Source organism: Rhea americana, unplaced genomic scaffold (genome assembly GCF_003343005.1).
Source record: "Rhea americana isolate MKP2758 unplaced genomic scaffold, rheAme1 scaffold_140, whole genome shotgun sequence".
Classification (NCBI taxonomy): Eukaryota; Metazoa; Chordata; class Aves; order Rheiformes; family Rheidae; genus Rhea; species Rhea americana.
The window spans coordinates 207,576-279,664 of NW_028185484.1; positions in this window are offsets into that span (position 1 = coordinate 207,576).

Genomic DNA, 72,089 nt, shown 5'->3' on the forward strand with positions numbered 1-72,089 from the left:
ACATTATCTCACAAACAAGGCGGTCAGTAACTGCTTGGATGGTGACAGATGTCTTGGTTGCAAAGATGTAGCAACCCTTCAGCTGGGTCAAATCAAAACTACCTTTCTGGGTAACTTAAGTGCAATCCAGAGAAGTCCAGGAGGACTACTATTTCTGGTCTCTCAAGGGGCAGAACAGTTATCCCAGGGTGGAGCAGATCTTGAAGGAAGAAACCATTATAAGACATCCTCTTTCTGAAGCACATTTGGAGCTTTGATGGCAAATGTAAGATCTGTTAGGCTGCATTTCAGCTTATAACTGGAGTGGGACAGTGATCAGGACCCAAGTGTGTTTTCTTTGGAGACCACTGTGGATTAATTGCATATGGTTCTTGATTGCAAATGGAATAGTAAGAGAAAAGATAAGAAACAAAGCAAGGCGACAAGAGCCAGCTGTTTTGAGAGTTACCTTGGCAAAAGCTTGAGGGGTGAAAAGCTGCCTCTCTGCCACAGTAGTTGGCAGAACCAAATCTGGTGTGTATTATCTTGGCACCTAGTGGCCTTAGCATGGGTTCCTCTAATTCTGTCTGTCTGGTTATTGAATCCTTATTATGTACACTTCAATAGTTAAAAATATTCCAAAGAGGGTTTCTTGCTTCACTGCCAAAAAAAAAAATCACATTTTCATCAAAACTATCTAGATTTTCTTCCAAATCCCATTCTATTCCCTTAAAAATTTAGTCTTAAATCACTTTTGAAAAGTAAAATTTATCCATCTGAGCCACGTAGACCTTGCACTGCAGAATGAAGCTCTAACTAATGGCTTACATGTTTACAGAGTGGGCACTTCAGACACTTACCCTAAATACAGACCAGAAGTTTATATTTGAGCCTTTCTTCTTGGCTCTTCATTTACACTACTATATCAAATCCACTACTACAATAGAAAATAAAACCTACATTTCTTTTAGAATGTCCTCATTTTGTGATTTAAGACAGGTTTACTTTACCCCAGGAGCAACTATTTAAAACCAGATTGAAATCCATTTATTTTTAAGTGTGCTTGTTGGAATTGCTATTTTTATCATCTAGTTTATTCTACTGCCTTTCTGGGAGCAGAACACAGAATCTCCCTGAAAAAAAAATCTATTGATGCTGGGTCTAGCAATCCTTCTGCAAAAATCTAAATAATTTACAAATCAAGATATGTTCTTCAAGGAAGGGGCAACGGGATACTTTCAAAATTTTACCTGCTTAAATGAAGCAATCATGAATTTTTGTCTCATCTTGTCCTTCGTATTTCCCCTTTCCACAGCTAATCTTTTCCTCCTAAAAATGTTATGATCGAAAGAGCCTTACTAAAACTGCATTCTCTTGTTTACAATAGTGAAGCTATTTCTTAGGAGTGAACGTCCACAGAATGTCTTGCTCAGAATGAAGAAGTTACCATGCTTCCTTCCCTTTTGGCTAGTGATCTTTGAGGAGACAAACCCCCCCCCTCCAAAATAGTATGATATGAAGAAGGAAAAAAAGAAAAAAAAAAAACTCAGAAAGCATGTGACCCTGGCAGTAATCCAGTAAATACAAATTTCAATTTAACAGTTATAGCTACTGCCTGTGGGAAGCTTCAGGCTGGATTTTGGCTGCTAACAGGAGTTAAAACCCAGGTTACCTGCTCTGTCTGGCTCTTTTAACCCAAGTTAAGAATATATATATTTTTTTCCTGATAGCATTCATCACCTATAAAAGTTCATCTCTGACAGGGCAAACAGAAGAGCAGCTAACAGAGACTCGCTAGCTTCTCTCCAAGACCCAATCATCTTTCCTACAACTGTTTTCCACTGCTGGTATATTTATTTCCCAGGATTTTTGCCCCACCTTTCACTGCTGATTTCCCTGAAATGTTGCCAAGCCTGATAGCTTCTTTCTCATCATCGCTCTGTACACCTTGCATCTTCAAGGTCTTCCTACAGCTCGAGATGGCCTGACTTCAGCTCTCAGGGGGCTGACCACAGGCGACATAAATCATTTCGAAGCTGATAGCTCTGATGCAAAATCCGGAGCAGAACAGCAGGAAAACAGAGAATGAGGGCTGCAGCTGAGCTGCAAAACTCCTAAAGGTCACGGGACTAATACCAGTGATGAAACCATACTGGGAAATTTACCTCCCTGCTATCACAAAAAGCAGATCTGGAAAAGAAAAAAGGGGGGAAAAAAGTAGATTGTGCAGTCTACTCACAATAATATATATTTTTTTTCCAGTTGACGCTAAGATGTTTAATCAGACTAAACTGCTGCTTATTACCTTGAATGTTGTAGAGATCATTACTTTATGAAAAGATGCTGTTCCAAGTAGGTAGCATAACGCTGCAGAGGTTTGCTGGAGCCTCCTACCCCATGGAGACTTGAACTTAGAAAAATATTTTGTTTTGTTTTTCAAATTGGCCATTGCCACGCTACATTCTCAGCTTGATGGCTGACTTCTAGAGCAGATCTAGGTGATCTGCTTCATCAGCATGATGATAAAAGAAGAGGCTAGTTGGAGAGGAGCAGACCAAGTGGGCTTCGCTTAGATTATTCTTATATACCATTTATTCAGTGTCATAAGTAAAATGAAGTTTTTAGTGAGCAGGAGAAGAGTAGCCAGGTCTTCACTATTGTGGCTCAAGCTGGTATGATGCAGACTTGCGCTCGCTGATTCTCCTGTTTTAACTGCCACGGGATAGTGTAGCATGTGCCTGAGCATCTTCTGGTGTCTAGCTCGGGAAAGGGTATTAACCTACTAGTGCTGTTGGTCAGTGGAGTTGTCCAGCTCAGAGTCTGAGCCACAAATGTGGGGAAATTCAATAATGTCACATAAACTCTATTTATCCTGGATCTCAGCGATAGTTTCACTGGAGGGACAACTGAATTCATTTGGGAATTGTTAGCCTCACTTTCTAATGTCTTTGCTACTTGTTTGCTTTATTTTTTCTCTCTTCATTGACATATTTGTCATTTCCCATTCAGTCTCAAAAGGTTACTCAGTGCTATGTCGCTTTTTCTCTTAGATTTGGGCTTATCTATGTTTTGGCCCTTGTGTTTGAGATGAATTATTCCTCTGCACTTGCAAAGCTCTTCCATTATCCTTTAAAATTATTTGCTTCTATAACTTCTCATGGTGTCTACCTCTATCTGCTTACCACTTATTAGATATGTAGTCTATTAGATTCCTAGATTTGGAACTTTCTTTTTATTTGATGTTTGTACATCATCTTACAAAAAGACTTCTGTCACAAGGTTGGGGTTCTGACTTACTACAGATAATTTCTTTTCTTTGTTTTACTTGTAGTTCGAAGATAAAAAAAAAAAGGGGGGGATTTGACTCAAGGCATTTACTGATATTGAAGCTGTTCCTCTGATACAGTTTTTCACTGTTTCTCCACAACAGAGAGGAACTGGCAAACTCAATATCTTCCACATAAATTAATTAATATTTTGATGGCATCGCTGCTTCCAGTTCTGGTCTTGCTAGCCAATGGAAGAGTTATGTCCTCTTCCTGATTTACTGTTTTGCTATTAGAGATAACTAGGGACATGTTCCTGCTATAAAAAGTGTCAGTGAACTAATTCTTTAATTTCACCAGTTTTGGTTTATGAAAAAAAAATCTATTCAGTACATAAAATAATAAAATTTGGGATAAAATACTGTTTTCCATGTGTTTCATTTTTTCAGGGACATGAAGGCCCACACTTTCCCTTTTTGTTTACTTGCTTGTCCTATGCATCTCCTTTCATGTACTTCAGATAAGTGCTCTTACCAGCTCTCCATTTTCTTTCAGAAATGAGTCTCTCGAAGCATTATTGCATTTCCAAGATGTCCCTGGTGGAGGGTGCCCCCGTTCAAATGTCCTTCTGCCCTGACATCCTTACTCAGACAGTATCTGCTACAAGGTATCCGCTTGGCTCAGCTTTCTACCAAAAGTCATTTTGGATGAGGATATTTTCAAGCAGACTTATCTAATTTAAAAGCCTTCTGCAGAACTATCTAATGAGGATGTTTTGGGTCTGCCCACAATTCTGTCTCTGGATATCTTTACCTTCAGACTGTAAGTATTGTTAAGAGATAGCAACATGAGAAGGATTTGGTCCCTAAGATTTGCAGAGAACTTCAATCAGTCTTATTTTTGTTTCTTTTTTCCCCCTTTTTTTTGCTTTTGCTACTGCATAAATTGAGATGAAGACTATTAGATCAGAGCCAGATTCAAGAGCACTGAGCCCACTCCGCTCATGACAGCAAGATTCAAAATTCTGCAGTAGACTTTCTAACACAGTGGGGCTGTGCTAGAATTCCTCAGCTTTTTTGAAAGATTTTTTTTTAATAAATAGGGATATTCACTGGTTTCTAATTTTCTCCTGGTTTCTGAGGCTCTTCAACATGTTTATTTTTATACTTTCGTGTTTTATATTGCTGTTTTGTTTTTAAACAGGAAGGGACAGAATCTTAAAGCTGAAATTCTTGTGCAATAGTGAGATTCTAGTCAATCTTGTGAGAATCAAGATAAGATCGCAAGAAAGGGTTACCTAGAGGATTATGCCTCAATTTTGTTTTATTTTTAGGATACAGAGCATCACAGTAGACTGTTTGGCTCCATTTCTTTTCCTTATCATGGGTTTTCTAATAGACGAGTTGACTCCCTAGCTCTTAAATTAGACTTAAGGTATTAGCCTGTTTCCGATTTACATTCAAGAAAAAAAAAAATGTAGCTTTTCAGCCCTTTGCATCAGAATTAAGTTCAGAGTCAGCAGTAAAAGAAAGATGCCAGAAATCTGGGAAAAGATGCTGCACACCTAATTGCAACATTAGCCAGTGAAATATTAGCAAATTTATTGAGCTTTTTCTATTTAAAAAAAATTAAAGGAAGTTCATTATGCTCTGTAATCCTGCTTAAATATTCATCATGTTGTTAATGAACCACATTCATTTTTAAAATGTTCAACCTGAGACGCCATCTAACATGATTTGATAATAATATAATTTCTGTATAACCGTAAAAGGGACAAGAACAGTAAAAATAATTGTATCTCTAAACATCCTACCCTGTTTTCGCCTGACTAATGAGCAGCTGTTTTTCATTAGCAGCATCGTTTTATCTCTAGCCTATCAACCTGCACAGCTGGGCATATTAGAAATAGCTCAGTGCGCTGTGGAACGTATGTTTTCTAAATTGCAGAAACAAATGAGAACGTGGCATTGGAGCTTTTTAAAAAACGGTTCAGGGCTGATTTTCCTCACATTCTCTATTACTCACCTCGGTGTAATACCTGGAGCCCTGATGTGGGAATGGGATATTATTGCTCTATCTGCTGTAAAAATACAGAGAAGACATTTCCCGCCTTGTAGAGCTTGCTCTGCAAAGCGTAGAAACTGAGTCACGAAGAAATGAAACTTTTTGCTCAAGGTTATCCAACAAGCGAGGAGGAAGAGCTAAAGCAGAAATCATTGCATCAGCATCTTGCAGGCCTGTAACCTCGTAGCGCTCTGTGTTACACAGCAATTAAGTTAGAAGAAGACTAATGGGTGAGTTTGGATTTTGAGTAGTATAAAATAAATCAAAGTCTGGTCCTAACTATTTCTTGCTCATCTTTCAACTTTCCAGGGGGTTGCAAGTGAACTCCAATAGAAATCCCCTAAGTAAGATTTTTGATTCTTGTCATAGCCTAATTTAGGTTCTGTCTTACATTAGTTCAAGCTTAGAAGATAAAGGCAATTCTGAATGAAAAAAAATAGTTAGGAAACATTACACCACTCTTTTTTATTGCTCTTCTTTGCGCTATCAGTAACCTCATTTTTAATGCTCTCTTTTGCTTCTCAGTAACCACAATGGTTATATTCCAAAGAAGACCACGAGGGAAACGGCACTGAACAGTGGCCTGATCTGAAGAGTGAGATTTCGTATTCAAAGGTCTCCTTATCTTGCTGGCTCCAAGTCAACTCCATAAAGCACGTTTTCATAATTTTCCACAGAGTGGAAATACAAGGATGAAATGTGCTCTGGCAAACAGAAAAGAATAATTATAACCTCCCCCCAAAAAAGGCTGTCTGGTGTTTCTGCAGTGGACATTACAATGGCAGCAGGGGAACTGGAAAGGACACGGATTACGCGGAGCAGCTGTCTGTGATCCTGGGATCTTCTGCTCCAAGGCATGGAGTTTCTAGGACAACCCTAGAAAAGGCTTTCCCTCTTCCAAGATCCTGCTTGGATATCAGAAGAGGACTCTGAGAATTCAGCCTGATTTCTGTAAAAGTTATTTCAACTCTCTTGGTGGTTTCTTATTTTGCCCTTCAATTCTGCAGAAGCGACTGGGCCTTCAGATTTCGCAGCAACGCAAGCAGCAGCAGTTTAGGCCTGAGAAGGAAGTCATGAAATCCTGTCATTTAGTTTGTCTGAATAGTTTGCCGTAATTGATATAGGGTAGTAGCAAAGGGCAAGGTTAAGTTGTAAAAGCACTAAAATCATGGTAATATGACGCTAAGTGCTGATGTAGGTTTGATTTCTGTAACCAGCTTGGATTACATTTTGGTCTATTAGCCAGGGGCTGAGTGATGCTCAGAAAATAAGTATGCTAAGTAGATCAAATAAGGTAGAAAAGGAATAGTCCTTGAAACTTTCCCCAGACACTGTGTTTGCATATCATGTTATCCCACTTTTACCAAGCTATTAGGAGAAACGAAACGTGCAACTGTTTTAATTTTTAGCTATGGGATATGCCGATTCTTTTTTGAAATATAAACTGATGTTTTATTCTATAATGAGTGCAGTGTGGCTGGGGGCAGTATATGGTGCAGTGGTAACCTGGTTTTCACTCAGGTCTGTTTCATGTCAGCTGAATTGGACACGAACTTCTCAGATTGTCCCATACGATAAGGGAAAAAGGGTTCATTTTCTTAAAACGTAATAATTCCCTCTCAGCCCTTGTATATGACAGTGCCCATGAGGAACACTTCCAACTACCGTCCCCTCACCTGTGCATGCCTCAGTTTCCCTGCCTGTAAAACAGGAAACGTGTCTTCATCTGCCACCTAGAACTACTGTGAGCCGTTAATACTCGGAAGCATCTGGAGCTTCCACCGCTCTAGAAGGGAAAAGTGCTGCCACCATAGGGAAAGGTGCGTTAAAAACATCAAGCTGTTTGTCATGGTGTATTACATCCATATCTGCTCTCAGATCTGTCTTCTTGTTTCAAAATTCATAAAATACTGGTTGGACAAAGCCTGCTGAGTGGAAAGACCTCATCTTTGTTAAATTGTATGACCTCTTGAAAATACTGGTTTGGGCAGGCTCCTACCACTCAGCCCTGAGGAATTCCTAATATCATACAGTATTTCCACAGAGACAGTACTCATTCTCTTGGAAACAGGTGGGTAACAGTAAATATCCCTCTACTCCTGGGACTTCCAGGTTGCACACGTGGGAGCAGCAAAATCTTCTGTCAGTAATGATGAGGCACATATGAACAGCAAGCCTTGGCACATATGAACAGCAAGCCTTAAAGGACTTCTGTGAGATTCTCCTTCAACATTTAGATAATCTACATTAACTGCCTTCAAATGGTCTCCTTGTGTACTCTCCTCCAAATGAAGATTCCACTCTGTCCTAGGAAATAAACTAGGATCTTGGAATTCCAAATAAAAACTCCATTATCTAGACCAAAATAAGATTTTTCAAAGGTGGACACTTGGTATAGAGAGCAGTAAGGTTCTTGTCTATTTTTTTTTTTAAATCATAAGCTGTTTTGATACATTGTATCAAAATGTAATTGCATTATCTGCAATTAGTGTAACTACGTTAAGGAGGCACAGGTCTCCTTAAGTCTTCAACAGGAACAAGTGAAGCTGATTCAAAGTCAAAACTTCAGTCAACAGTCCAGTATTTGCTTTTTCATTTTGCATAAGGATGAAGAGTTGAAATATTGAGACTGAAGACCTCATTTACACAGTTTATTTTGAAAGCAAGCTTGACCTTTCTAGAGGAGATTGTTAAGTTCCTTTGTTGGAGTATTCAAAAACATTTAATTATGAACAATTTCAGCATTACGTTGAGATTCCCAACTATATGGCTCATTGAAGAAGTAATTCAAGCCCCTGCTGTGTCATGTTGGCTGCATACATGTCCCCAATTTTTTTTCAGTAGTATGAGTCCTGCAGGCCTCAGAATGGAAATTGTAGTCTAATGGTACAATATAGACTATCCCGCTGGAACTTTTCCTATAGGAGAAAACTTTGTACTGACAACTGTCTCTAAAAGTGACCTCCTTAGGAAATTCCCAACTTGTCAGTGAAATACAGTGGTTTTGTAGCAGACAGTTAGCAGCACCAAATGAAATGAAATGAGAGGAACATTCAAACCGATCTAAAGCTGTGTCTTACCACAATGATGAAATACTGTGTTTGTTACAAGACCTAGACCTTGCACAGAATAACTATAGAGTCAAATGTTAGTAGGGACAATATCTCCTTTGTCCGTCTTCCAGAATAAGGTGCCTTTACTTTCAATCACAGCGAGAAAGCAAAGCATTATTCTGCAATTTTTTGTTCCAGAATAGATACACCAGTCAACCTCCCCATTAAGAGAAAAGGTCTGTGCTTCTCAGCAACCCCTCTTGTTGGAGGCTTGTTTTTTTTTTTTTTTTTTTTTTTTTAAGCTTGCCATGTGAAGTTAAGGTCTCATTATTTACTTTATCTTTGAAGACAGAAATACTGAGTAATGATTAATACATTTAAAGAAGACCTTGAAATAGGTCTTTTACTTTCACTCAGAAGTGTAATGTACTTGTCTCCTAGCATCCTCCCTGCTCCAGGAAAGCAATCAAAATCTTATTATAGTGAGTTAACTAGCAGCTGCCAGCTTTGTTGACCTTGTTTGTTTGGAAATTAAAAAGCAGGCCATACCAGAGGTGAACTGAATAACCTGCTAGCACAGAGAGACAGACAGACTAGAGGAGCTGTGCTTATTTATGGAGTGTCAGGCAGATTACATACCCTTTAAGCACTGATTTGAGGGAGGGATACTGTTTGAAATCAGGAAAGAAATGCAGCAGTTTTTGCATATATTTTGAAGGAACAACATTTGTTTTGTTTTGTTTCCTTTTCCAAAGGACTTATGAAACTGGGTTTCTGCTGAGCTTTATTAGCACCTGCTAGCACATTTATAGATCTATATATACATTCTGCTGCTCGATGACAATTGTTCAGTCAAATACCATGTTTACAGTAGCAGGAATACCGCGGAGTATTGCATACAGCTCTTCTAACCAGTGGCACCCAGAAAGACAGAATACTGTATTTTGAGAATGGGCAACTGATGATGTGAAAAGAAGAAAAGATTTGAGGAGGTAATCTATCACAGGAAAACAGAACAGTAAAGAGCTCCAATAAATTAACCATGAAGGAAGAAATTACCTTTTCTACTGTGCGGCAAAGAAAGGGGAGGAAGTTACATTGATTTACATCACAGAGCCCACAGCCTCTCCAAAATGAAAATCCAAATGGTTGCGCTGGGCTTGGCACTAATTCCAGGTAGGAGAGTCTCTCTTCTGCTCAGCAACCAGACAGGACACACAGATGCGTATGAAAGACAAACCTCATCCTTCCTCTGGGCTTGCGTCGAGCCAGGTTACTGATTCAGGCTTAGTTCTGGCGCTTGCTCCCCTTGAAAAATCCTGATTTTTCTTTTTTGTTCAGGTAAATCAGGATTAACTTTCATAGAACTGGCGTGAGGAAAAGACTCTGATTCCTTTTTTGGTTGGAGGGGTCTAGCTGTCACAGTTAAGGTGCAATACAACCTGCTCTAAAACTGACATGTCAAATACCTCAGCTGATTTGCAAGGTCTATAAACAAGGTCTGTTCCTCTCCACTGACTAATAAAGTGAACATGGGACAACTAGGCCAAGTGTAAACATCTGCATTTTATTTGTGTGAAGGTAGATGAGATCAATTCCACCTGTAACGTCTGCTTTTACTACCTAAGTCTCCCCTTAGCTGTGCTTGGCTTTGGATTGCTCAGGTCAGTGGCAGCTGGGAAATTTGCTCTCTCAGAAGAGTAATCAGTTGGTAAGAGGTTGGTGACCACCTTCCAAGATGACAGGCGCTGTTCACAGAAAACAAAACTGCTTGTTTTGCTCAAATGAACTGGAAGAGAGGAAGATGACTCATACCGGGAGATATACGGTTAGAAATGGAGCATCACAACATAGAATAAAATGGTTTTGGAATAATAGTTTCTCTTAAAAATCTCTGAATGATATTTTCCAATTGAGAGTCAGAATATGGGCTAAATCCTCTTTATAACTCCCACGATCGTTTTTTCTTTTAGATGAGTAAAAACTTTGATATAGGAAAAGCTCAATGATTAAAAATTACAAATGCACTGAATATGCAATACTTAGATGCAGATATTTTTGTTGTAAAAGGGTAGATGTTAAATTAAGCAATGTTTAAATTTGATCCCAGCGGAAATATTCCCTCTAGAAATCTGACAAATCTTTCATTTTGCGGAAGTTTGGGAATTCTGAGGAATTACACGTTTGCAACAATTGCATTCAAATGCTAATACATCTTGAGTTAAAGCCATGGAATTGCCTACTACTTGACAGGTATATATGGAGACCAGTGCTCTGATCTTTCAGAGCTCTTTAGAATAGCTGAGTGCAAAACTTTCAACTTCAGGTAGGACATGACCAATGATATTTAATTGAAGGTGGTATCTGCACGATCTTGGGTGGAAGAAGTGATCATATACATACATGAGGGCTGAAATTGCCAATTAATTCATTCATTATTAGAGATAATTCTGTCCTTTTGCTTTCACGATGTATATATTTTACTGCTATACCTACCAGAAGAAAGATTGCCTTGAGCTGAGATACGAGTACTCCATAAAAGATGTTTCTAAATGGATTATATTAAAAAGCAGACTTATTTATGATCACTTTTTATGCCATGTTGCCTGCATGGCTTACTTAGCTTCAAAGAAATCCAATTTCCTTGAAGGAAGGATTATATTTTAAAAATATATATTTAAAAGATGTTCAGAATTGGAGCAGATACAGCCTTAAATAGTATTAGGGAAAGTTCTTGCAGAGGGAGTGTAACATACCCCATTCATTAATAGACTGTTCACTGTTGCAGAACTGCATGGATGGGGCAATGCACGCTTGCTTACCAAGGGTCAGAGGACTATGTCCACTTTAAAAGTCAGTCTTTGATGTTAGAAGAAAATTGTCAAAAAATGAGAGTAATTGTGGAGAGAGCCTGCCACGTGAAGTCCAAGGTGCAGCTACTTGCAGGAACACAAGTGCTAGCATTTTACATCAGTGTTTGCTAACGCCTCAGATGTTCTGCTCTAAGGAAGCATGCACGATTACCTGGGTAATGACAGAAGGGCGTAGAAAGAGAATGAGGACTCAACATCACTATCAAAGTATTACAGTATTATGAGTTCCCACACATGTGCTAAGCCTCAGTAATTGTGCATGCAGTCGTTGTGCCAGGTGAGGCCAGAAAGATGCAACTGAGCTTAAACCTCTTCCACTGTGGGCTTAACAAGTTCACATTAGTTCACATTTACCTTTGGACAGTATCTGTTAAAAAGCAGTGGTTTGGTGGTGAGTTTAATTACCCTATTTTCCCATTTCTGCTTTCCCTTGATACCAGCAGAGGAGGGGAAGGGAGAAAAAATCAAAAGTAATTACCATGCCAACAGCTCTTGCAAGGCTTGGAAGTGGTGCCCTGATGGTGCCCCCTCCTGTTTTTTTTAAGTGACTGCAAATTTGCCCTCAATGATTTCTGATACCTAATGACTTATCAGTAAAAATGATTAAAATTCAGTAGGCAGTATGGATATGGTTGTGGCATCATTTGTGAAGCTTGAACTGATTGCAAGATCATCCTGAAAGTCTGCATGGAGTCTTTGATGTGATGACGGAGGATGCAGGATGTGGATATCATTTGGAAGGAGAGCACGTTTTGAAGAGTTACTCAGAGAGGTCACCCATTAAGCCTTTCTTCACCAGTCCTGCTTTGGTGTAGTCTGCATGATTCTTCATCACAGCTGACCAGAATATAAATGGGTGATACTCAATCAGGGGTCCACCAATGCTGGCCCATAAGGTATTCAAAGGGAATTCACCACAGCCGATATCAGCCAATCAGTAGATAAAGAAGTGTGAATATCTCCCCATGCATGCAAACAGGGGGAGAAAGAGGAGAAATATGTGTTAAATAAGAAAAAAAAAAAAAAAAAAAACTTTTTTTGTCTGTATATGAAAATCATTTGCATCAAAATGACTATTAACTGATGATTTTCAGACTTTTTGTCTCTGTTTTTTCAAAAGAAAAAAAAAGACCAGCTGTTTTTGGATTGGGAATGACTGAAAAACATTTACTCTTGCTGCTTTCTGAAATCCGTCATTTGGACGTCTGGGGTTTTGAAAGAACTGTTTTTCTAGGCAGCTCTTATATCCATTTCACAAATGGATGCGCAGTCTCTGCAGTCATTCGGATTGCGTGGGAAGGTGAAGCACTTACCGAACCAGTGGAGGGGCTGCTCTTCTCAGTGCAGATGTGCACACGTACTGTGCGCCTGATTCTTAGGTATGTTCATGAAGGTTTGTACATGCTTTTTAACTAAGAGCTCAAATGGATGAAACTTGCCTGTTTTTAGCAACACTTTAGTAGGCTGTTAAAAAAAAAAAGTTCAGTTTTATTGTTGCCACTGAAGTGACAGATGGTAAAAGAGCGGGAAGATTAGCAGGAAGAATATTGTAGGAGTCTGTGCAGATATACATACTTAGCTAATAAATAAGGTGGTAGTAATAATGCCTGTGAATATATATAAAAAAAAAAAAAATAGAAGCAAGCCTGTTAAAATCTCTCTTCTCTTTAATAATGATGCCTAAATCTAGCAGAGCACTTTGGTAAGTGTATTTGATGGAGGAATCACTATGTGTTGCCATGGTGTTAGGTTTTCTTTTTCGGGGAAAAACCATGCATTTATAAGAGAAACCTTTACCTTGTTGCTATGCAAACACTGCATTGTATCATTACATCCCCAGAAAGTAGCACAACAATATTGCAAGTCAACATCCTGATAAGATAAATGCTCCCTTTCTTTGGCCTTTCACTCAAATGCAATGCTGCAGCAATATTTAAATCTGATAAATCCTCTGGAGGCCTGGCTGCAAAATTTCAACGAACATGCTATCTATGCAAAGCATTACTCGCTAATTTTACACTCACTGCTTCATCCACGCCCAAACTCTGACCTTATGACAGAGAGAAACACTCTCAAACAGCAAACACGAATTCATCTTTGATGGGATTTTGCCCCAAGTGTTTGGGAAGCATCTTGTGCTAAAAAAAATGGTTAAAGTTCCTTCCTAAGCTTAGCCTTTGCATGCTGATTTTCATTCTCAGTAGCCCACGAGGCAGTGATGTAGCTTCTACCATGTCCATCTACCTTGGACTTCCCCAACCATCCACTGGAGAGGTGAAGCATTTGAGCTCACACCTCCAAGTCAGTGCCAGAGCAGCCCAGCCACCCCGCTGCAGTTCTCTGAAGTGTGTGCAGCGGTCCAGCAGGAAGACAAAATTAGTAATATCAGCTCATGTAGCTTTTTCACAAGCTTATATGTGAAAGATGTATGGTACTGATTGTACAACTTGTGCTTGGAAGGTGGGTGGCTTGTTAACGTTCCTGGGATGGCAGATCACTGATTTAATATGGACTGTTTAAGCAGACGAAACTGAATCCTGTCCTTATTTGGACAGAGCTGAATTATTGTATCTTTAAGCCTGCTCGGTTGAGAACAGCATTTAGCCTGCAGATTGTTTCAGATTCTTAATTATTAGAAATGTAGACCAGCAGTCAATGTAAGGCACCGGTAAGGAGAAATCGATTTAGCACAGATATGGAAAAACACTTTCAGAAGGTAATTACAGGATAGTGCTTCCAGCAACCTTTTATAGTTGGAGCTCACTGGAAATTTGGGCCCTTCCTCTTTTCCCCCGTTATACCATAACGAGGGCTATGACATACCACGTTTGCAACACCGCGTCGTTACGCTGCATCATACTGTGTCTGCCAGGGCGCTTTCGGAATGACACAAAATGTGCCACCAATTAGCCCAGACACTAATTACATTTTCCTCTTGCTATATGCAGGAACAACAACCAGGCCATGAAGAGAAACATCCCACCTCATATTAGGAGTTAGTGAATGCAATGGATGAGATTGGTTCCACAGCCAATCTCCTTCGATTTACTTCATTAACCAATGAGCTAATTAGATCCCTTCCTACCAAAAACACTTTCTGAGAGTCTTATTTTAGTCATTATAGAGTCTGTCAAGAATTTTTCAGAGTCTCTTTAACCCATTTAATAATGGAGTAACACTGGTTACAGCACTGGTTGAAAAGGAAGACCAGTGCTTAAATAGTAAATATTGAGAAAAACCTCAGCAACCCTGAAACTTTACCTCTTTCATCCAACTTCTGTCTCTATTTCTTTTCTCCTGCAGGGCAACTGTTTTCACTGTGAGGTGGTTATTTCTTTTTCACATTCCTCTGAAGTGTCTGTTCAGACACAATCTCCAGAGCAGTTAGGCTGCTTAGCTGATGTAAAGTGGCAGATGTTTTCCTGGAGAGGAGAAAAAAATATAAAGACAGCAAAAAAACAGAAGATGAACTCAAGCTTCTTTACCTTAGTGTTTTTAGATCAATTCTCTCTTTAAACAGGCTATGTCTTGCCTGAAATGACCTACTCATGAACGCAAGTACTTTCAGGAACGGCCTCGTGGGAGACATCTTTGCGGGTAAGTTAATATTAGGAAATTGTTCTTGGATATCATTGCTTTCAATATCGCAGCAGTTCTGAAGGTAGGACAAGAGCATCACATTTCCTCAGCTGAAGCTCAGGCAAGACACAGCTCTGGTATGGCCAGAGAGGCTTCTCCAGCCCCAAAGGCCAAACACACAATCTAGGAGCTTTGTGCTCAGAGGAAGGAGCAAGAGATGCCTCCAAGTGCCTATAGACCCTCATATGCCAGTCCCATAAATGAATACTGGTGGATGGAGAATTCGCTGTACAATGTACGGTAGCGTTTAACCCAAGAAGATGACTTTCTTTGCTAGCTTTTGCTTTTCTCTTTTTCTCTTTTCTCTTAAAGCTTATTTACAGCTTTATCATGAATATGTCGTTAGGGGTGTCCCAACCAAATGCCAAACACTTTTCCACAGACACCTCCTTTTCATCAAACTCTAATATGGTCTTTAAACAAAGAGGCCTTTAAGCGTGTTGCTCTCTGTTCAGAGTAATAGAGAAGGAGGGTGACAGACTACGTTATAATCTAAATAAAGACATAAGGCATGTCTCTTACTAGAGGTGGTCAGCACATAAGAAGGTCTAACATCACTCAGACACTTATATCTCAACTTTATTGATTAAGCTAATATCTAGTTCATCGTTTCATACATATTTCATTGGTGAACACATATCCAACAACATTATTTTTTGGAGAAAAGTTTTTTTTTTTCAGTTACTTGTTTACATTTGAACTAAAATAGCTGCCTGCCAATAATGAACACCAAAATATCCCTGGCTTAACGTGCACTATGCATTGCAGTCCAAGGAAGAAAAATAGCTTTTGTATGCATTTTTACAGCCATCCACATATTTATTTCTGCAATGAGTTCTGTACACCATTCCTATAATTTACTACAACAACCTTTCCATGTCTTTGCTCCTCATCCTACAAAAAACCTCTCTTGAGCAAATTTCTTCTCACAAAGACTGCAAGATTCATAAAGTCTTGGATCCCTTCCCAAACATAAATCATCTATTCAGAGTGACTGTGAAATAAAATTTCAGTTTCTTTCTTTATTTTTAATAAACACTTTAGATCTTTCATCTGAGCTGCCTATAAATTCGAGAGGGAAATGTCATGGTCTTGATTCCTGAAACTTACTGGAAGATAAACAATTATCACTGCTTTCTAAGTTCATTTCTTTCTTCAGGGCAAGCTCTTTTGGCTGCAGTTTCTTTTGCGACATTCTCTTCCATTTCTCCTATGGCATTGGTGTGATAATTGTGTTCATTAAACAGTAGGATAGGTTGATGCTAATACCCATAAGAGAACAAAAATAAATGTTCCGAGCCCCAGTGCTACATGTAATTTAATGCTGTCCCATTGAAAACAAACCTCTCTGAACAGAGAACAGAAGCACTTCTATGTAGAGAAGAAATACCCCAACACCTTGGAAATTTGTAAGCACAGTGAAAATGCAGAGTACAGTGTCAGCAGTTTCCTTCTCTTAAGTGCTCATGTGCTTGGGTCACTGTACTGGCAGCTTTTACCGTTGAATTCAAAGCACTGAAAGCAACTTCTAGCAGGTGCCTGGCCTCTCTCTGCCTCGGTTCTGCTTCTGCTCGAGAGAATCAGTTGCATTTCTGTTCCGCATAAGAATATTATCTGAAATTTTTGCTGCAATGCTAGTTTTATTTGTATCTAAATCAAATAGATCAACTTTGGACCTATGCTAAACCATTAAGGAATCAGTTATGAACTTGGCTGTATGACATAAAATGCACCACAGACGATCAGATTGCAATGGAGAGCATGGAATAAGCTGTTGATTTCTAGGTGCAAATTGCCATACTCTTCCTATAGTTAAATCAGCTGTAACTGTCAAGCATCCAGGGGAATGTTTCGGTTGCCTTAGCCTAAAGGTTTGATATAATGCCAAGTTCTTTTTTAAAACAATAGATAAATAAATATAATTATTTGAATTGAATAAGCCACAGTAAGAAAATTACCTTTCAATTGCTCTTAGGGATTTCCTGAAGGCCAGCCTGGTGATATTTTTACTGTGTGGATTTTTTTTTTGTTTGATAACATTAGCACTTTTACTGACTGTAGCTCCTCAGAAGCCAAGGGGAGGTTTTATGGCATTTTCTCCAAGGTTGTTAGAGGCATCATCCAAAAGCTACAGCCTGCAAACTGCTCTCAGTTACACCGGGCCCAAGAGGAAAAGCCTGCATTTTCCTGAAGAGAGAAACACTCCTGTTGCCACGTACAATGTGTCATAAATGATGCAAAGTCTATGCGAATTTAGCAGTGCTCTAAGTCTGCTAATGAATGCTACGACAGTAAAACAATCTGGCTGTGCCGCGGCGTGCGCATACCGATGTCGATGGATTCCCCACTGTTCAAACCACTTCCACGAGGTGTTTTTTTTTTTTTTTTAATCACACTGCTCATAAAATTGAAGCTTGTTTAGAAGAGGAAAACAAGAACGCTCCACAGCAATTAGCAGGCTTACCTTTGCTGCTGGAAGACTGGGGCAAGAAGCTTCTGTTCCTCTTGCGTTGCGTGTCTTCACACTACCAGCTACCCATCTGCCTATGTCAAACGACAGTAATCAGCCTACTGTAAGGGTTTCCTCACCCATACGGAGGGCATGATTTTTCACACTACTTAAATCTCATAGCTTAAAGCTAAGGTCTTATTACTGCAGTTGTATTTTTAACAGTCCTCAAAACCAGAGGAATGAAATTCGCTCTCTGCCCCCAAACAAGAAGACCCCAGGCTCCCTTGCATACTCTTTCCCTCTTTATTGCTCCTAGGGGAATTTTTATCCCCTAGAATTTGGAAAGATGTTGATGGATAAAAACAGAGTTACGCTTTGGGGAACAGATTATGGTACCGTGGCTATATTACATGTCCACCCAAGTTACATGATCATCCAAGTAATAGGAGAGCCACAACGATCAACTGGGCTGCGTGAGAGCTGTAATATCAGAATATCAGTATCAGAGTTAAAGAGATCCTCTTTGATCAGTCTACCATTATCAGTTATAGTGATTTTTAATGCCCCACCACTTAGCTGTGTAAAACCTTCCTTATGCTAACAATTAAGAGATCACATCGATCCTGCTTTTACTGTTGTCACGTACGCAGCCATCTGGCATGGGGAAAAATGCCAAAGCATGACTTGCATATTCGCTAAAATTGGTGGACTGATATCTTTGACTGTGAGTTGAGGCAAATTTCTGTCATATGAATGAATATTGCTTCTCCTTACAGCTCAGAGATCTCAAATTTTCAGCAGGCTTGTTGGCTCAGCACTCTTCCCCCTGTTTTCTACCCCAGCTCTCTGAGTAGTAAAAAGTCTTTATGTTTGGCAGGTCAGTAAAAAACAGAGCATCATCCTGTTTATTTTATAGTCAACTTCATTAGCAAGAAACAGTGAGGACTGAAATACAGGGCTGTAAAACCCAACTTAGGTTTGTAATGTAATGTAATTCAAGTAATTAGTCCACTTAAACTTTTTAATGTGGTCTCTTGGTTTCCAAAGTGATAAAGCGCTTTTAAACGACAGTTCTACAGATTTTCACTTGCTTGGCATCCTAGGTTTTAACATCAAAGAACAGGGCATACCTTAATATCTCTGTTTGTTATGCCAGAATTTCAGCTGGTACATGTTGACATGACACCCACGGAGCCAGTAGAAATGTGTCACTTTATACCAGGTGAACTTTGAGTCATATTTCACTAACAAGTCTGAGAGAACTTAGCCATCCTACTTCTTCAGACTTGTTGTCTTCTTTTTTCTCTAATGCTAGAAAACTGGGCAAAGACACAGGCTCATAACTTTATAATGAATTCTTTTGTACTTGTGTTGTGCAGTTCCTGTGGACATGCTTAACAAATCTGAAACCTTTATTACTAGATATAGTCTTCTCATGGGGAGAAGATTTTGAGATTTCTGGCTTCATTGCAATAGGCATTTGTGACCATTTGCAGTAGCAGCTGACCTAAGATTTCTAGTCAATGGTAGCCACAGGCAAATGGATAAGAACTTCAATCCATGTGAATAGGACTCTGCACAGAAAATGTGGCCATAGTCAAGAAAAAGAAGACATATGCAAGCCAGGAAGCATGGGTTAGATGAGTGGACAGTGAGGCAGATCGAGAACTGGCTGAGAGGCAGAGCTCAGAGGATCATCATCAGTGGCGTGGAGTCCAGTTGGAGGCCTGTGGCTAGTGATGTCCCTTGGGGGTCAATAGTGGGTCCAGTCTTGTTCGTTTTCATCAGTGACCTGGATGAGGGGACAGAGCTCCTCCTCAGCAAGTTTGCTGATGATACCAAGCTGGGAGAAGTGGCTGACACACCTGAGGGCTGTGCTGCCATTCAGAGAGACCTGGCCAGGCTGGAGAGTTGGGTGGAGAGGAACCTCCTGAGGTTCAACAAGGGCAAGTGTGGAGTCCTGCACCTAGGGAGAAATAACCCTAGGCACCAGTACAAGGTGGGGGCTGACCTGTTGGAGAGCAACTCTGCAGAGAAGGATCTGGGAGTGCTGGTGGAGGACAAGCTGACCATGAGCCAGCAACGTGCCCTTGTGGCCAAGAAGACCAATGGTCTCCTGGGGTGCACTGGGAAGAGTGTTGCCAGCAAGTCGAGGGAGGTGATCCTGCCTCTCTGTCTAGTCTGGAGAAAAGAAGACTGAGAGGGGATCTTATCAGTGTCTACAAATACTTTATGGGAGGGTGTCGAGAGGCTGGTGTTGGACTCTTTTCAGCGGTGCCAAGTAACAGTACAAGAGGCAACGGGCACAAACTGAAACACAAGAACTTCTACCTGAATATAAGAAGGAATTTCATTCTCGTGAGAGTGACAGAGCACTGGACCAGGTTGCCCAGAGAGGCTGTGGAGTCTCCTTCTCTGGAGATATTCAAGGCCCGCCTAGACTCGATCCTGTCTAATGTGCTTTAGGTGCTTGAGTAGAGGGGGTTGGACTAGATGATCTCCAGATGTCCCTTCCAAACGGAACCATTCTGTGTGATCTTTGTTATAGTGAGCAGTCAGGATTTTATTAAATGTCATGTGTACAAAGCTTATATAGGGCCATCTTACATAATTACAAAAACAGCCAAAAAAATAATCTGCAATCTGATAAGATTCTGAATTTCAATTAATTTCAGTCTGACTGAAGTTTCTCTCAAACACCTTGAATATTCCTAACATTTCTAGGTATGCAAATTAAAGGACTTGAGGCCTTATTCTTTTGTAATGAAGCCTTTTAGGTATTGAGGCCTGTTTGTACTAGAAATAATCTAATGTCTTTTAGGGTATAAATTCTTGGGATAGAAATCTCATTAGATCATTTTCACAGTTCCTACATTTTATGACCGGGAGAGACAACAACAATCATCTGATTTGAGCTCCATTGTAAAAACAGACTTCTAGGATAGAATTATTCTATTTCCAGAATAGAAAGCATTTTTTTTCTTTATAATATTTTCCTTTTTTCCCTTGTCTTAATAGACTGATTATACCAGACACACTAAGGATAACTTTCATATTTTTTTCAATTTGAAACATATCAGTTCAATTTCCTCCTAAGTTCATTTGAGAGATTTGCTAAAGAATTAAAGGATGTGTTTGGACATAACATTGTTTTTTTTTTGACAATTTCTTTCCCTACAGAATCATAGAATATTGCAATAAAGCTGAATTTCTTTATTCTGGTCAGGCAAGAAAACAATTTCCATTTTATGGGGGAAGAAAAAGCCCCCAAAATAAAGCAAAAGCATTTCAAAACATTTTATTTTTAATCAGAGTGGATCTCAAGGCAATTGTATGCAAAGCTCGATAAGGAAATGTTAATGTTCTCTAAACAACTTTCAAAGAGAGAGGGCCACAGTTTCCTAATCAGATAAACATTTGTGTCTGAAAAATGCTTATAAGAGTTCAAAGCATCCTTCATAGCCTTTGGAAAAGAATGTGTAACTTGTAAGCAAAAGTTTGTAAACTGTTTGGATGGGATTCTTACCACCTAACTTTACTTAGCAGGAACAAAAATCTCTAGTCTAAACTGAGGTCTCTCTACAACCGGCAGGGAGAGGAAATTATTGTTGCTCTCATGATGGTTGGAAGATATAAGCAAGACAGAATTTGTAAAGATTTTTTTATTATAACTTATGCAGTTAGAAAAACCTGGGTGCATCTTTCAGTTACTCACACTTCTTTTCGGATCTGAAACCAAAGACGGAGAAAGAGATATGCTTCTGGCGGATGATTCAGCCCCTTCCTGATATAGATAGGATGATTCACTCTCTGTGGCTGCCTGTTCATTTCCGTTGACCATAGAAGGATTCTGGATGACTATCTAACACAAAACACCTAACTTTTTACAGTCTTCAGTTAGAAAGGATTTCTCGCTGTGAGTGACCTACAGACTTATCTAGTGTGTATCCCCAGAACCTTTTTGTTCTCCAATATTTTCACTGTTCTCTCAAGAAGCAGGGATCTAGGGAGCTACAGAGACTGTAGCATCCCATGTTAATACCTGGTTGATTTTCAGCTGATGGAAAAATGACAAAGTATAGCTGTTGATACAGAATGATACAGTTAAACATTCAGCATATACTTGATTTCTCTGTGGTGGTCAGCATTTTATTACAACTTTTCCAGATGACACAGGGATGAAGATATAGGTTCTCTTTTATCCTCACCTCTACCAGTTGCAGAAGCCAGTCCTTACTGGACACTCATCCGATATCATTACGAACGATATGGATTAGGTAGTGTTCACACAAACACCTTGACTAGTAGATCTGAAGAAACAATAACCTTCCTGAGAAAGACAGATGTCTTGCTAATAGCGGGCTGGGGATATTCCAGTTTTTAACTGGTGTACTTGGGGACATAAAAAAGGGGAGTCAGACAACATCAGACATTTTCAACTCACTCAGCTCTTGTCTTTCTCTTTGGCAAGGACAAACTCCGGATAGCTAAAAGGTAAATCTGAGTCTTAGACTTACTTGAAAGGTGAGAAAGGTGAGAAAGGTGAGAAGAATTTCTTGTCATCCTCTCCCTCTACATTCCCAAGTATGTCATTGTGGACAACTGTGAAGCTTGTTTGTGGAGCTGAAATAATGGTTACACAAGGCCAAGTGATATGGGCAGAGATACATCATGTTAGAAATGGCATCAACTGTGCGCAGGGCCAGAGACTGATCCATTTCCACCCCCCACCCCCATGGAGGGACGGGAGCTTCTGAGAAGAAGGAATACAAGAAGAGAAGGATGCGTATTCACCAGCAACGCCAGGTAAGGACAGTACAACTCCCAGAAAAGACCAGAAGCACTGGACAGTCAGGTTTCCTGAAGGCATCCTTAATAGCTGGCTCAGGAACGAGACAGCAGTGGTTTTTAGGGACAAACCAAGCTGAACGGACTCAGTGGAGCCACGATATTGGAATACAACCCTTGAAATGCAGACTTCTCAATCTTGCCTCAGTCAGGGTGTTTTTTATTCCAATTCTTGTCACCATTTCTCCCTCACACTTCTTGTGGTAGATTTGAACACCAGGAGCTGATGGGGAGGTGACAACAAGGAAAATATTTTCTAAAGCTTCAGTAGTTCTTTCAGAGAGTGCTTGGTAATTGCTTTACTCTATTTCAAGTCTCTTCTAGGGATCTTTCCCCACTCTGGACATGCACAGTAGAGGCAAAGATAGAAGGCGAGGGAGGCTATATTACTGCATAGGAGTAAATCCCAGATTAACGTTTTGCATTGATGCTGACAGAGCGGAGAGAAGCCAAGGCAGAGCAGTCAGGATCTCTGTTTCTCCTCATCTCTCATGAAAGTCAAATGTCTCCACTCTTCCAAGCATGCTTACTGGTGTGCATTCACTCCAACTGATTAGGTTCATGCACCCTAACTAATGTACCTGCTGAGAGAAGCCAAATGCTGCAGAGCATTGCATGGTTCGCTGGAGAGCCAAGCTTGGCATGCCCTGCCAATAGTGGGACTGTTTGTAATTTGCTTAATTTTGAGAATGTTGTGGATAACTGAGCGGTAATTACTAGGGGTGCACATGAATTGGAAGTTGGGGGAGAAATGAGAAATCTGTAAACAGTTAGTTAACTTTAGTCTTAACTCCTCTATAATTAGACAATTTGCTATTAATGATGAGGTGCCATGACTGTTAATTTTCATTTCTCTCTCTCTCTCTCTCTCTTTTTTTTCTCCCTATGCTTTCCAGCTATCTATTAAGATCTGAAATGTCTGGACTTTGCTTCTGCTGTAAATATCCCTGAAATTCAGAACATGTGCTTTGCCAAGTGTTGCAGGGGCAAGGAAATCTTGCAAACGGTGAGAAGCAGAGATGCAGCTGTGAGCAGAATGGCTTTGTGGTTAAGATTCTGGCTGTAATCTCAGCAGGATGTAATTCCTGACCATGCTTCCTATCTGCTTTGTGATTATTGACACGTGAGTTAATCACTTCAGACTTTCTTCTGTACCCAAAGCAGTGGATCTCAAAGTATATATTTTTCTAAGCTGTCTTCACTGTTTTCATCTTATTGCCATTCCCTACTTCTGTTCAGTGGGTGCTTGTCTTTTCCTCCTTCTAGCCCCGGAATATAAGCTCTCCTACTACGTCTTTCTTTTCTCTACTCACTATGGGCACACAGTACCTTTTCTTTCTCCCAGACACATCAGCTTTTTCATGAGGAGCTGCCATGGTCTGCCCTCTTGAACCTCATTCTTTGAAACAGGAACAGGACTAATTGTCTTGTCCTATTCAGTCTTCTGTTTTATAGTTTGTAACCATCTCGAGTGGGAAGTTCTCTTTGCTATGTACATCAAAAAGCCCTTGCATACATGAAATTAGCCAATATTATTTTACTTTAATTTAAAATATCTCTTCTCCTTTCCCTCAAGCTTCCTTAAGATAAGATCAGAGATTTTTAGAGGTTGATCCTGCCTTCTCCTAGTGCACTTATTGAAGACTGTGCAAAACCGACCTACTGCCTCTGTGAAGGCTATGAGAAAATATAGTTATGGGTTCCAAAAAAAAAAAAAAAAAAAAAGAGGAGTGGAGGAGTGCTACCAGAAAAAGAGGGAAGAGGGAAGGAGAAGGTATTAGAAGTAATGGCCATGGGCTTCTTACCCTCCAGACTGATTTTCAGATTTGAGCAAATGTACCTACAATTGAGTTACCAATGAAGACTATGAGTAGTTTTGGATTCCCTTTACCTGTTCCCTTTAGCACCTGTTAGGTGCTAAAATTTTCGTTTTTAATTCTTATCTGGACTGAAAGTTAAGCCCATTCCTTCTGAACTTTAATGCAGTCATTGGCAGCTACACAGTCATGATTTGTATATGTGACTATGATAGTTTGTTAGAGCTGAGAGTGAAGCCTCACCCATGGAGAAGGTCCACTTTCCAAAATTCATTGACCTGTCCTTCATCCCAGCCAACAAGCTGAAGCCACACCTCAAACACCTTGTGTTTTGATCCCCAGAAGATTACCAATCCCATCCATGTCTTCAGCCCTGACCATCAAAACCCTCCACAGAATTCACCATTGCTAGCCGGGGACTTGTTTGTCTGCTGTCCATCGCTTGTATTCTCCAATTGGGTATGTGGTGGGGAGAGGACTGGGACCATGAGTCCCAGGGATGATTCAGCTTGGTGAAATTTAGTTCTAAAAACTCAGAGATTATATGTGCTTAATTACGTTTAATGCATGTGCTGCAGTGGGTTAATAAAGAGCTGTGCCTGTTCGGATGGACACTTGCTTCCTGCTAGGGAATATTTTTTTCTAACACAGACAGACTGCCCGTTAAGACTAGCTGATATACGGTCTTTCTATCTCACAAGCTCTTCAGCTAATAATCCTTGAAATCAGTAGGAGTGTAGGGCTAAAATGACAGTTTAAAAGCTAGAAGTGTTAGAGAGTCAAAAATTGGGAAATACCGACAGTAGTCTGGAGACACATGTTAGTACCAAGTTCCCAATCTCTCAGGGTCCAACTCTGACAGGAGCTGAGTGTTTCCAATGTCAAGATTTTAGTCTACTGCATATTATCAAGGAGGTATTCTGTGCCTCAGATTTGTCCCTCAGGCAGACAAGCAAGGGAAAAGATATAATTTTATTTAGGGACATCTGTTTTGAGATATTAACTAGTAAATAATGCATAAGTTGGGACGATGTTTTGGCACTACAGCATTGCATAGCTGAATTAAACAAATAAGAAAGAGAACTGTGCGGTGAAAGTGAATTTTCATCCCCACTAGCTCTTGCCAGCTAAAATTGAATAAGGTTGGGAGACTATAAGCAAAGGGGATTTTTTTTTTCCTTTTCTTGTTTTTTTTTTCTTTTTTTTTCTCCCCACTCCACCAAAGCTAGCATTGCCCTGAAGCCCTGCAACGTCTTTTCACAGGGGACTCCTACAACTCTATCTGACAAGTAAGGAGGCATACAATAGGATGGCTAATAAGAAATAACCCTCCAGTTATCTACCCTCTTCTCCCTCTGCACAGTGCATCTCAGTTGCTCACAAATGGCTTCACATTACAGCAGGAATTTCAGGTAAAATCTGCTGATTTTAGATTATGTTGAAATACTGTGCTGTGACCTATGGGAGTTCATGCTCACCAGTAGTTCGACTGTCCGTGCATCAGGATGCAAGAAAAGGTAAGGAGAAATCTGGAAGCAGTAACCTTTTTTTCTTCCTCTAGTACAGATGTAAACAAAAGTTACTTTTATTACATTTGCTTGGTGCTGGAACAAATTCTCACTATTTTAGAAATAAATTGAGTTTGCATCTGCATCTGTGTTGAAGTCACCGACTGGCCCAAATGAACACAGAGCTAAATGGTGAGACAATTTTTGTCTGGTCAGGAGGGCTGAAAACTCTGTCTTGTTTTCTAATGAATCCGGAACTAGATCAAAGTTTGGAGGAATTGTGTTACAGGCGTGGACAGAACCTAGATTTGGTCAGTGTTGTACATTGAAAGGCTGCTTTGCAAAGTTGCTCAGAACGCAAGTGAGCACAAGCTTTGGGTTTCATCAGAAAGGTTTCACTTGTCTCTGGCTGCTCTTTTGAATACCACAAAAATACAAGAGGCAAAATAAGACGAGCAGATGAGCTTTTGCTCTTGGGAGCAAAGGGAAGTCAGCAAAGTAGGACCAGCCACTGAATGTGTTCTTCTAAAAACAAATGAAAAGTTCCCACTTCAAAAGTACAGACAGGGCAGAGCATGATCCGAGCACTGTGATTCACAGACCACTCTTGGGAGATGAGGCCATGATATGTGACCTACAGATGCTTCACTGGATGTGACAAGGTAGAAACATTAGCAAGATCAACTTAACCTTTTGTGATAAAGATTCGTATTGATCCACCAGGAATTTTGAGCATTGAGGGTGCTGGTCCAAAAAGCTAGAGAACTGTTTCTTAAATCATTTATGAAGCGCTGCTTGCCATCTGAGTAATGATTTTCTAATCTGAGTGGATTTCATTTGGATTTCCATAAATTAATAGAGCTTGTAAAGAGAGAAAAAAACTATCCAAATCCAGGGTTGTCAGAAGTCATTCTAGCACAGGCGCTCTCCCTCACTCCCACTCCGTGAATAGAGTATTTGGGGAAAATGGCCATTTCAGCTAGATTTAGAGTCACAGTAAAAATGAAGAAGGTCCCAAAATCTGACTCTGGAGCAGACAGTCTGCCACGCTGAATAATATTTCTCTATGATGCTTTTTTTTTTAACACACAAAGACTTTAACATTTATTTCCACACAGTCACCTTTTACTACATTGTATCAATATTTATAAAATCTGATGGACCTTAAAATATGCAAAAAGGGATTAAATGAGTTTAGTAGAGATCTGAGGAGTATTTTGCATTTTGTATAGATTTAATATGTCCCTCTATGTTTAGTATCTCTCACCCATTACCAATTCATGAAGTGTCTACCAGAATTAGTAAATCTCTTTCATTTACTTACTTAGAAGAAAATGTTTAATAGATGCCACATGAATTTTGCAAATTGCTCTCGTTCTGATGCTGATTAATAGGAAATCATGTAAAATGCATCAATAATTTCTAGGCTTAAATTAGTGTTCTCTCCTACTTAAATCTGGAAGAGATGGAGGCTTGGGGTATTTTTCTTATACCTGTTTTAGCTACACTTATTTCTCAACTGAGCTTCATATTAAAAATGAAATAGAAGCATATTACAGGATGGGAATGACAGTGTCATTGCCATTATCTCTAAAGGACAAAATGATGCACGTCTGTAAAAGCATATGGCCAATCTCAAGTTGCTCTGATTAAACTAAAGCCTGAGAAATGCTTTCCCTTAAGCAGCTTTAGGTTAAACACCTAAAATCAGAGGAGATGGAGAACAATATAATACACTTATGCTAAGTGTAATACTGCAGGAAGTATCTACCCTGAGTGAAGGCTGACCAGCTAGTAATCTGTTATTTTGAGTTAGGATTTAAATAAGCTTTTTAAGAATTGTTTGTTTTAATGTTATGTGTGTTTAAAATTAACCAAAGTCTTTTCAGCAGCTTTTCATAATCAGTTGCTTTTTGTGTTCCTGATGCTTGAAGGCACCCGTTTGAGTCATTTATTGCAATCATATGGATGCTGGGGCAACATTTATTGAAGCTTAGTTGAGAAGAACTTAGTAATTAGACATCTCACTTGGAAGTCTGATTCAAACCTACCCTGGACCTGTACAGACCCAGAGACATTATCACCCACCAACTCTTTAACTGAAATAAAGTTGGAGATTCCTGGGGATAAATGTTCTTGACATGAAAGCTGAGGCTGCAATCAGCACCAGATAGTCCTTCTGTTGGCTGCCTCAGCAAAGAGGTGAAACCCTAATCCTAGTTGTGGTAATTTTACTTCAATTTTTACTTCATCTTCCTCCAGAGCAGGATCAAGCACTTCGGGTGTACCTGGAGGACTTAATTCCTGCTTCACAACAAGGGGAATTAAGGCCAGACATTTTTCTCCAGGATTTCAAACCACAACTTTCTTCCAAGAAGACCGAAAGGGAAAATTATTAGGGATTTTCTGTGAAGCTTATCTAGCCCTTCCTTCACTTAAGGCGTCTGATGATCTTTACCTTTTGCAGTAGACATGTACACAAGGTCTGATTCCTTTCTGCTGAATTGTCAGATGCTATCACCACAAGGTCAGTCAGTTTATTTCTAAGGACTGTGGTTACTGGGTGGCTATTGCCACCCTGGGATAGTTTTTGTGGATAACAAGATAACATATTGCTGCAGTCCATGAATGTCCCACTAAAAGAAATATCAAATACAAACTTATTATTTAACCTTCTTCAATGATCACACATGAGATCACGCTCCCAGCCTAAGCCACATGTCTAACGTGAGTGGGATGAATCATCCAGCAGATACGTTATGTCTCTCCACTGACTACAAGAGACTCAAATAAGTAGATAGGTTAGACACCTAACTCAGACTGAAGTTGTAACGTAGTTGGATCCTAACATGTATTTAGGAGCTGAGGACTAACAATTTATTGAATGGACTGCGTAAGAAGGTTTGATGGAAGAGCAGCAGATGTGCAAGGAGGCACCTTGCTACATTCGGCCTCACTCTTTATCAATCAAAAGCCAGTGCCTAGTCACCCACAAAAATACGGTGTAAAGCTTGCATAAACATGAAATTTCAGAAATTGGATTTCTCCTGTTGAAGAGCTGAGCCACAAACTTGCAGTGAACAATAACGCCACTGAGATGCTCGATATCCTTTCACCTGGCTCTGGCAACAGCATCGACAAATGCACAATCCTGACTGCAGCCAAGATGCACTGCCCAAGTTTTAGAGCTAATCCTGACTTCAGCCAAACTCTTCAAGTATTCTATCTGAGTATGAAAATGATAAGTGCAAATAAATTTATATGAGGTGAATTTCACCCTCAGGCTTTATCTTTCTTTCTTTCAAAGTTGGTACCAATATATTTTGAAATTTAAATATGTAAAATACATTTTAATGGGCACTTTCCATTAATACCAATATATATTTTTTTACTACTTTAATTCTTGGTATTTTTGAGACTATTTTAGGCACGCTGTTCCAGTAGCTGGGAAAACTTTTCTCAATTACAAGATTTCAATATTTATCTCTAAATCTCTCCACTTTTAGCAGGTAGAACCAAATTTATACATGCATAAATAGGCTTTTTCATCCTGCTGTGACTTTAATTTCATTCATCACTGTTTTTCTACTGAATAGTTTCATTTTATAAGCATGTATCACTTTACAGTCCAAGAGTTTGCTGGCTGTAAGGTGCTAACCTGACCATAGTCTTCTTGCATACCACAAGTTCCTGGTTTATGCTCAGCGCATTGTTTATACCTGATCTCACACGGTCCAAAATTTGGAATTTGAAGAGAGATAGTAAGCAGAAATTGAACACCAATTTTATACATAAACTACTGAAGGAAAGGTTGAAACCTTCATTTCTGGTAACTATGGTTTAGGTCACCCAGGCTTTGGATTCCTTCCCTTTTGTTTCTTTTACAGTCAGAGGCAATAGATTTGGGGAAATTCCCATGGATAAATCAAAATATATAAGATATGTATCATTCCAAAGTGCAGATCTTCCTCCTTTGAGTTCAGCTGGAGCATACATCACTACCCTCCACACACTCACCAATTTAATTAAAAGATTAGCATTAAATGGAATTAATCCATGCTTGAACAGTGTTCTGTGTGCCAATAAGTTTATCCAAGCACAGGTTGTTGGACAGAGTTTGTGACCTCTGACTGTTAAGCCAATTTTGACTTTAAAAACATATGATACATTTTGGCACCAGAAGAACCATTGTCTGAATTGCTGTACAACTTGTTCGTACAACTTTCCTACATCATCTCTGATTTGTGCTTAGACTAAAGCTCCGTGGATTGCGGCACAAGTTGCACTGATTTGGACAAGTTCTATTTGTCCAAAATTCTCCTATGTTTACTATCTATCAATAACCTGCATTTCTAGGTTATGTTTTTGGCTTCATGTCAGATGGTTACCTGATATAATCTGATGGAGAGCTACTAGTTTACCCTGCCTGTGAACTGAGCCCTTTAAGTGCTTCCTTATCAAACTTTTTTTTTTTTTTTAAAAAAAAGAAAAGAAATAAGAAAGAAATATCTCACTTGTCACTGAGATGATAACATGACAATGATTTCAGATGCATTTGAAATCCCACCTTGAGCTGCAGACCTTAGAAATGTTGGCATAGATATAATGCAGTTCCTTCTTCTCTAAGCTCTTCACAGAATGAGAGAAGCTCAATGTCATTTTTCTTTTATGTTCCTACTTCCAAGCTGGTTTTCTCAACAGTCTTCATTCTGAAGATGTAATTTGGTGACATTTTAAATACTCCTGTCATATCCTGTGATCCTTCTCTCTCTCCTTTCAGTCCTCTCCCTCACAGAAAGATTGAACTTATCTGTAGCCTGACATTCTATTTATATATAAAAAAATCATCCTAGTAGATTAAATCAATGCCCTTTAGATCAAAATCTCCACTATTTAATAATACTTCCCTTTCCTCTCTCTCTCTCTCTCTTTTTTTTTTTTTTTTTTTTTTTTGGTCCTCATCCTATTAACATATAAATGCTAATACTTAGTACCTACATTGTTCTGAAAGCAAAGGAAAAAAGTTAAATGTATTTTGTTCATGAATGTCTGAAATACAAGTCATTTTATCCGAGCTGAGAAAACACTTCCTTTCTTCCTTTTTCCCTCTTTAGTTTAAAGCCTGTTGAATCTATTAGCCTTTACAATTTTGCATAAAAGTCTGGTATTGCTGCTACTTAAATAGAGACCGTGTAATCACAGACTCTATTTGGAGACTAACTGGAACTTATTATTCTTTAATATATTTGCAGACTTTTTGCTCTTGCTAAGTGTTTTTGGTTGAGTGCTCAGGCCGTTAACAAAGGTAGGACGTCCTAAGTAGGACGTTGAGGAACAAAAGACCTGCTGAGGTCATTTGAATGCTATTTTTTAATATTCTGTAGTCACGTAGATGAGGGTGGAATAAGTTGGAGGAGTTAGGACTTCTACCCTCTCCTGGCAATGTCACTGCTCAGCTGTATGGCCTTGGTTAAATTATTTGAGCCAGTATTTTCTAACTGGCGTGCCTAAATCAAGACATCTATAAAGTATTTTTTGTTTCAGTGGAAGAAACCAATGATGTCGTGTGTGTACATGTGTTTGTGTAGGTGTAGCCTACAAAGGCTGTACACCATCAACAGCAATCCTTCCATAAAAACCTCAAACTTTTTAGGAGATAGGCTACATTTTGCTTATAAATATGTCCAGTGTTGAAAGGTTGAAAGTATTTCTAGTATTTTTCTCTTTCTTTCTTTCCTTCCTTCCTTCTTTCCTTCTTATCAATCTATCAATATTATAAAAATCAGTCTGGAATTCATTCAATTTTTTTCAGCTTTGAAAGCTGATGGTAATCTGTTATCTCCTATGATTTTTCCTTTGCACTTGTAATTGAGTTGAGTTTTGAAGATATTCCTGTACACCATACAGAAGGGTGGTTTCCCCTGAATTTCTGGCCCAGTAGTAGCAGAAAGATCACTCTGTTGTGATTTCCATGTCCGAGAGATTTGGACTAGGATAAACACATATCTGACCATCAGAAGGTATCCACGCTAAACTTAAAAAGTGGTTGCAGATTCAACTGGTAAATTTAGAAGTAACTCAATTTGTTTTCCTCCTTGTCTTCCTGATGTGCGCAGACTTCTCTGTTTTCCCAGGCAATAGTGTTCCTTTATGTTATGCTTTTTACTGAACCAAGCCCCTCTGAAGACATCTATTAAAAAACTCTGTAGCAACAAAAATAGGCTGCAAAAAGAGGCAAGTGCGAAATACATGTTATGTAAAGAAACTTATTAGACAGACATAAGATGGAGATTGAGATTTAGATAGGAAAACTCTATCTAGTATGTAAATAAATGGGGCACTGAGGTCCTTAGACTGATAACAAGAATATCTTAGTACTTTTATTTGTATTCCAGTCCCTAGAAAAGTTTAAGGGTTGTTTGGATGTATTGTTAAGCCCATCTAAATGAAAAGCAGAGGAACAGAAATAATAGGAAATTTTCTCAAAGTTTCGGGAAATAGCATGAATACGGACCTCTAGGGTACTAGACCTGTGTGTTAACTATATGGCCATAAGCCCACTCATTAAAAGGCCATTAAGCAAATTAGGAAGTGGGTAACCACTCCTCACAGTCTGTTGTTTATTTGCAGGTCATTGTAGGCTAATAGAGCTTTTTGTTCTTCACAAACACTTTTCGTGACATTAACAGATTCCAGTAAAAATATAGTTCATTTATTACCATTTCAGGCTCGCTGGAAGAGATAAATAGGACATTAAACATGTACAGAAGTTTAAATTGGCAAAATCCCATCTGTTCTCATCCTTCTTCTAGAAATGCAGGAGCATGCAATCCATCAGTCTACAATCCATCCATCCTGGCAGCAGCCCAGCAATTAAGGCTGCTGATACAGTCTTTTCAGAGTGGAAATTTTTGTGCTGTGAATTTCTGTATTCAATGCATGCTTTTTGGAAAGGGGGCAAAATAATAAAGGCTTGCTCAGCCCTTTTCCATGTCATCAGGACATTAAAATGGCAGCTGAGAAGATAGGATGATATTTGAGCTTGCCCCCAAATTCCAAATTACCATTTTTCTAGCTGAATCAAACTCTGCTGCAATAATAATTATTCTTCTATGGAGATATCATTCTGGAGCAAAGTAGTTATCACTCCTGACCTTGCAAACTACATGCCAAAATTGTCAAATGGCTGAAAACCACAAGAAAGGTATCACATATGAAGGAGGATTCAGTTAGAAGAATTGCTTTTACAGGTGATATGACAGTGAATTACTGTGAATCCAGCAGTTCACTGTGGGATTATGCAGAGTTTGAGTATAAAGTTAAATCTTGAGAAAATCAGAAATGTCCATAGCAGAGGATCCTTCTTGGCTTAGTTTTACCAGTAGCTGAGAACTGAGATTACTAATCAGTACCTTGCTAGCACAGGAGATAGCCAAAGGAGCTGAACTTGAAAAGAGCAAGTACTAACATAGTTAATTTTGCTCAGGGCACAAGTAGCATCACCTATAATTCTGATTACCAAGATTAGGAACCTCTTTTCAGCTTTTGGTAACAATTTTGTCATTCTGAATTAAATCGTCTTTTCCTAAGAGGAGGATTATGGAATGCTACTCCTAAAACAACTCTGTTAAGAAATGAAGGATATCAGGATGGTCTGATTTGCATAGTTCTGATTTGATTTAGGTGTTTTAACTCCTCCACACTTTTGAAGGAAGACTTGAAATCTAGTGGGTCACCTCTGTCAGAACTGTGCCTGTAGTTGTCCTCAGAAGAAAAATTATCAAATATAGCTAATTGTAAAATCTCCAGATAAAAATTTACAAAGTTGGAAGTTAGACTCATCTAGACATAGACGGAAGAATGGGAAATAGGAACTAGATATTAAGACAAAAGGAGATGAGATGGCCTGGAGGCCTGCTCCTCTCTGGATTCTGGGTTTGAACCTATTGAACCTATCTGTATCTCAATATTTCTGTGTATTCTTTTTTTTTTTTTTTTTTTTTTTATTCCAGATGACTTCTTGCTATATGAGTGTCTCATACTCCTCAAATGGCATGTCAATAGAAAAGATAGCAAGCAAATTACCCACTGACTCTAGTGAGAGACGATTTTGCAGTGGATTTAAATATCTCAAGCTTGCTGATGATTTCTGCAGTGTTTGAAATCTTGTCATATTCGCTTATGTTGTTCATAGGCTGTTTTTCACTTATGAAAATAAATTTTATAGTAGTCCTACTGTAAAAGAATGTCAAGGCTACATAGTGGAGCACTCAGAAATTATGAAGTACCTGAAATAATGTAACTTCTATAGTGAGAATTTGCTTCTGTTATGAATTTTTTATTATGATTTCTTCAATGCCACAGTTATGGCGGTGGTTCAGTCTCTCCATGTCAATTCAGTTTTGTTTTCTAGTACAAAATAAACGTAGGCAGAGATGGAGAACTTTTTATATGCTCCTTACCTACAGTCAGGTGTAGTAGTTCTGCTTCTAGGATAATTTGTCCATTAGATGACCCAGCTCATTAAGAGTCCAGTAAAGTGGGGAGCAATTCCTGTTTCTAACTGACACAAGGAAAAGTCAAAATCTTGTTCATAGCTAACAACTCCAGCTTCTTGATTAGAACAGCTTTGAGCCAAATTCAAATTGGCATCTAACTTAATGATGGTGACTGCAACAACATACATAAGAAAGTGATGAGTAACTCGGTCTGTCTGCTATCGAGGGTAGATGAACTTTGACTCTCTGTAGAGGGGAAGGAATGCCAGGCGCTATATTAAAACCATCTAGGAAGAATCTTAATTCCCTAATCCTGGTGCTGTGGCAGCTACAGTCAAAACAACCATAACCTTAATTAGGTGGCCCATTTATCTTATGTTTCAAATGTTTTCATTTCTTCGATAGGATGGAGTGAAAGTATTGTCAAGTGTGGGAACGCACAAAATGTGAATATTTCAGTCATACCTTGAAATTGGGTGAGGTAATAATTCTGGTAAGCAAGAGGGTGGAAACCACCTGAAAAGTTACTGATGTCTGTCCAAATTTGAGCAAATCACAGAATCACAGAATGGTTGAGGTTGGAAGGGACCTCTGGAGACCACCTCGTCTAATCCCCTCTGCTCAAGAAGAGTCACTAGAGCATTTTTTCAAAGACTATGTTGAGATGGCTGTTGAATATCTCCAAGGATGGAGACTCCACCACCTCTCTGGGTAACCTGTTCCAGTGCTCAGACACCCTCCCAGTACATAAGCTTTCTCCTCATGTTCAGAAGGAATTTCCTCTGTTTCAGTTTGTGCCTGTTCCCTCTCATCCTATCACTGGGCATCACTGAGAAGAGCCTGACCCCACCTTCTTTACACCCTCCCTGAAGATATTTGTAGACACTGATAAGATCCCCCTTCTCTTCTCCAGGCTGAACAATCCCAACTCCTGCAGCCTTTCGTCATAGTACAGATGTTCCAGTCCCTTAAATATTTTCGTAGCCCTATGCTGGACTCTCTGGTAACTCCATGTTACCTCTTCTACTGGGCAGCCCATAACTGGGCACAGTACTCCAAATGTGGCCTCACCAGAGCTGAGAAGAGTGGCAGAATCACCTCCCTCGGCCTGTTGGCTTCCTAATGCATCCCAGGAGACCACTGGCCTTCTTGGCAACAAGGGCACATTGCTGGCTCATGATTAACTTGTTGTCTACTGGGACTCCCAGGTCCTTCTCTGCAGAGCTGCTCTCCACAAGGTCAACTCACCGCGCTGTCCTGATACATGGGGTTATTCCTCCCTAGGTGCAGGACTCTGCACCTTTGTTGAACTTCATGAAGTTCCTCTCTGCCCAGCTCTCCAGCCTGTCCAGGTCTCACTGAATGGCAGCACAGTCTTCTGGTGGATCAGCCACTCCTCTCAGTTTGATATCATCAGCAAACTTGCTGCAGAGGTGCTCTGTCCCTTCATCCAGGTCATTGATGAAGAAGTTGAACAAGACAGGATCCATTACTGACCCCCTGGGGGACATCGCTAGCTACAGGCCTACAACTACACCGTGCTGCTGATCCCAGCCCTCTGAGCTTTGCCTTTCAGCCAGTTCTCAATCCACCTCACTGTCTACCTGCACTTCCTGAGCCTGCCTAGGAGCATGTTGTGGGAGACAGTGTCAAAAGCCTCGCTGAAGTCAAGGTACACAATACCCACTGCTCTCCCCTCATCTACCCAGTCAGTCATTCCATCACTGAATATTGGCTAAGTATGATTACTTCTTGGTGAATCCATGTATCTGCTTCTGATCACCTTATCCTTCACATGCATAGAGATGGCATTGAGGATGAGCTGCACCATCACGTTTCCAGAAGTGGTAAAGCTATCCTTATAGGTAAAGCTACCTTTATAGTCAGTGAAGACCTTGGGTCAGTTCAGCAACTGTAAAAGCTTCTATTGTGTAAGCAATAGCATCTAGCAATATCTGAAATGTTTCAGGCTATCCGAGTCACCTGACAGCTAGGGCACCAGGCTTCTGTGAGACTCGAGCTCTTCTGGGCTAGCAGATGGAATCCAGGAGAGATACACCTAACATAACTCCAGTAGCACTCCAATAGCGTAACTGTATTTAGCTACCTTAACAGAGTCCATAACCAATAAACCTAATAGATTTTCATGTGTAATTCAAGTTTTTCTAGTGTGCATATTTACATTAAATCAGAATTGAACCTAAAGTTTAGTGTTCCTGTTCGCTCCACGTTCCCAGGCTACTGCAGAATCTCAGATAAGTGTCCTTATTGCAGATGCCTACGCTGTAGACATCTAATTTTTTTGCAGATGCATCCTACTTTGACGGAATTCAGGCAATCCGAATGTGTCCTTCTGAACAACGATGAAATAGAAAGCTCAGTTATTGTGCCATTGTTCTGGCCCTGACTTCTTTATATTGGACTTCTTTGTTATTGCCTTTGCCTGTATCCTTGGTGGATAACCTGTAACTGATATGGAAAAGTGTAATAGTTGCTGTGATTAACTTGTCTACTTCCAGGGGCTCGACTGTATTGTTTTTTTCTGCCAGCCCCAAGTAAACGTTATAAAAAGTGGACTGGAAATGATGTTCTATCCCATAAAATACTGAGTTGGTGTTTCATACAAAGCACATCTGAAGTGAAAATATTGGTCTTAGATAGACACCATATTTCTTTCCTTTACCTTGCCACAAACAGGCCCAGAGAGATAATGACCCGGCCTTATAAGGCCACATTCTTCACCCTGAACTGTAGCCAGTAATGCCATTTCAGTGAGCTATCTATACTGCTTTCGAGACCTAAATTGTTTAGCAAACATTGAGGGATGAGCAACAGGTCTTTGGTGTAAATAGGTTCTTCCTCCTGGAGCTTTGCACGCGTGTCTGTGTGTCTGCATCTTTTGTCTTCTTACTGATCAATGGGAAAAAAAAAAAAAAAAACCTAAAAAATTTTTTACCTCTTCATAATAGCACAATTCACCACTGGCCGGAAAGGTAGATACTTAATATAAGAGGAATGCAATGCTAAAGAAAAGGCCTTCTGATTATTTTGTGAGAGAGAAATCATAGAGAGCATCAGAGTCTGAAACAGAATGCAAACTCAAGCAGCCCCTTAGCTTGTATACACTTTCCATCACCATCAGGCTGTCATTTATGGTCCAGCTACAGACTGTGCTTGGGAAGAGATGAAGTCAGAAGTTCAGCTGGAGGACTGGCAGTCATGCACAGGGCAAACGTGGAAGAACTGACCGTTCAGAGACCGGAGGCACTCGCTTAGCACTGGCTAAAGGATCTAAAATGTGGGCAGCACTGGTGTCAGACATAGGCTTTTCTTCACGTTTAATTCAAAAGTAAGTCATAAACTGGATCCTTCCTTGCTGTGAGGAGGAAAATAATATATGTATATCAATTTGCTGTATCACTGCCTTAGTCAGAGGGGCTTTAGACATATTAGCAGAGGGCTTCATGGTGGTGTCTCTGCCATCCTGAAAGACTTGTCTCCAAAATGGTCATCAATCCTGTGAGCTCTGCCTTGCATCTCTGCTTTCTGTATGCACCTGTGTCCAGCATGCAGTGTTATTTTAAAACAGAGCAGAGTCAGCTGTTCACTTCTTAAGTGAGAATGTGTGACAAAGTATCTTGCATGATAACATTCGCTTTTGGCAGTTGGTCAGGAAACGTTTGGACTGCGAGGCAAGAGCTGCATACTGTGAAAGCAAAACTGTGCATGCCAGCAGTGTCAGTCCTCTTAAAACAGTCACAATTCCCAGCAATTACGCCCAACTTCTCACCCAGTTGACTCTTGGCAATTGTCTCCTGCAGTGGTTGTTAAATACACAGCCTATCAGAGGCTGGGTTCACTCTTACATCTGCATGGACTTTTCACCACATTTATTGCAATTGTCTCCTTCAGATTTTCTCTAAAAATAATGAGAGCAAAAATGGGAGCCTTGGTTATCATGAAGGCTCACAGAGAACAGCCAGAAGTTGACCAGGATGCATTGGACGGCCATTATGTTTAGTCTTGCTTCTTCTGCTAAGCGTTCTCAGAAGGGATCCTAGTTTGTGCCTGTCTAGCAGTAAGATCAGAAAATATGCCTTTTTCTCCAGTATTCCAACATTAAAAAGTTTGTTTTCTTTGAAAATGAAAAGATATTTGTATTCCCTCCATCAGATTAAAAAAAAATGTTGTTTAGAATCATCAACTACGTTTCATTAGTGTCAAAATATTATTGTATGATATATTTTATTCAACATACTCTGTACAATAGAAAGGGCTAAATGCAGTAGCAATGTTAAGATATTAATTTAGAGTAAAATTAAAAGAAGTGAAATGTTTTTGCTGTATTGAAAAGAAAACATTCTGACATTGTCAAAACTAATAGATGATGTGATGATGGTTCATTTTATCATTTTCATATTAAAAAAGTGCCACTGAAATAGGGTACAGTAAAGTGTTTAGATTAAACTGCACTTTCTGATGAAAAATTGTCCTATCTTCTTCTTCTTCTTCCTTTTTTTTTTTTTTTTTTTTTTTTTTTTTTTTTTTTTTTTTTTCTTTTTTTTTTTTTTTTTTTTTTTTGACCTATTTATGGGAGGTTTCCAAGCCATCCTTTCCACAAAACTATCCTGCTCGGGGGGATGGATTTACACAGGGAAAAGTAATAGTTACTAGTGTTGCAGCTCCTGTACTAACATGGCTCAAGCTGTATGGCATGAGGAAATTTGCACGGAGCTCATTCCCATCAGATTTGTACCCTGGTCAGCCATGGCAATCCAGATTCCTAATTTATATTGTCTCGACGTGGACCAGGAGGAGTTCAATTTCAAACTAATCTGGCAATAACATTGTTGTCCATTCCCAGTTCAGCAACATTTGACAATATGAGCCAGTTTCAGTCAAATTCGAGAGAGCCAAGTCAGAGGCATCAAATTCCTAAACACCTTGTGAAAATAGGCAGCCTGGCAGAAGAGAGAGAATTACTAATATCCCTACTCAAGGACATATTGGTCCATAAACTGGACTCTTAGTAGACATCAGAGGATCCCTTTAAGGATAAGACCTCCATAATACCAGAAGAAAAATTTGTTAGTTTACGAAACCCTTACCAAAAACCGTAAGTCAGAATAGTTAGCTATCTGCTCCTATTTATGCAGGAGACAAACTAATGTTGAGAGTTAACATTAGTCACATGTAACAATGTCACATTTGCTCTTCCATAGTTGCATAACGTTGTAATGAAACTTAAACTAAGAAGTTAAAGAATGAGCGAAGGAATACTTAAAACTGCCTGTGAGGTTTTGATATCATGAACACAAGTCCAAAAAGGCACCTAAGCAGGTGTTAGGGGTTTCCGTTCCTCTCTGCATATATCTAGGTCATTTCCTGTGTTTTACAACTTTTCCAGATGCCCCAGAAGTTCCTAGGATGCCTGTTCATCCAATGAGACCTTCGCATTGATCACTGCTGCTCCCTGCGCATAGTTCACTTGAGATATTCAGACCATGATAATTTTAGAAAATCAATGGTATTTCATCTGTGCAGGGAAATGGGTTGAACTATGCTGACTAAAAAAACACCTTGATATAAACTTCAAGAGTAGAGAAGGCTAGTGAATGTTGAGACCAGCTCTACACTAGAATAAAACTATGACTTTGCAAGAAAATGACATTAACCCCAGACAAATGAAGGCTGATGGGCAAAAGTCCTTTGAGGGCGAGAAATGTTTGGCTCTAGGAGCTAAAGTATTTTGTCTCCAAGATGTCGGTTACAGAGCTTAATAGATCTTTTCCTGTTTAGGATGCTCTGAGAACGATGAGGAGTGATACCGAGGTGTAAGAATGTGAGAGAAAACACAACACAAAAGACTTGATTTCGAACACGTCTTGTGCACAATAACTGTTTACGTTATTCACAGGAAGAAACCCCAGTGCAGAACTAGCAACTGCTACAGTCAATATGTTTTTGTGTATTTAATGGCATATATTCCCTTTTCTGTGCAAGCTGGTGCATAACTTCTGCATAAGTTCTTAAGTGATCAGGCAGTGGTCTTGAAATAAAAGAATTTTACACAGTTTTACACAAAATGAATAATTTACATAGTTTTACTCAAAATGCATAATTCATTCATGGAATTCATGAGGCTGCTGTAGAAATCAAATGTGTACACAGTCTGAAAAAGTTAGGATAAATTCACAGAGAATAGGTTTATTGGCAGCTGCTAAGCATGATGGGTCAGATGCAATCACCAGCTCATATAGTTCTAAATACATACATAAACACAGAAATATTAATTTTTACTTGCCTCATTTCTGATACTCTTTCCATCAGCATCTGTTACTTCCTCCTTTCCGAGACTGAATATTGGACTAAAGGGACTGCTGGCTGATGCAGCTGAGCTGTTCTTACACAGATATATTTGCAAATGCAATCCTTAGAATTAGGAAAAAGAAACAATTTTATGAACAGAGACAGTATGACAGCACTACAACTGGTTGTGAAATGTTTCCCACTAAAAAGCTGAAAATTAAATATTGTGTAGTTTGCTTTTTAGCAACTGAATGCTCACGTTTCAGTTGGAAGAAAATTAAAGCCCCCTCCCCCCAAAAAATCAGTCAAATGACTTGGTAAAAGCAATTGTTTTCCAAAAAGTACCCATTGTCCCCAAATAAATATTTTTAATTTGCCTAAAAATAATAACAAAAAAACATCAAAGCAACTGCCATATATATTTTCTCAGGTAAAAAATTTGAATAAAACAATAACATTTCCACTTTAGCTCCTCCACCCCCCCAAAAAGCGTACACTTGCACTGAAAAAAAGATATTGATAATACATATAAAAATGAAAGAAACACTGTATTTAGACAACAAATACGTTGAATACTTTTTCAGGGAGTGGAGGGGCTGGGATAATTTCCTGTACCAAATGAGTCTTTGTAAATGAAATCACATCCCTTGCTAGTTGTTTGCTTGCCATACATCAATAATAATTGATGAAATCTCATAAAATATGACAGAGACATCAGTTAAAAAGTAAGCCTTGGAGCAAAAGCTATTCAAACATATAATTAGGTCCTCTATATTTCTTTAATTTCTAGTTAATACTTATATAGTGTACAATCCAACAGTAATTGAAAACCTGGCCTTCAGGCCTCACTTGACCCTTGCACTTCAAAAATCAGTGAAGAAATGAAAAAAGCATTAATAAGCAAATTTGGGCGATTATGAGAATGAATACATCACGCACCTAAAAAAAAAAAAAAAAGAAATGCTCTATTGCACGAAGAGAGAGAGGTGTAATTATTTCAGTCATTAAATAAACTGACTTCTGCTCATGGAAGGCAGAGAAGAGAGGCATTGACCTGCTTTAACTGGGGATATCCCTTTAAAGTACATAACTAGGAAAACTCCGTTTTGACAACTTACAATAGCGAGGGCAGATTCTGAGGCAACATGATTCAGACTGATGAAAAGCGGCCACCAAAGCCTGGTTGGAACAGTTCATCTTGAAGAGTTTGCGTGCTTGTTCTTGAGATCTTCAAAGACTGCACATCTCCTCTCTGCTGTGTCTGCTGCTTTTTTTCAGTGGCATTTGGAATATCTCAAGGCTCTTATTTGGCTCCTAAATAGAGTTCAAAAAACAAAGCAAGATCAAATCAAACTTTCTTTTACTCTGCAAAAGAGTCCCTGATCATCTCAGCTACTTTTTTTCTCAATAGTTTTTCTCAAGTATGAAGAGTCTGCTGTTATTGGTGATGCGGGTAGCAGATGTTCTACTTGCAAATGCTAGTAATTTTAAAAGAAAGGCTGGAAGATACTTATTTTCTGGGTAGCTAGAAGAAACCTACTGTGAAGAGAGTGAATTTTTAACAACATCTCACACTTCTAAATTCTCTTAAACTTTTTGAAAGCACTACAGTTTAAATCATCCGAGCAAGTGTTCAGACCCAAATGGCAAGACAAGTCATTTTGATATTTAGTGACCCCAGTAGACTGGGACTTTGCTGAGGACTTTGTACTGAATGTCATACAAGTAAGTAGTGCAAGGGCTCTGGCTGTATGAGACTCTCCACAAGCGGGAATTTAATAGTAAAAATGAGGTGGGTAAGAAGAAGAGATATAGCAGTTGAGTGGCCAAAGGAATTCAAGATTGGAATGACCCTGCATGGAGTAGCACCACTGAGAGGTCTCAGAGGCTGCACTGGTCAGGGTCGTCTAACCATCCCTGTCTACTGCCCAGTACACTGACTCTCTGCATATTTTACATGCTTATTATGAAGGTAATTCTACAATAAGCCTATTAAGAAATCATTTTTAATTCTCTCATCTTACACTACTCTCTTTTCCTGTTCCCACTCTATCATCTTCTCCATGCTGGAATTCCATTTTTCCATCATGATTTAACATGCCCCACACCCAAATTTTTAAAAAAAATTTTTTTTTGAGAGATAATTTTCACATCTGAAAGTGTACCAAACCTGGAACATATAACAGTGTTCAAACATGGGGCTTAGATTCTGTAAACACATGTGCAGAATCAGGACCCCTGTGCACCAGGCCAGGATCACTCCAATTGAGATAAATTAATATGCTTTTTACATACATGGGCAAACACATGGGTAACATGCACAAGCACACTGTGCCTAGAGCAGTGAAGCTGATGAAACTTATTTTCCATTTGATTTGGGTCCCAGATTCTTGGTTGTCTAATAAAGCATAAGTGCTGATTAAATCTTTTTCCTGTAGATAAAGAGCTTATAAATCCTGTTCCCTGTATGGATTCTTTAATTAAGTACAAGCAGGTATTGCATCTTTCTCTAAATAGGAGCAGTTAGGATCTCTCTTCTCTCCTATCCCCTATTTGCGTGATTTTAGAAGGACCCGTCTTCGTGACTTTGTTCCTGCTATTGAATATCTGTCCAGTCAGGTCATAAATTGGTGAAGGTGGAGGAAAGGCAATCAGGAAGACTGGCACACACAGGCACAGAGAAAGTACACAGAACGAGGAAGAGGGAACAGGCTACTTGGGAGAATTACAGGAATGAAGTCGGAGTATGTAGAGATGAGGCGACGAAGGCTAAGGCCCAGCTGGAATTGAGTCTGGCAAGAGATGTTCAAGACAACAAGAAAGGCTTCTTCAAATACATCAGTAGCAAGAGAGCAAGAGGAGGACTAGGGAAAATATGGGCCTGCTCCTGAATGGGGTAGGGGCCCTGGTGACAATGGATACAGAGAAGGCAGAAATACTGAATATCACCTCTGCTTCAGTCTTCACTGCTAAGGGCAGCCCTCAGGAATCCTGCAGCCTGGACGTAAGGGAGAAAGTCTGAAGAAGGGAAGACTTCCCTTTGGTTGAGGAGGAAAGGATTAGAGACCTTCTGGGCAAGCCTGACATCCACAAATCCATGGATTTGTGGGCCCAGATGGGATGCACACACGGGTACGGAGGGAGCTGGCAAATGTTGTTGCCAAGCCACTCTCCACCATCTTTGAAAAGTCATGGAGTACTGGAGAGATGCCTGAGCACTGGAAGAAAGCCAATTTCACTCCAGTCTTCAAGAAGGGCAAGGAGGAGGACCCAGGCAACTATAGGGCAGTCAGCCTCACCTCCTTCCCTGCAAAGGGGATGGAACAGCTCCTTCTGGATGTCATCTCCAGGCATATGGAGGAGAAGGTGATCAGGAGTAGCCAGCATGGACTCACCAAAGGGAAATCCTGCTTAACCAATCTGATAGCCTTCTCTGATGGAATGACTAGCTGGGTGGATAAGGAGAGAGCAGCAGACGTTGTGTACCTTGACTTCAGCAAGGCTTTTGACATTGTCTCCCATAACATCCTCCTAGAGAAACTCAGGAGGTGTGTGTTAGACGAGCGGACAGTGAGGTGGATTGAGAACTGTCTGAAAGGCAGAGCTCAGAGGGTCGTCATCAGTGGCGTGGAGTCTAGTTGGAGGCCTGCGGCTAGTGGCATCCCCCAGGCCTCAGTACTGGGTCCCATCCTGTTCAACTTCTTCATCAGTGACCTGGATGAGGGGACAGAGTGCCTCTCAGCAAGTTTGCTGATGAGACCAAGCTGGGAGGAGTGGCTGACACACCTGAGGGCTGTGCTGCCATTCAGAGAGACCTGGCCAGGCTGGAGAGTTGGGTGGAGAGGAACCTCCTGAGGTTCAGCAAGGGCAGGTTCAGGGTCCTGCATCTAGGGAAAAATAACCCTAGGCATCAGTACAAGGTGGGGGCTGACCTTGTGGAAAGCAACTCTGCTGAGAAGGACCTGGGAGTGCTGGTGGAGGACAAGTTATTCATGAGCCATCAATGTGCCCTTGTGGCCAAGAAGGCCAATGGTCTCCTGGGCTTCATTGGGAAGAGTGTTGCCAGCAGGTCAAGGGAGGTGATCCTGCCCCTCTCCTCAGCCCTGCTGAGGCCTAATCTCAAGTCTGTTCTGGGCTCCCCAGTACAAGAGAGACATGGAGCTACTGGAGAGAGTCCAGCGTAGGGCTATGAAGATGATCAGAGGGCTGGAGCATCTGCCCTGTGAGGAACAGCTGCGAGAGCTGGGCCTCTTCAGCCTGGGGAAGAGAAGACTGAGGGGGGATCTTATCACTGTGTCTAAGTACCTGAAGGGAGGGTGTCAAGGGGATGGGGACAAACTCTTTTTCAGTTGCCCCGTGTGACAGGACAAGATGCAATGGGCAGAAATTGAAGCACAGGAAGTTCTGCCTGACCGTGAGGGGGAATTTCTTCCCTGTGAGAGTGACGGAGCCTGGAGCAGGTTGCCTAGAGAGGCTGTGGAGTCTCCTTCTGTGGAGATCTTCAAGGCCCGCCTGGATGCAACCCTGTCTAAGATGCTCTAGGTGACTTTGCTTGAGCAGGGAGGTTGGACCAGATGATCTCCAGAGGTCCCTTCCAACCTTACACATTCTGTGATTCTGTATAAGGTCCTTATTTCTCTAAAATGAGAATAACTGTAATAATATTTCATATTACTCAAGGAAGGAACATATTTTTGCAGATGGTAGCTCAAGTCCCAGCATCCATTCTCAGCTGTGCATAGGACTGCTGTGTAAGAAAGGAGAAGTTGAACAGAGATAGTCCAGGTAGAAGACTTTAAGAGAAGTCATCTTTCCACCTATTTTAGATTCGCCCATAAGTAATCAAGTGCTTTCTCCAAGATCTACTTCCAGGCCTGGCTACCTTCTCTGTGCATGCACTCTAACCTTCATCCCATCCTGATATACTCAAATTCATCCTTTGTTGTAACTTCACTATCCATCTCAAGTGTTTCAGATTTTGCTACCCCCTTATAGGTAGCAAACTCAGGTGTCTCTCATGGCGGGTGAACGGACTGCAGATCAGGCTGATCACATGATTCTGCAAGGCTGTGGATGGAGAACCTTTGTAGCTGCACTGGAATTACATGAAATGCAATTATGTCTGTTGGAAAAAGTGAGGAAAAATTTAACCAAATGCTGCCACACTCAACACATGTGACATGGCAGTCCCAGATCACAAGAAAATCACGTTCCTCAACACTCCCTGGGACTGTAGATGCATGTAGCACCACATGAGCACTGTAGACAGAAGTGAAAATATGAAAACATCTGCTTTGAACACTAAATGATTTATTCTATTGCCTAAATTAACCTGCTGTCCTGTCATGGGCAGAATTTCTTTACAGCTGTACAGAAAATCAAGCAAAACTCCAGGAAGTCACTTTGTGAATCCTCTATATCTTAGTTTACTGTGAGCAGCAGGGATACGACGCAACATTCAGTTTTTTTTTTTTTCCTTCTGACATTCTTATGCAGAATTCTTTAATGACAATAAAGCTGAATTCCTTTTTTTTTAAATCATACCTGCTGCAACCTAGGGCTTGCAGAACTGTAGCAATTAACCCTTTAACAACTAGCAGCTTTGCAGGTAAAAGACAGTTCTATTTTTTTTAGGAACCTAGGAATCTGTCTTATTTTCAAAATTTGGTGTTATTAGGTGTACTGCAAATAGCTGCATGTGGTTTCAGTCTCTCTAGCTGCACAATGCAGCTACTTTATGTCGTCCTAATTAACATAGGCTGAGAGCTATTTATATCCTTTAAAAGCACTCGCTGCTACTTGCTAGATGATATTTTAGGGGAAAGAAGGGATATTAGAGCTTATGTGTTCCAAATAGATTCTGTTTGATTTTTCTATAGAACTTTATGTACAGCTGAGAAACTCATGGAGAAAGCTTTGAATTAGTTTTTCTTAGCCACACAGTGAAGATACAGCAGTCAGAAAACAAGTCTGAAGCTGTCTTTGTGGAATAAGGTCCTATTCAGAGTGAGGGAGAGTAATTTCAAGGAAGGAGCCGATAGGCGGTGGACCAGAGGAGTAGAGCTCCCATGTTATTGTCCATAGATGTTGAACACTGTTCAGGTGAAGCGAGAAGAGAGCAACTGTGCAGCTGTACGATCAGAGTTATACTGTGAGAGTATCCTTCCTTATAACAACAACGACAAAAAGGGCTGTATTCTCTCCCACGTTGTATTTTGTGTTTGGAGTTATAAAATCTAGAATAAATATACCATGTTTATAAATGCAAAAGCAAAAGGAAATTTGAGCTGCAGTGGATGGTGGGATGGTAATTTGCTGAGCAGCTGTGGATGTAAGGTATTCAGGAAAATATTCTGAGTGAAAATAGTAGCAAATCAAAGATGAAATTAACTGAGGACTATCCTGTGTTCTGCAGGTCTGCAGGCTTGGAGGAGACATCATCCCTCGCAGCAGGGAGAAAGACTCAATGACTCTTACTGTCCTTCCTGAAGCCATGCGACCTCTGAAAATTAGATATGCAGTCCAGGTTTTCACTTTCATAAGCGAAAAGAAAGGCTTACTGGTCGTGGCTGTCAGTGAAGAACAGTTTCTTGTGTGATTTCCCATTTTTTCTCTACATTGTTTATTTATACAAACCAATCCTACACAATTTGGGGCTTTACCTATATGAGGTCAACTGGCATCTGCTGATAGCACTGTGTGCCTACACTTGGAGATGGGAGTGTTCAAGAGGTAAAAGTACAAGCTCTTGAAATGATGAAGACTCAAATAGCAGACATTATTATCCAATCTTATTGTTGGAATTTCCTGATTTTGGAGACCCAGCTCTGAAAAGTGAATGAGATCCAGTTAAGTGGAAGACAGAAGAAGAAGAAGGCTGATAGAGCTGGATTTCTGGGTGATATATTCACATGGTTCCATTAAAATCAATGGTCTGGGAACAGCTAGCTGTGAAACCTTAATATAGATACTAACTCCCACATGCCTAACCATCTGACAAAGCTAGGGAACAATCTTCCTTTAGGACTTGGATGCATTCCCACCTCACTTTAGCAAATAAACTAAGGTGCCTAAATTGGTATAATCTCCCTCTACTGTCAAGGGACACATCACTAGAGAGTAATTCAGACCAGGTAGGCTTAAACACCTGCTGGAAGTACTTGTCTTTCTCCTCTGAGTATTGATAAAGCCTGGGTAGCTAATTTACACACAGATTTTAGACACACAAAATTAGCTGTCCAAAGTTAGCTGAGATAACTCTCTGCTAAAGTAGTTTATGCCAGGTAGCAAGCCATCTTGTATTATGCACAGGAGTGCCTATCCTTCGGGGCGAGAAATTCAAAACAGGTACTAAGAACAACAATTTATCAGCCTGTTATCTGTGACTTAGAAGGAATGCACATTATTATTTGTGCCTGAGTTCCCCGAAAGAAAAAATTTATAAGCTATTTACTTTGTGCAGGGAGAAATAGTGTCCTGACACAGCTGGAGGGAATGGCAAGGATTGTAATATATAAATAATACAATCTATAAAGATGAAACATTTAGAGGGATTAAAAGCACAATAAAGGTTGAGAAATAGCCATTTTTTTGATATGAGAAGGAAATTTAACATTCACCTTTTTTATATATGTAGACTAAATATGAAGCCTGATTCACCACTCAATTATTGCTGTTTTAATCCCCTACTCAGCAAAGTCCTTTAGCGTAACTTCAAAAACCGAAGCAATGTCCCTGAATGAAGGAGACTGCTCATGTGCTTATTTACTGAATGTGACCTTGCAGTAAGGTAGGGCTGAAAGGCACTCCAGGAGGTCATGTAGTCCAACATTTCTCAGTCTGTGGATTGTGCCTTCTGAATTTTGTTAATACTTTAGAAGGTGGCCTGAAAAATAAGCCTGAATAGTTTAAGCAGTAATCACATGACTCACATATGAAAGCAAAGAAGGAATCAGAGAGAAGGGAGTGAGTTTAAGGATAATTAATGTGCTTTGAATTATAGACAGATCTTTATTTGGCTCTATAAGGAAACCACTTTGGCAACATAAGACAATCCCTTCTCTCCCCGCAAAAAGAGGAGATGCTTCTTTAATTTGAAAATTATCTTTATCTTGAGATATTACCTATAACTAAACCATACCTGTAGATCTTCAATTTCTTAAAAGTTTAGTGAAAGTCCAGTGATTGAGGTTCAACTACCTTCTAGATAATCTTTCCTAAGTACTTAGGAAAGAACTCCAGGTACATTCAGGAGATTTTATTAGATCTAACTCAATTTTTATAATCACATCTTGTCTCTCAATTCTCCTCATTTTTTAGAAAAAACAATTCCAGCTCTTTCAATATTCCCTTGAAGGGCTATGTGGTCTAGACCGCTGATCACTCCTGCTGCTCTCCTCTGGCCTCTCTCTAGTAATTTACAACTTTATTGAAATTCAGTGTCCAAGAACGAATGCAGACATTCAGCTGATAGTTTTCCAGTGCTAAGCAGAATGGAAAGATTAGTTGGAATGTCCTTCCTTCCTTGTCACAGCGTGACAGTGTTGATTCCTCTTAAGCTCTCGATCCACTCTAATCCCCAAATCCCTTTCTGAAAAACAGCTGCCCAGGCTGTCATTCCCTTACTTATATTCCCTAAGTCATAAAACAATGGATAAGATTCACTTTATCTGTCATCATTGTCACGAGAATAGGGCACCTAGTCCAACATAAGGTGCTAACTGGCCTCCATGATCACTGGAAAGTCTTAAGTATTTAATGGGTGATAATATTCCTTCCTAAGATATGTATTTAAAATAGTATGGCTGAATCATCATCTTGAAGTGCCAGCTTTCATTAGTTATAAGGGATCCCAGAGGACCAAACTGAACTAGAGACTTAATGCTTCGGTGGTTCACATTATGCAAGATAAATCCAAGCTCAACGGTATTATTTTGTTCTTGTCCTTACTGAATCACATTCACTTTTTCTCACATCATTTCTCCAATTTGTCAAGGTGATTTTGAATTTTAATATTAATCTCCAAAGCATTTTTAGTGTGGCGTTGTCCATTAATTTAATAAGAACACTCCATTTTTTACTAGCCAACAGCAAAAATGCAGAACAGTAACTAGCAGACCCAGCAAAAGACTATAGCATGCATCGTCTCATTTTGACAAAGAGTCATTGCTCTCTCCTTCCACCCTACAGAAGTTTCATCAAATACATTTGAGTTCCAAAGAGAGGAAGACATTTATTTACACAGGTCGTTCAAGGAACAGAAGTCTACAGCCTAGGATCTACCCTGGAAATGCCTTTACCCTCTGTACCCTCGGTCTCATCACAGCTGACTTCTGTTGCAGAGGGGAAGGTGGATCTCATAAACATAATGTCCTGGATTTAAGCACTCCATAGACAATGATATTCCTTTAATGGGGAAAATAATGGCCTCACCACTGTCAAACTTATGCGTTTTAAACCAACCATAAAAAAATAAATCTGGTTTTAGTGGCACTGGGGCCTGCTCCCGTAATATTTAATCATGGGCTTCCACGGCAGCTGTGCCATCAGAAGGGCTGCAGAACTGGGCTCATGGATGGCAATCGCAGGTTGGTGTTGTTCTATTATTCATTTTTAGATAGTCAGTAAATTACACAGAAGAGATGAATGCCCATTTTACGAGGCAATAACAATCTGAATTTTAGCAGAGAACAAGTCACTTTGTCTGGATCTCAGGCAATATATCAAGGCCCAGTTGTTTGCCTAGTATTTATAATATTTTATGGGCATTGCCAGACAATTCAAAACCGAGGCTAATGCAGACCACTTCAGAACATCTTCACTGTGCTGAAGCAAATTATGTAGGGTCTAATTGAGTAGGAAAAGGTGTCCTATGATTAGGCAGGCATATTCCATTGCCTCCCTAAGGTTATAGAGCGATCTAAGGGCTCCAAAACTTGCCATGCACATTTCTTCCTATAAAGATGTACGGTGCAATAACCGTGAAAGTCCTCCTGTGAAGGGACCAGTTAGGCACTTATTGGGAGCTGTAGCTTAAGGATTTAACTTCCTCTGTCTCCATCTGTAAGCTGTGTCTGCACTGGAGGTATAGAGTGGTCTTTGGACAGCTTTTAGTGGCATATAAGAGGTCTGCATCTTTTCTTCAGGCTTCCTCAAATATTCCTCAAATATGGTATGATTCCAGCAATTATTTTCTAGTTGAACCTTCTGTTACTATGGAGAGAAATATGAAATTTATCCCAAAGTCCAAACGCGTGTGTGCGCACACACACGGAGCCCAAGGCTGTAGCAAACACAGGTAATCAATTTTACTCCAGATGACAGTAATGCTTAGCAGAGAAAGACCATAGACAGTGGAAGAACAACCCCTTATTTACTGCTTGTTTACTTTTGGCAGAAGTTTTAGCAATCTGGTACATGGTGCTTCATCTGCCAAAATGTTTAGATTTCTTCTTGAATATATTTTTTTATTCAGTTTCTTGTTTGGCCACTGAACTAAATATTCTTTTCAGCTCCCAGCTCACCTCAAAATGTCTTAGATGCTCAGATATGCATAGATGTTTTGTCTGTTCATATACTGCTTTAGAGACACTATCCAAAACCTATATATATATATGTATATATGCCTACTCGTGGAGAATTCTGTGAAGATTAAGACTTTTACATTGACTAGTAATTCATTTTCTTCGCTCCACTTATTTTAGGGACTATCTGTCACCAGAAATGTATTTTGTCCATGTTAATGCAATATTCCTTTAATTTCTTGTTTTTGTGGTCCCTCAGTGGTGCTAGAAAAATGAATGGGAACTCAAGTGGGAAATGAGACCTAGTCCCTTCCTACTCCCATTCGGTGCATACCAGTTCAAATATGTAATTTGAACAACTTGGCAAGTTTCTCGTTATTCTTTCTCCTGTTCTGGCCAGCATCAGAACTGAGCAGTCTTGGTACACTGTTCTGCAGCAGAGAATACGATTCCTCCTTGACCACTGGAGTAAAAAGTCCTAGACAGCTGGATGGCAGATGATGACTTTCCTATTAGGATACAGGATGCCCAGCTTAGCTCTGGAAAAGCCGATCCACGGTTACTTCACCATTCAAACTGGATCAACCAACGAGATGTTCTTGCTTCAAGCATGTGAAATAGCTTGTTCATAATCAGTGCCACAATTAATTAGATCCAGACTAAATATTTGTCTTACATGGTACATCCTTGATATGGTTTCTGAACCAGCATTGTGGGAGACTAAAAATCTCTAGTTTTTTTCCTTTGGTATTATGTCTTTTACAGAATCTCATTTAGTTTCTACTGCTTTTATGCCTATTGCTTTCTTAACAATTTTCTGTGGGGCACTTTATGATTTTGTTTATTTAAGCATATATGAAAATAAATAATATTGATATTCATCTTAAATTCAGGCACACATTTTTCCTTTAAGTGGGCTAAATACCATCATCAGTGCAGTGAAGCCCCTGGCACTGAATTCTACAAACAGATTCTAAGCCTTTAGCAAGAGTAATTACAGTTAGTTGTTCTATACTTGCTAGCTAATAACTTAACTCAGTGCTTGTAATATGTGATACTTACAGAAGGAATTCATCATTCTTATTATTGACTTTTCTAGCTGACTCCTGTCACTTGATATGTTCTCTGAGGCTTATAAGCAAAAGTTACTGATTTTTTTTTCTTATAAAAATCTATTCCAAAGTTGGGCAAAAATTATTGCTATTGTGTGTGTGTGTGTCTAGGATTGCCTTATTCAGAGAGCTGTGGCTCTCTGTGGTACAAAAATATGGGTCAGGAGGGATGATAATATGACATTTGTGCTTTCTACTTTCATGTTCTATGTGATTTCTTTTGTAATAAGTTTAAGAGTGATACTGGGAATTCGCCTTCCTCCAAAGAGCTAGTTAGGTGTATATAACCAAATAACTGCCCCAGAGGAGATAAATTGTCTGTGTAGATACTTTCATTGACACCTAGGAAAATTTGGGCACACAAACCATTCTTTTTTTTTTTTTTTTTTAAAAAAAAAGGTTTTTCTTCTTAATTTCTTAATTTTCTTCTTTATTTCTTTTTTATTTTATTTTATTTTATTTTATTTTGCTTTCATCATCTAGTTAGTTAAATGAAAGAAAGTCAACATATGGAGTTCAAAATTTCCATTTGAAAATACTGATATGACTTAAAACTTATGTGGAAATGTATCCATTGTAGCTACTTAGCTAAATATTTTAGCTATTTTAACTCTTTAGCTATTTTAGGAAATAATCTACATACTTTGCATCAGGCTTGTTAGTTTGACTGTAATGCAGGCCCCAGGCGTCCTGATCTGACATCAGTTAGCTCTGTTTTGACTGGGGGTTGGAACAGATCACCTCCTGAGTCCTCTGTAACCTGCATGATTACATGATTCTATGACTCATGCAACTATAAAAATAAAGCAATTAAAATATTGTTGAAATAGTTTGTTTCAAAGAGAGACACAAGATTTTCATTTTCCTACAGTTTAATTGTGAGAAACTAAATCTGAAAATGTTCACAATCCTTATAGTATTCAACATTTGTATTTGGTAAGTTTAATAATCAAACTTTGGTACCCTTTTCTTCTTTTCAGTATTATTCTTGGCTTATATAGGTAGCTGCCATTTAGCAATAAAGGATTTAGAGTATGGTTTAATCATGGTCTTTGAGTATCTTCACAAGGAGAAAATACTTGTTGTTAGTGCACTCTTTAATTTAATAGAACAGGGCAAAACTCAATATACTGAATGAACATCAGAATCAAGAAAATTAAAGTAATACAGTGTAAATGGAAGGAAAATGTGCCTGTTGCTGGTTTTCAATAGTGCTGGTAAGTACTACTTCCAAAGACTGTAGAATTTACTTCATTTTGTGTCCTTAAATGAAGATTGTACGTCTTTCTGTTTAAAAATATATCTTCCAGTTTAAATGCATATTGGTAGGTATTATTGAAGAATCATGGTATAAAACTTTATGGTCTATGATATTTTGGAGTTTGTCTATTTATGATAATGGTCTCTATAAGCTTATTCTCTCTTTGAGACACAAATATCTACTTGTTCAAGTGCATGACATCCATTCACCTACCTGAAAAAAAAAATCATATGAACAGGAGAAAAGTTTTTAAGCCATTTCTGTCGCAACAACTTACCCATTTTTATAAACTCTCTTTAGTTCAAAGTTATTATTCACTTACTCACATGCCATATTTTATTTCACAACATAACGTGTATTAGAAGCATGTGATGTCCCAAGTAGCAATGAAATCCATAATTTACTGATTCCCTTTCTCCTCAGTGAGCATTTGACATATTATTGACAATGACATATTGAATATTGACAAATTATCTTAATATGTCAATTGATCTCACAGTGCTCCTTGGTGGCCTTTGGTCCACCTTGATAAGTTACTAGTCCCGTTAGTACCCGAGATTTGGGCCAAAGGTCTGCATCAAATTTGTCTAACACTCACAATTTTCTATGTTGATCTGATACTTCTAGCTTAGGTACGATCTACGCAGATTTCATCTACGCTTAGGAAGACCTATGTTTTGTATCCCGAGTGCTGTCTTTGAGACAACAGGCCTATTTACATAACTTCTCAAGCAGCCTCTGAAGTCAAAATTGCCCAGGGACTTTGATGTTGCCTTTAACCCTCTTATTCTGCAGATGATTTTCCTAATGACTGCTTGGTAGAAATGGGCTGGAACAACTTCAGAAAGGCTGGCATAACTTCAATAGTTTAGAAAATGCTAGTGAGTCATTGTTGATGGTAAATGAGCAAGAAATGCAAATATGTCATGGGGTGTCATTCACCTCCCTCAGAAGCTTTGTCCAGACAACAAGTGCAGCCTAGAGAGTGATGCAGATAACCAGTACCGAAAGCTGGGTACTTTGAGGAGAGCTGAACTGCTCTCTGGACACCATTAACTGTATCCTCATTTATTACAATGGAGCTTTAGCACACAGCACATACGTAGACTCTTAAACTTAGGTGTCTTAATCTCCACTCGAATCCTATCTGAAAGCATCAGCTTAGCTGAGCACATATGCATCTCGTGCCATTGGAAATGTCATACTGCAACCAAGCCATCTACATAGAGCTAGCAGATATGACTGGGACCACTGGGAATCCACATCTTGGGAATCATCCCAATCTTGGGATGAGAAGATGAGAGGCTAGGCAGGACAACATAGTGTGAGTTCCCTAGTTGTTTGCATGTGTCTTTCTTAATCTGGGCTGCTTTGCTTTCCTCTCTGGTTGATGGGATGCCAGCTAGAGTAGTCTATTGGAGTGATACTGGGATTTCTCTGACCAAATGTGGGAATATCCTGTGAAACAAGATGTCTTGCACCCACATTTTATTGATTTTATGATTATCTCTTCTCAACTATAAGAGGAATCCAAACTAACTTGCTCAAAATGTGATGCCTATATTGTAAATGTCCACATTAAGTCTCACCTTAAAGTTCTCTTTATAGTCAGTGAAGAGACAGACACCTTGTCAGAGGTTGGAATGAATTGCCATCTGGAGGTGTTCATCTCTCTGAACACCCTGCACATTGAACCTAGAAATGTGCTTAGACTGCATTTTTAGCTCCAAATGGGTGAGTTTGGCTTCATCTGCAAAGATATACTTTTTAACATCAGCTTTTCCTTTTCCAGCCTCCACGTCCTTAATCTCCGTGTCAAATCATAGTAAAAAACAATACTAGAATTCAGCAGACAAGTGACTTAACTTCCTAGACATAAAAGGCGTTTTAGAAGAGATTTCATCTTTTTTCTTCCCTAAACAAGTGTTGTAGAAACTTAGGTCTCCTTACTTCACTTTAACTGAGAATATTAATAAGCATCCAGAGATACTATGTGATAAAAATATCAAAATATAATTTTGATTAAAGAAGTAGCACTTTACTTATAGGATGTTTCCTAACAATTTGAAAAGTTCTGAAAAGTTTGTGAAAGAAAATGTATGTTGTTACTACATAATGGTTGGGACTTTGGGTGATTTTATAGGCCTTTGAATCCAGCTGAACTGTCCAGTCCAAACAGAAAGAAAATCTGAATTAAAATAGGAACATGTTGAATGATCCATACTGGGATTATCTGATACACTGGAAAATATTTAACCTTAATCACAGGATTATGAAGTAGTGTTGAAAAGAAACAAAAATCACTTATTTTGGAGGAAATTCCCATCCCTACTTTCTTCTGGCTTTTTATGCTGCCTATTCATTGCTAAACTGAATGCCTTCCCTGGGAAAGCTATAGTAATATTGTTCTTATCAGCCTCTTGGTGTTTCCTAGTCTAAATTTGACTTTATTGTAGTATTCTCTAAAGCTGAAAAAGGCATGCTAGAATACAAAATTGTCAAAGCCCACAAGAAAAATAGTCTTTGCTTCAGTATCACCACCATATTATACAAAGCAGGAACACAAGACCCCACAAAAATTGCTTATAAGATACATATAGATGTATGAAACATGAAACGGTTATTAGGAACCATTATCCCAAATTAGATTATTCACCTTTCCAAGGTTCTTGCTTCAAATTTTGGCCCAAGCTGACTGCATGATAGAAGGAAAACCTCATTGTATGAGGTTTTGTTTTAATTTTTTCCTGAATACTGTGTCTGCCCAACACACTAGCTACAGTTGGCCTTCATTTTTATATATTTGACAAAGAAAAAAAGAAAAGAATGTTTGCATTTTGTTAATATATAATGTTATAAAATAGGCACATAAATATACATATACATGAGTACCAAAAATATCCCAGATCCCTTTTGAGTGTCAGTAAAGAGCTGACATTGATAGTATCATGTACAATGAGTTCCGCAAGTGAGTTGTACTTTGGATGAAAATCATATTTGATCAGTTTCAAATTTTCCGGCTTTCACATTCCTGTAAATTTTCCTGTTACGTGTGCTGAAGCAGGAGCAAGGAACTAGAAAGTTCTCCCTCCTGTATAACACTCATGAGCACATCCTGCCACTCTGTCCTCTCTTACTTTTATCTGTCCACTGACAGCCTGGAAATGCTGACTACATTTCTCTTCCAGACTGGAATTGCTGACTGCACTACTGTTTTCTACCTGAATGGCTGGGAATTGTGTCCATTCTCTTCACTTGATTGGAAAGGAAGAGTATATCCAGAGAAGTTCCATCTCCTCCTTTATGGTCACTACATCTAGCATCACTTTTTATCACTTCATTATCCAAGCACCCTCCTGTCTTTTTCAGATACTTATATTCATGATGTTCACTGCTCGCCCTGGAAACTCAGGTTAGGCATTATTAGTCAGATGCTTATTTCTAGGTTGTGATGATACATTCAGTCAATTAAAGAACACTGATGACAAAGCAAGAAGGGTAACAAGAAGGTTGTAGGTCCTGGATGACTCCAGTAGCATACCAGTTTCTACTTCATTAGTTATTTTGTTTGTTTGAGAGAAAAAAAAATAAAAATCCATCTAGTCCAACTCAGCTTTCTCAGGATAAAGGGTATCAAATTATCCTGTCTAAATGAACAGAAGAAGATACATAACCTAATGTCTTTCATTTTTATATTTTATAGCTTCTAAAGCCTACTAAAGTCTAAAGAGAAGAGCTGTTGTTGCTGTTGTGAACTACTTGATTTGTGGTCAGATCATGTTCAGACATTATGTTTGTGAAACAAGGGACTGCTCAAAATTAAGAAGTTTCTGTTTTTTCTCCAACTAGCAGAGCTCCTTCATAGGTTAGGAAACACTAGCCAAGGCACCGGAACCTTAGCTTATAGTTTCTAATTTTCCTTATGCAAAAGGAAAGATTTAGACGTATTCATTTCTTCCTTTTTATATATGTACTATTTTCCTTTTACAGGAAATAAGGACCATGTGTTTGGCATAATCCAAATCTGGACGTTAATGTGATAAGTAGTTCCACACTTCTTTAAATTGTCTCTAAAAAAGTGTAAGTCATATGTCCACACACATGTTGCACCAGCTCCTACTGTAGTTCAATTATTTTGCTCTCCTCTTAAGCTATATAATTGAAGAACATACAAGATGCACGCAAGAAACAACTACATTTTGAGGAGGAGTGAAATTATTCATCTTCGGGTAACTCTCATACCTCCGTTTAAGAAAATAAACAAACAAAGAAACAAACAAACAAAACCCACAAAATCCCGCATTACTTTTGAAGTGACTGTGACTGGTACTTTCATTGCAGTACTTCGCTACTCAATATCCAGATCAGAAAATCCCTAGAGAGAAAAACAAAGTGTGAGTGGAGTGGACCATACAGTAGGTCCTTCCAAGAACATTTTCAGCATGCACAGCTGCCCGACTGAGTAGTGAAGATCCGTATATTCACTTTCTAAATCACTGTCCTTCTGAGTGCAGGTTTCAGACTACATTTTTCAGCAGTAGCAACTCAATATCCTTCATTTAACATGATTTTCTGTTTTTGATTCAAAGTTATCAGAGCCAAGGGCTTCCTCTGTTTCACAAGATGCTGAGTCCATGTATCAATGGACTTCAGGAATACTGAATCGGAGATTAACACTTCCATCACTGTGATCCTCCTGTTTTTACCTCATCAACTGTTATAAATCCTCTACTCAGCCCTGGTGAGGCCTCATCTCGAGTCCTGTGTCCAGTTCTGGGCTCCCCAGTCCAAGAGAGACATGGAGCTACTGGAGAGAGTCCAGCGTAGGGCTACAAAGATGATCAGAGGGCTGGAGCAYCTGYCCTATGAGGAACGGCTGCGAGAGCTGGGCCTCTTCAGCCTGGGGAAGAGAAGACTGAGGGGGGATCTGATCAATGTGTACAAGTGCCTGAAGGGAGGGTGTCAAGGGGACGGGGACAAACTCTTTTCAGTTGTCCCATGTGACAGGACAAGAGGCAATGGGCAGAAATTGAAGCACAGGAAGTTCCACCTGACCAAGAGGGGGAATTTCTTCACTGTGAACATGACAGCACTGGCACAGGTTGCCCAGGGAGGCTGTGGAGTCTCCTTCTCTGGAGATCTTCAAGGCCTACCTTGATGCAACCCTGTCTAAGATGCTCTAGGTGACTGTGCTTGAGCAGGGGGATTGGACTAGATGATCTCCAGAGGTCCCTTCCAACCTTACTGATTCTATGATTCTATGAAATCACTGAAGCCTTTTGCAAATTTTTCCTGAATCTCCTGACTGTGTAGTCAGATGACTTTTTCACTAAGAAAATTACTATTTTTTTTCTGTTCAATATGAACTGTTTTAGGAATGCTTAGTATAACAGTTCAAATTAGGTTTCAATAAGATGCTTATTAAAGCAACGCAACAGTATTAATGCATTAATTTGCTGTAATACTCATCCTCAGTATACTTCACCTTTTCACCTTTTTCGCAGTTCATAATAAAGTTGTTTTATGCATATTAAAAATTCATCTTCAAAAAGTTAACCTGCTACCTATATTGAAAATATACAAGAAGTGATATCTGTGTTACCTCATTGATCAGCAGCTGTTGTCTCAGAATAACTTCTTAATTGTTTTTTTTTCTAGTAATTATCTTGAAATTTAGTTATGAGATCTAATTTATAAAAGTTCTGGAGATGGTATGCTATCATTTCCCCCAAAAATCAGGCTAGCTGGCTAACTTCTAATAACGGATTAACTTATTAGTGATTTCTCGCTTGTCAAAAAAGCCCTGATATTTTTTCTAACATTGTTTCAACATTTCCTGAAGTGTATATTCCTTATTCCACACTGAAAGAAATAAAAAGAAAAAGATATATGAAAACAAATTGATGGATCCTGAATAGAAGGATGGTTCTGAGATGTGTTAGTCTGTTCTTTTATGTCCAAAGGAATTTTCATTGCTTAAGGTAGTTCAGAATTTGTGGGAAATACTTTGGACGTACACCTCTGCGTTCTGCTCCAGGAATGGATTCGTACCATCTGTCTATTTACTCATTACCATGATAGTTGGGTAGCTGACAAAATTACAAAGAGTTGCTGTTCACGAAAAACGAGGCAGTAGACACTTTACTCCAAAGGTGTTGAGATTTTTACCAGTTTTGTGAGAAAAAGCTGAGCATTCATGGACCAGTTGCTAAGAAGTTGCTGTAAAAGAGGCAAAATCTTTGACCTGCTGCCCACCACATGTGGGGACCCACACGGAGGGACACATATTACTTCCAATCTCCTCCAAATTTAAGGCTTGCCTTCAGCCAAATCCCAACCACCCCATGGGCCTCTGAGACCATGTCCACACTGTGAGATGCAGAGAAGGCTCAAGAATGAGTTTGGTTAATAAATAAATAAATAAATAAAAAGTTCCCCCATTATTGCTGTTTCTCAGACTGCCTGTACCTTGGAATAAAAACCTCCGAAAGGTGCTTAGGAAGAGATGGACTTAGCCTATCTCTCAGCGTAGCTCTGTGGTTACGTTTAACCACCTTCACACTATTTTTTGAAACCTGAGCTGCATCTGTGCTAAAAGATCAGGTTCTCCTCCTGCAAGCGGCTCTAGCAGAAGCTGGATCAATATCTCCTCTCCTCTCCTGAGATTTACACTGTGGTCAGGAAGAAAAACTAGGCTTGAAAGAGGTCTGAGATCTGCCTTTGCTTGTCGCTGCAAAATCCTTAAATGCTGAAACAGTATATCGACATACATAAATTACCATCTCTATAAAAATAGGCATCTCACTAAACGGTGAATACATCTTTGCTATCTCTCTTTCATTTTCTTTCTTTGTGTGTGTGTGTGTGTGCTTTCTTTTTTCTTTCTTTCTCTTGATGCTATGCAACTGCTTTGACGAAGATGAGGATTTAAAACGTATTAGCGGAAGCTGATGCCTTAACATTTAAACTAGCCCACTCACTGGGACTAGAATATCACCATGTATTCTCCAAGTTCTGGAAGCAGACAAAAAGAGCACATTGAACATATAGTTAAATGGTAAAACATGTCTTATAATCTATTTAATCAGAAAGTTTTTTTAAAGAAGAAAACAGCAGCTAATGACATCTTAAAAAAAAAAAGTGTATAAAAATGGGGTGGGGTGGGATGGGAAGTACCACTATCTTTCTTTCTGAGTCCAAACAGAATATGGCTATTTTAAAGAACTACAAAAGTATTTCTTTTACTAATGCCCTCTCATGACAGCCTTTAGTGGGTAAGTAATACATCATCAGAGGTCTGTGCTTTCAGCAGCGCATCTATTACAGCAGATTGCTTTGAAGGAGCAGCGTAGAAGAAGGAGCCACTGTCATCAATTACCACTGCTAGAAATGTGTCAACAGGTTCACATCTGAGATTCCTCGCTAGCCTTGGAAAGAAGGAGCTGAAAAGATCTACCTGCTGCAACTTCATTGACTTTTATATACCAGGAAAATTCAGAAATTGCCCAAACTTTTTTATGCAAGGCCAAAACTAACTATGCAATGAAATACATTTGTAACTTTTAAGACATCTAGACATAACTTTATAAAATTATTTTTTGTTCCTAAGATGAAAATTGAGAGTCCTGTTTTCTCCACAGACCTTGATGTGTTTTTGGTGTAATTCTTTCCTTCCCTAAGTCTCCATGATCCTGGTATCGTTATTTATGCTACAGGGTCTCCATCAAGACAACATTTTGTTAGGTATTGCACAGACCAGTCAGTTTAGAGCACATTTAAACAAAGGTTTTAACAAAGCCACAGTCTTTGCCACGGTTAGGATCTAGGCTCAGTACAGTGTGGATTTAAGTGGCTGCAGCTCTGCAGTGCTTTTTTATTACTGACTATAGAAGAATTCAAGGTTTCTAACCTTACATCTGGTTGGAGTGGGAGGAATCAAGGTTACAGAGGAATCCTCCTAATCCAAGTAGATTATCAAGGGAAAGTATAACAACTGCTTGACCTGTATCCTAGGCATTATCTTTTTTTTTGCTGGCAGAGCTAGAAAGATCCTTAATCTGAACCACTGAGACTGTTTTTATGTCCAGTCTGTAAAGGAATCTTCATCTCTAACTTCTGGGGCCCACCTGTTGACCTCCAGCTGGTACTGTCTAGCAATGCTGCACACTTGTCAGCTGTCCTCAGCCAATCTGCAAGATCAGATCTATTATGACAGAATATATGAACACACACACACACACACACACACACACATATGAACACAAGTTCACACAAGAACTCCTTTCCATGTATTCTGAACTTCAAGGATTGGCTCTCACAAATCAAGGATTTATGCAAGAAAAAGACACATTCTTACATGATTACATGCATTATAAAACTGACTCGGCAGACATCAATGCAACGTTGAGGGGCTAGAGATGCAACTATACGACATAACATGAGAGCACCTTTGGGGTAGCAACGTGATGCTTTGGTGTCAAGACAGATATGTTTGTGTTGTAAGACAAAGATTTTACTTTCTATTTACATTTTAGTTTTTCCATATAAGATGCCTAGAATGGACTTTGTTGAGATCCTCCTCATGCAGCTGTAAGGATCCATATCATAGGTCTGTACATATGAACTGGTTGTCAAGTGGGGTTCATGACATGATTCTCTTCTGACCAAGTGCAAGCACTGACTTTAGGAGGATGAAGAAGTTTAAGATTATGTCTATGATGTCCGCTGTGTGCATGCAAACCTGAGGACATCTGTGAGAATGGCAGCAAGAAGGCTTTCAAGTCCTTGATGAGATAAAAAGGATGCTTTTCTGAAGCCGGAGCTTCTTCAATCTCCTTTCCAGCTGTGCAGTGAAATCTTCTGGCCGTTTCTCACCAGAATGTAGCATACTGACAGATCCTGAAAACTTCCAGTATAGATATGAATGTATTTGTAGTGATGATAGAGTGATTTTTTTAATTACCATCTATGAAATTCTGAAAGCTAGTCTCTGGATCTGCAGAGATGAGTGAAAGCTGGTAACATAATAAAAGGAATCACTTGGGCAAGGTAGGAGCAGAGCAGCACTGCAATTTGGTGGTTGCTGAGTGACAGGATCATACACTTGTATGGAGTCAATCAAAACGGTCTCTATTGGATTCTCTTTTGATGCTGAAGTGCTGGGTATCCAACTGCAAAGCTGCTACTGAAAGTCATTTAATTTATTTTTTTAGAGTGTTCACATATAGTAAAGAATTTCCCAATGACTTGAGAACTGTTCTGCTGAAGCTGAAAGACATTTTGGCTATGCTTACGCATGTTTAATGAGGAGCAGTCAGACTTACTTGACTTATTTCCTTAAAAGCTGATTTTTTTTCCTGTGTTCATACCTGAGCTGAGAAACTCCATCTTTCACGGTCACAGGGCCAGAATTAGGTGTAGGACATACTGAAATCCCATGGTAAATTACCCAAAGCACTTCATAATTTTCGCACTTTCCATTAAATATTCATCTATCTCTTAAGGCATCGTAGCTTTAACTTTTAGGCCTGAACCTCTGAATGACTAGAGCCAATGTAAACTGAAAATCCTTAGCACATAGAGAACTGGGATTTTTCATCTTGCCAAAGTTCAACAAGCCTTGCATGTTCTCCAAATCCAAGCACCATTAAGATAGACACATTTCTGAAGTTGAAGCCTTACTTTTAAATTATTTTATATGGTTCCATCTCAAAGGATAGGAAAGACAGGAATTTCCAGTTCTGTTTAATCAACAAAACCTTTTTGAAAGGTTTTTTTTAATCCTAGCTGCAGCATATTTACAGAAATACTTTAATTTTATTCTAAATAGTCAAGGCATGTATGCTTCAAACACTATTCTCTTCCTGCTGCCGAGTAAAGTAGTTTTCAAAGCCCTTGCCTTCTTTCAAAGATCACTGATGCCCATATACACTGGAATGCTGATTGAGATGACCTTACATATCTGCAGCCCATCAGCCTTTTCTCCTTTCTCCTAGGAAGAAGACTTGTTTATGAAATTATGTTTTTGATAGCAGGAGCAGCCAGAATTTTGATTAGTCTAGCAGTTTGCCCTTTGGTAAAGGAACAAGAATGACACAAGAGCCAAAGTTTTAATTGCATTGGCAATTTGCCCCATTCATAAAAGATCAGAAGAAAGAAAGATTCAGGCCAGGCTCATAAGCAGACACCACGGATATGAAGAGTTAGTGTTTACTCTGACTATAGTTTAAGAGACTCTATCATAACGAACAATTTTTTTCATGTACACTTAGAGTATTAATACACAAAGCGTCCCTATGAATCAGCCACTAACAATTTCCTTTCAGGCATATAGCTCATGAATATGACCCTCACTGTCCTTCTATGCATTTCAGAAGAGCCTGGGTGACTTAGTTGCAATAGAAACCCAACCTGCATATTTTATTGTGCAACTACTTCCTATCTAAGTATGTTGTGTCAATCTATCAGGGCACCTATGCTCAAAGCATTAGTGTTTAAAAAGAGAGAATACACTCAATGAGCTCATGTGTTTTCTGATCTCGGCACCTGGCTGCATCTCAGGTCTGAAGGACTCACCATGGGATGAGGAATACCCTTTTTTTTTTTTTTTTTTTTTTTTTTTTGTGGGAGGGCTGGACTGTTGGCTGAAATGGGTTACAAAAATGAACTTTGAACATCTCTACACAGAGCTGTGCCTGGGTTTAGGACTGGCAACACAAGCGAGAGGGTGAACTCAGACATGAGGATGGACATAAATTAACAGACACTGTTGGCATCACTAAAGAGATGAAGGGACAGCTCTCAGATTGTGTGCATCAGGAAACCTCCCTTGAAATCATTAGGAATTAGTGAATTACTGCTGCAGCTGCTGTTGTTAATAATACAGCAATGACCTAGTGTTGTTAGATAAAGTTTGGAAACAGCAGTATGTTATCCCCTTACATGAAAATGTCAGTTATTTGAAATATATTTAAGATTCCAATGTGAGGAATAATGCAATTAGTCAGTATTGTTTTGAAGATAACTAAGAATGCCTAGGCTGTCCTAAAGGGCTAAAAGAAATCTAAGTAGAGTTAAAAAGTCACAATGAATGGCCCTACTGTGACGGAATAAAATAGAAGCTGCCACTCCTTGCAAAGCAAATGAAACGAAAGACGCATTATTTATCCCTGCTGTTAATTCTGTCGTCTTAATTCCTGATGGAAATTTTCAGGTTTCTTTTTCCTTAAATACCTTTTCCTCCATTAATTTGACCTGTTTTTGAATAAAGTACCAGCATGTTTCAAACATGTTAGTTCCAGGTTTTTTTATAACTTAGTTAGAGCTTAGTTAGAAATGTTACTCTATATTTTAGAAAACATCGGCTCATTTTTTGGCCTTATTAGTTCGAATAACTCAGATAAATTTAAAATTCCATATATTATAAACTTTTAAGAGTTTTGGTTTTTTTAATAAAGAGAAAAATCGTGGAGGATGTTCTAAGTAGAGCTGAGAGAAGCTTAATGGATCCCTATTATAGGAAACATATCTTGTGCTTAAGATTTTTTCAATGCATTACAATGCCTACTAATGTCAATTCCTTAGTATCTTTACAAATTTTCTGTACTTAGGATGAAGTTTCTTTTCCAGGTCTCTGCCTGAGGCTAAAGTGTTTTGTCTGGTTGCATGGCTGGTTGTTTTTTATATTATAACCCCCAAATATGATAACTGTTTTCAACAAGAAGCCTAAGGGAAAATATAATGGTTTTCTCCATATTAAAAAAAAAATAAGAGAGTCATCTACACTGTTGACAAAGTTTTGTATCCCATGTAGTGGCTTGGAAATTGGCAGGGGGACTACTGTAGTTTTGGGGGTATGACTTTTACCTGAAAGTCCGCTGGAAAAATACTACGCTCAGGCAATGTCCACTGAAAAGTAACTATGTTCCTGCTTCCCGTGAGCAGAAGAGAGCTACCACAGCCGCACAGTTCACTCCCTGAATATCCCATGCAAGGAGTAGAGTGCAAATCTCCTCAACCTCTACATGAACTCTGGTGAAGTTGCAGGTCCCCATTCCTTGTAATAATGTCCACCAGCAGACAGAAAAAGCTCTTCTTCCTGTGGCTTTTCCAATGGTTTGGCCATGCTCTGCTCTCAGAATAAGACAGAAGAAGCCTGAATGGGATGGACAAAAGCAGAATCAAGGAGGAATTGGCTAAAAAAAGAAAGAGAGGGCAGAGTAAAGGTAAGATGGTTAAAGGTAAATGTGTACACCTCCCTTGTGACCAATGAAAGACATCTGTGAAGAGATGTAATTTCTGGGTTTATCTTCTCTTTAAAACACACATCACAAAAATATAAAATGGAAATAGTGACATTGAAAAAATGTATTGAAATAAACACTAACATTGCAGTATTAGCCTTTATAAGGTGGGGAAAATCACTACTGAAATGCACTATTCAATTTTTAGGTATACTTTCTGATGTCCTCTGTAATCAGGTAACTACATAGCCAATTTCTTCTAGAAGACCCCTGCCCTCTTCAATTGGGAACGGACAGCTGAAGTTTTGGGATGTGAACTCAGGGGGGCTGTTGTCTGCAGGATCTTGACAATTGCACAGAGTGGAAGTGAAGTGAGTGAGGTGGTGGAAAGAAGGTAGTGTGTGAGAAGGGTGGGGGTGGTCTCCAGGAATGAGAAGTGTAAAGCTGGAGGAAGGCATTATTTCCCTGTCTCTGCCACTGAGCAAGTCACTTGAACTGATAGTTGTTGTCAACTGCACCTTCCTCTTTTTCTGAATGCAGAGTGTAACACATCCAGAAACAGATTTACTGAAGGGTTGGACTCTCCCATCTGGAACAGAAATGCCTTGACTTTGTTGACTTTGAATATACCAGATTTCTAAATATTCTGAATAAAAAAAAAACCCAATATGTCAGCCTCTCTGGTCAAGTATCATGAAATAACATTGTATATTTATAATTGTGCCATTAATAATATCACCTGGTGCCCGTAGGTGATCTAGGAAAGCTAAGCCATGAAGAACCCTGAGAAGCTAGTGAGAGTGCCGTAGAAATGTCCTTGAGGAAATGAATGAGGTTGTATTCCACGCAAGGTCTATTCAAGGGGCTAGAAATATCATTGGGGACACCTGTTGGATAGAAACGAAAAACAGGAACGATAAGTAATTGAAGCAACCATTCATTTATTTAGGGATGGGTAGAGCTAAAGCTGGAACTTGCGTTTCTCATGAGGCACTACCATGTCCATGGCAGTAGAGCACTGTGGTCTTTCTCTTGGTCTATTTTATGGACATGCTGTGGTGCTCCTCTGAAAATGTCAAATTCAGGCTTGACAAAGACAAAATTGTGCTAGACGCTGCACATGCTGCATGAGGTACAGCATTGTTTGGAGATGCATATCACTTAAATACACGTGATAGAAAGGAAACTAGTTCTGGCTGGAAGCTCATACAAACATAGCTTGGATGACAGCATAGATTTTAAACCTACATTTCAAGTCTCAGTCAGACAGACTAGTCTTAAAAAACGTCTTTAGTTATGTCTTATCCCCCAGGCCAGAAATTAGCTTATTGCAGTAATGGAGATGCCAGGGAGAAGGGAAATTCAGATATACCAGGTTCTCTCATTTTTATCCCATACTTCTGTCCATGCAGCATGGACAATGATACAGCAAAGCTACTCACTCCCATACTGTTCTTCTTTTCCCTGACTTATTTCCTTTCTTTCTAGCCTCTTCTTTGCCAAAAACTGCACAGCATATGTGGGATACTATCTTCTTCTCTTCCTGTGTCTTTCTGTATTCTTGTTTATTTCTTCTCACTGGTGGATATTTGGGGAAAAGATTTATTTTATTTATTTTATTTTATTTTTATGCTCATAATTCTCTGTCTCTGTCATACAGTGTCACATTAAACTATTCCTGCAAACACTGTGCTAGCCTCTTGACAAAACTTACATCAGCTTTTCTCAGAATTCGAGCGTAGCTGTCAAATGTGCTCTTTCTTTCAGTAAACCAAAAAAAAAAAAAAAAAAAAAAGACATTGAAGCTCTGCTGGCTTAAGCTTCAAGGTGGTTCTCTTAATGATCTCCTCTAATGCAACTAATATTGATTGGTTGTCTGCCACTGTTATTATAATGTCAGCATTGATCGTCTCTCTCTCTCTGGGCTGTCATGCTTCTGCCAGGATGAGACTACCCTCCTTTTCACAGTGAATATTAGGCTTCCTCACACTGAAATATATCCAGCCCATGGATGCCGTAGGGACCCAAGTGGACGTATCAGCATCACTTCTATCCAGCTTCTCCTCATTCTCCACTTCTTTCCCAAACTCCTCACTTCCTTTTGAGCTCATTTATTGCAGCAGAAAATTGGTGAGGCTTGGCTTTCATTAAACAATTTTCTAATTAATAGTTGAGGAGACATAGCTCTTCTCATTAGCTACAGGATAGATAGACATTCATCCTGCTTCGATGCTCCAGGCAGATCTCAGGTATCTCTCTTCCCCAGACAAGCCGTCCTGGAGGCATCACTGTAAGCTTTGAATATTCTGTAGATGAGTAACAAATCTCCTCTTTCAGCTGCTTTTTGGGTATCTTGTAGTTCCTGCTACATACATGCAATCCTGCCCGAACAGATTAAACAAATGTGCCTTGAATGTATAGGCTGCAATGTGTGGACCCATTCATGAACTAGGGCTTCAAACACAAAATAGTCAAATATTTTTGTTCTTGGTCACAATGAGTAACTCACTTATGTCAGAGCTATTTAGAGTCATATGAGTCTCCTTCAACTACAAACTCTTCTTAACTCTAAAAGAGCCTGGACTTTGCTCCAGTGCCACAGTGAAGTTAGGACCTGACCTATGTCATTCTTTTTGGCCCGTCTGCCAGGGAGGTTTTCAGAGCAAGAAGCCTTAGCTCTCCTTGCCAAAACAACCTCTATGAGTGTGTTGCCAGTCAGACATTCAATTAGAGGAATGTTGGGGCCTGTCAGCATGTAATAAAGAATAAAAGAGCTCTCAAATATCCACTCAGTCCTGATCCCTTATGCCACTCTGTCCTTCTCCTTTGGTGCTACACTGCTCTCTTCATCCTGAAACTGCCACTCCACAGCCCAGTTCGTTGTTTTGCTTTTGTGACCTGAAAAACAATGTCCATATGATCCAGTTATGCTCAGGACGAAGCTTCTCCCCACGTCAGCCTGCCAAGAGGCATCCTTAAGCCACAGGTTCATGTGTGTTCTGGTGTTTCTCGATTACTACCTTTCCTGGGGGCTGGTACATCCTCCGGAGGCATGAGTGGGATTGGCTTGGTGAAATGGGCTGAGACTGCAGTGCTGGAAACAGTGAGCAGAGTGCTGAAAAGGAAGAGAAGACACATTGGTAAGCCACATCACTATTTTCGCATTAAATACCACCCCTCATGTCTTCTTTTTAGCTTCTTCTTCTTCCTTTCATCCCCCCTTCCGCCCCTGCCAAATGTCTGCATTCACAAAATCTAGAAGAGGGCATAAAAATGGCAAAGGTATAATCAGTGTGCTGCTTTCTGAGAACTTGCACCTTCTTGGGTTTTTTTTCTGTTTCATGAAATCTCTGCAGACAAGGCTGGTTTGGAAGCTTGTGTCTTGCAGAGCCATGAACTGAGCTTGTGATTTCAGGTGTCCGCTGGACCTTGGATCTTACTCCCACTGAGCCCTGGCTCTAAAGATGACAGAAGATGCACAGACTCCCTCTGCACTCTTTTGCTGTTTTCCGTAAGAAATTTCTCTCCTGGATACATCCTGAATCCATCTTCAAATACAACAAGATCCAGACTTTGCTGGTTCTCCACATGTGGCCTTCAGGGTTGTATAGGTTTTGTTTACTGATTTTTCTTTCTTTCTTTCTTTCTTTCTTTTTTTCCTTTTGTCTATTTCTTGTTTATTCTCAATCAGACATCTCAAGAGCTTTGGAGTCTTCCTCCCAGAGCCTGTGCCTGGTAGATAATCAGTAGTTTAAAAGCTTGATGCCATGGATCTATTCTTATGAAATAGCTCCCTTTAACCCTCCCATTATTGTAGTATAAACCTCCATTCCAAAGCCAATAACCTAGTGCTCAGGAAGGGAAATTCAAGGAAAAACACATACAAACCAGCTGCTCATGAGATGGCTCTCCAATGTATCATTCCAGGTCTCTGACCAGGAAGGAACCTGTATGAACTTGGTGTATTCCCACAGGGTGGCAACATTACAGAAATAACGCAAGTGCCGTTATATGGACTCATGCAACATACTGTTTCCTAACCACATTTCTGTTTATGTGAAAACATCTATGTTCTACATTCACTTTCTATCTCCTTATACTCCCAACAAAATTACCTCATGGGCTGTGCACACATAGATATTTCAAAAGACTCTCCAAAAGGATTGACTGGAAGAAGGTAGGGAGGGTAGGAGACAGAGATTAGAAAGAACTGTGCTCATTTCAGATTTACTCAACTTAAAGGGATTTTATTAAAACTAGAAAAGGTTCAGAGAAGAGCAACTAGACGGTCAGAGATAAGGAACAGCTTCTGTCTGAGGAAGGACTGAACAGATGAGGACTCTTCAGCCTGGAAAAGAGGCGACTAAAAGGAATTATCATCAAAGTCTGTATACATCTGATGGTCACAGAAAAAGGTGCATAAGTCATCTTGATGTACAATGAAGATTGCTGTGTGTGCTTAGACCGAAAGTAAAGGATGTCCTTTGGAGCATTCATGATCCTTTGCTTGCCTGATCCAGGTTTGTGACATAAGCAGAATTAAAAGAAGAGAAATGTTCCATTAGGTACTGAGCACTTCTTATTGACTGCCTAACCATGTGGAGAAGTCATTTAATGAAATGTAGCTATTTGTGGTGTAGACATCTACATCTGAACTCTGTCACCCCAGGCTCTCTTTATAGTGAATGGAGGGTGAGTCAATCGACTCAGTGAAGTCTAGGACATGATTCGTCTCATCCCAAAATGGATATGTAAAAGAGATCAAACTGACTGCACACTCAACAAGCGCTTTTCTCTGAGGCCAAGGATCAGCTGTAGATACCTGCACTGTAGTTACAAGAGGTGAGTTCAGTCTCTTCTATTCTGTCTGACAGCCCTGGATGCTCCTACTTTTGAACCATTCACTGACTTCTGGACTTCAGATGTCCTCCTAGGAGTTAGGCATGTAAAACAGGTGTTGTAAAGTGACCAAAACTTTAAATGTCTCCATCATTTTGAGAGATAATTGAATTCATGTCAAGATGAGTGACAGTGAATGCTACTGCTTTGGTGGGATGTTCTAGCTAGGACACAGAGTGTGATCAATCATATTGTTCAGGTTAAGCCCATTTAGGAGGTTGTATGTCTCCTTCCACTCCACTTTTTTGACTCCATCCCTGCTCCTCTGCTAGAAATCATTGCACCATCAGATTTGCCTGTGTGACTTCCAATGGTGTCACTCTCTGATCAGTTTTCTGGCTCAGATGCAATGGCCCAGGTCAGAAAACACAATAAGTAAAAGCATCAGGGTAGAGTTGACTGAAGTTGATAACTACTTACCCAGCTGGGATTGAACAGCACTTGTTATCTTAGACTGAATAACTTGACTGTATTATGAATCTTTTTAATGTGTGTGTGAGCAGAGATGAAAAATTACATCAAAAGCAAGACTCCATCAGCATTAGGGGGTACTGAATGGTTGTTGTCTTTTGAGCAAAGTCTGCCTTAACAAATATTATAGAAACTGTGTTCTCCTTTTTCATATGTTTGTTGGACAACCTGAAAACCCACAGAAATCAAACTTTTTAGGTTGCGTATTTCTGGCAGGTAAGAAATGTATTGTGCTACTGGGATGATAAATGAATGTTTCAAAAACCTGACATGTATATAATTGTACATACAGACAAAACAATGAGCAGTATATTAGCTCAAAGTGATGTTGCAAACAGCCATGATGGAAAAGTTTGAGTATCATTTTCTTATGGATTTTCTCATGCAAAATGAGACCTTTAACCTTGATCTTCCAAATCCTCAAGAGACACCCATGAACTGCAGCTGCAATCCATTGTAAGAGCTTTTAAATCAAGCACCAGCTGCATAGAATGCCCCATACTTGTCAGGGTGGGAAAAAAAAAGTTAGGAAGTAAATGAGCTTATCTTTTAAGAAAATAGTGCATGTTTCATCTCTCCCTCAAAAGACTAGCCCTGACTTCTTCTGTCAAAATCTACTCATTCCCATTAAAATCAACATCTGCTGCATGCAAATTACGTAATGTGTAGTTTCTCTCACTTTCATGAGTAACATGCAACTCAAGAGCCAAAGTTCAAATGTTACAGCAGATGCAAACATTAATTAATGTGAAGGAAACGTAAGTCTCATTTTCTAATTAGCATAAGAGGTGTAGTAGAGTACAGAAAAGCTGGATATGAATACAAAAACTTAGGAAAAAAAAACAATAGGATTCGAGCCCTATTCCAGGCAGGAAGACCAATGGTATCCTGGGATGCATTGGGAAGAGTGTTGTCAGCAGGTCAGGGGAGGGCTACAAAGATGATCAGAGGGCTGGAGCACCTGCCCTCTGAGGAACTGCTGTGACAGCTGGGCCTCTTCAGCCTGGGGAGGAGAAGCCTGAGGGGGGATCTGATCAATGTGTACAAGCACCTGAAGGGAGGGTGTCAAGGGGATGGGGACAAACTCTTTTCCAGTGTCCCGTGTGACAGGACAAGAGGCAATGGGCAGAAGCTGAACCACAGGAAGTTCTGCCTGATGGTGAGGGGGAATTTCTTCCCTGTGAGAGTGACGGAGCACTGGACCAGGTTGCCCAGAGAGGTTGTGGAGTCTCCTTCTCTGGAGATCTTCAAGTCTCGCCTGGATGCAGCCCTGTC